Here is a 72,089-nt window from a genome sequence, read left to right as displayed (position 1 = left end):
CCACCCTTACAGAGACCATAAGGGTTTGGGCTTCCAAACTCTCAGCAAGCATTTGGATCAGCCAGCTTCCTGCCGAGGAGCCCCCTGCATCACTGCTGCCTATTCTGGTACCGGACCCGCAGATGCTTCAGAGCTCATTAGCATGGACTTCCTTCCTCCCCTCAGCAGCTGCTCCTGCACTCACCTTCATTCCTACTCAGATACCGGCCGCTTCCAGCACCAGCTGACCTGCAAGACACAGAAAGGAAAGGTGGGAGTCATGCAAACGCACAAGCCCAAGGCTGTGTCACCACCACACATGGCAGCCTCGGGAAGTCAGCTGAAACTACAGCCTTTGTCAGAATGGAAACAGGCACCGTCAATTAAGTGTGACCTCTGAACTCATTGCCACCATCAGAAATAGGCACTGAAATCGCTCACTTCACTGCAGCTGGTTAACTCCAAATTCTTTTGCTTTTGGGAAAATGCGGACACGGAATTGAAGGACACCAGAAAAACGACATCTACTTCATTGTAGGTGGTTAAGCTTGGAAGCAGGACTTGAGCAAGAAATGCTTCTCAGCTCCTTGAAAGGCACTAATCCTGACCTCTGCCACAGGTGGCTGAGTGACACAAAAGTTGAGCTGCCCATTCAGAAGCACATGGAGCAGGCCATGGAGCGGTTACATACCAACACATGAACAGGCACTTTCCCATTGGAAGGGAAATCCCTTCTCCCTGCCATGCCATGCCCACACTGCTCCTCAGGGCTGCACTGACAGCACAGACAGAATTGAAACATCTTTTGTCATCATTGTGGTTTTTCACAGACCCAGACAATGAGATACTGGGTTGCTGTGTGGGTTCCCAGGCGGCACTGCCATTTCCAAGCCATTGCTTCCTAGGGGCACAGAAAGGAAAACGCCTGAACAAAATTTCACCCAGAGATTGCTATTTTACCATTCTTCCATGCAAAACAGGAGGACAGTACAGCGGATTTGTGCAGCTGCATCAACACCCTGGGTGCTAAAGGAATGCAAAGACAGAAATATCAAACCTACAAGGAGGGAAGCTATGTTTAGTAATATCTTTTCTCATTTACAACAGGCAGTTGGCACTACTAAAGGAAAATCCCAGGCCTCAGGTTCTGACAGTGCGACAATCTGGCACGGACTCAGATGTGAGTGATCCAAATGGTTTATTCCAGGTTCTAATACCACTTCTGTGAATTCACACGTTTTCTCTCTTAACTTTCCCACAGCCTTCACATGTCCACAGAACATCCCACAAACTCTCCTTTACGGCCCACGTAGGCACTCATCCCACCAGAGCCATCAGTCATTCCTAGCCATGTGCTTCTCCTCCAGTCACGGACAGTATCACACGGCCATAATGCATCTTAAATGACTTAGTTTTTCTGTTCTTTCTGGAGGTGTCCTTGGTTCCTAGCCTTACCTTCTCATGCCGTTCATCTTCCTCTGCAGCTCCTGCTCTGAAGAGTCTTCTTATGTTCCCACATGACAGGAAGAAAATGAAGACACAACCCCTGCCACCAAGGTCAGCTCTGCAGCACACGTTACCTGAGGAGCACTTGGCTACTCATGCAAACTGCACAGTGCCAGGAAGATTGTTACATGTTGCACTTCTTCTTCTCCTGGCTCAGAAATTAAATTTTCTACCTAGAAAATGGAAAACAAACAAACAAGCAAACAAAAAACAACAACAACAAAAAACACCTCACCTGACATAAAGGAGACATGATTGTTACTATGGAATTCCGGAGGGCAAGGTATTTGCCCTCTCTATGAAGAAGCTGACTGCAAAGGACTAAGAACAGCCACGATCACGTTGAGAACTTGCGGGTAAAATTCGGGACTGAACCAATAATGGGCTTCTGGAGGTGAGGGTCTGCTCCAGGCCGCCTGGTCAAGGGAGCCTGTTGATGGGCCCTGCTTACTGCAGCTACCAGAAGCACCGCGCTCACTGACTCTCAACTTGATGGGGGATTCCAGTCAGGCTGGGAAATCAGCATGGCTGGCTGCAAGCTGTCTGAGAGACTGCTGGACTGCACTGGGAATAACTTTGTGGGCCAAGCATTAAGCACACCAAGCAGAAGGGAAGGTATTGGACAGACCGACCAGAGGTCAAGCGTTGCTGGACCTGCTGCTCACCAACGCTGAGGAGATCATCAAAGGCGTCAAGGTTGGAGGCTGCCTGGGCTCCAGCGATCATGCCCTGGTTGAGTTTGTGATCTCAAGCGATGTGGGCCTGGCAAAGAGCAGGACCAGGATGCTCAACTTTAGAAGAGCAGACTTCAAGCTACTCAATGGAATGCTGGCCAAGATCCCCTGGCGCGCTGCCCTCAAAGATAAGGACGTTGAGGAGAGCTGGCTACTGTTCAAGGATGCCCTCCTGGCAGCACAAGAGGTCTCCATTCCCCTGATTAAGAAAGTGGGCAGGAGAGGTAGAAAACCGGCATGGCTCAGCAAGGACCTGCTAAGAGAACTGAGGGTGAAGAAAGGGGTGTACAAGCTCTGGAAACAAGGCTGTGTCACCCGGGAAGAATACAGGGATGCCGTCCGAACTTGCAGATGTGGGATCAGGAAAGCCAAGGCTCAGGCAGAACTGAACTTGGCGAGGGATGTGAAAAACAACAAGAAAACCTTCTACAGGTACATTGGCCAGAAGAGACAGGCCAAAATGGGCGTGCCTACTCTGGTAAATTTAAAAGGAGAAATGGCTTCAACAGATGAAGAGAAAGCTGAGGTGCTGAATGAGTTCTTCACCTCGGTCTTCACTGGTGGCCAGGATTCTAGTCTTTTTCACGTCCCTAAGTCTTGCACCCCCATACCTCCATGTGGGGACCAAGGAGGTAAATCCCTCCCCACTGTAAGGGTAGAGCAAGTCCGAGAGTGCCTCCTTAGACTGAATGAGTATAAGTCTATGGGGCCAGATGACGTGCATCCCAGGGTCCTGAAGGAGCTGGCTGAGGTGGTTGCTGAGCCGCTCTCCATCATATTTGAGAAGTCGTGGCTGTCAGGTGAGGTCCCGGATGATTGGAGGAAGGGTCACGTCACTCCCATTTACAAGAAGGGGAGCAGGGACGACCCGGGTAACTACAGGCCGGTGAGTCTCACCTCTGTGCCTGGGAAGATTATGGAACAGATCCTCCTGGACAACATGCTTGATCGCATAAAGAACAAGCATGTGATCCGAGACAGCCAGCATGGCTTCACCAGGGGAAGGTCATGCTTAACTAATCTTGTGGCCTTCTATGATGGAGTGACGGCGTTGGTGGATGAAGGGAAGGCGACCGATGTCATTTACCTGGACCTGAGCAAGGCCTTTGGCATGGTCCCCCATCACATCCTCATCTCCAAATTGGAGGGAGGTGGATTTGATGGGTGGACAACTAGATGGATAAGCAATTGGTTGAAAGGCCGCAGACAGAGGTGGTGGTCAATGGCTCTATGTCCAGGTGGAGGTCGGTAACGAGCGGCGTCCCTCAAGGGTCTGTCTTGGGACCGGTGCTCTTTAACATCTTTATTAATGACATCGATGAGGGAATGGAGTGCACCCTCAGCAAGTTTGCTGATGACACCAAGCTGAGTGGTGCAGTCAATACGGTGGAGGGAACAGATGCCATTCAGAGGGACCTTGACAGGCTGGAAAGCTGGGCTCGGGTGAACCTAATGAGGTTCAACACGGCAAAGTGCAAGGTTTTGCACTTGGGCCGGAAGAACCCCAGGCACCTGTACAGGCTGGGAGGAGTTGTCCTTGAGAGCAGCTCGGCTGAAAAAGACCTAGGGGTCCTGATAGATGAGAAACTTAACATGAGCCAGCAGTGCGCTCTGGCAGCCCGGAAAGCAAATGGGATCCTGGGCTCCATCAGGAGAGGGGTGGTCAGCAGGGATAGGGAGGTGATCGTCCCACTCTACTCTGCTCTTGTGAGGCCCCATCTGGAGTACTGTGTCCAGGTGTGGAGCCCTCAGTACAAAAAAGATATGGAAATTTTGGAAAGGGTCCAGAGGAGGGCCACAAAGATGATCAGGGGGCTGGAGCACCTCCCCTATGAGGACAGGCTGAGGGAGTTGGGTTTGTTCAGCCTGGAGAAGAGAAGGTTGCGAGGTGACCTCATTGCAGCCTTTCAATACCTGAAGGGAACTTACTCCCAGGAGGGGAGTAAACTCTTCGAAAGGGCTGATAATAGCAGGACTAGGGGAAATGGTTTTAAGTTGAAGGAGGGAAGATTTAGGTTGGATGTTAGGGGAAAGTTCTTTACTAGAAGGGTGGTTAGGTCCTGGAACAGGCTGCCCAGTGAGGTTGTGGATGCCCCGTCCTTGGAGGTGTTCAAGACCAGGTTGGACAGGGCCCTGGGCAACCTGATCTAGTAAATGTGTATGTTTGGTGGCCCTGCTAGGCAGGGGGGTTGGAACTACATGATCCTTGAGGTCCCTTCCAACCCGGGTAATTCTGTGATTCTGTGATTCTGTGAAGGGAAGCATTACTGGACATGCTGCACAGCAGGGGTTAAGACTGGAGGTGGTCAGGGCTGTAGTGACCATGCCCTCCTAGAGTTCCTCATCTCAAGGAATGCGGGCCTGGCAAAAAGCAAAGTCAGGACCCTGAGCTTCAGGAGAGTCAGCTGCAGGCTGTTCAAAGAATTCTTGGACGAGAGACACTGGAAAACTGTTCTTAGGGGCAAAGGGTTCAAACATCCCTTTGTGTGCACCTGTGTGCAGCCCAACTCCTCAGCACAGCCCTGTGCAAGCACACATTTGTGCCACCGCATCCACGCACTATCTATGTGCTCACACACACTCACACAACCACATCCCTTAGTGCAGCCCTGTGCGCACACACACTCACACATGTGTAACCCCTTCCTTTCACTCCCAAAGTGCACGCACACACCGGTACCACAATGTCCTTGTGCAGCTCCAACACTCTGCACACCCCTGTGCACGTACATATATGTGCATGCTCGTCCTTGCACACATACCCACAGACCTACACACACCTGAGCAACACCACTGGTTTGTACACTCATGGACACAAATGTGTGTACAACACCATCCATGCACAAATACACACACACACATGGATCCCCACTGCTTTGCACAATGCTGTGCACACTCACGTGTGTCATGCACTGATTTCCCATCCAGTCCTCGAGGGGTCACTTACTTAGGACAGGAGTGCAGGGGAGCAGCCAGAAGCTGTTTGCATTCCCTGCTGTCTGCTGGGCAGCTTTGCTGGAGATGCTTGAGTTGCTTTGCTTTTCCTTGGGAGGTGGGAAGGAGCTTTGAATTTGAGGCACATCCCGTGCCAGAGCATCCCGATGGCACAAGGGGGATCAGGGCCCCTCTATTGGTTACCTCGGTGGCTTGCAGCAACTGGAACTTTTTGCCTATTGAGAAAGCTAAAAAGTGTGAGTTCCTCCTGACCCATATCAACAAAAATCTCAACCATAAAAAAGAGACGTCTTCGTATTCAAGCAAATGACAACAGTAAGACCATGCATGTTGTTTTGTTGTATTTCCTCTGTAATCATGGGGAGGATATGAAGAAGTGGTATAATTCATCCACTTCTGCACTTCAGGCACAAGTTCCTTAGAATTGGAAGAGACCCTTAAAGGCCATCTAGCCCAGCTCCCCTGCAATAAAAAGGGACATTCACAGCTAGATCAGGTTGCTCACAGCCTGGTCATTAGTCATCCCAGAGGCAAAACACACACTGAATGATCTCTCCTTCAGTCATAAATCCTTGGAGACAACAGCATTGACACTGCATGTTACTGAAGCAGTAAAAGAAATTGCTCCTGTAACTCTCCTTGTGTTAAGTAAAATGATGATAAAAAGCAATGGAATGCTTTGGCAGGACACCAAAACCATCCTCCTTCCTTGATATCTGCTGCAATGGAACCTTCCACTGGAAGAAAGCCTCTGATGACTTGTCACCCCAGAGAGGTCAGCTTTAGAAGCAGGACTGCTGCACAATAGAATGAACTGGAGCTCCTTAGCATCTCTTACATCCAGGAGGGGTGTGATCAGACCCACCTATCACCTTCAGGTGCGCTTTCTGACACCTTGTCTGACTTCACTGTGCCAGCATCCTCAGGCTTAACCTGCTTCATTGTCAGTGTGCAGCAATTGCCAACGTTCTTGATGTCATTGTAATTGTTGGTGTAAAGGAGGTTGCCATTCAGGAACCATTCCACGTCCTCGTCATTATGGGACAGCTCGCAGGAGAAGACAGCAGAGCTCTCTTCTTCAATTTCTACATCCTGCAGGTGCTTCGTTACTTCTACATTGCGGGCTGTGGGGAAACAAGGTGAACTGTTACCACTGTTACTATAAATCATACTGGGATGTGGTAGAATGGTTGGACTAGATGATCTTTGTGTAATCATCTATGTGAAGATAATACATGTATAAAGTTAGCAGGAGAGAACGGCAGAAGTCAACCTCAAGAAGAGAAATCTGAGGTGAAATAGGACATGGAAGAGGCCACCCTCCCTGCTCATACCTTCAGCTGTCAGCGTGGCCTCAGTCTCTGCAATTCCTGCCTTGCACTTGTACACACCAGCATCATCGGGCTTCAGCTTCAGAATTCTGAGCTCTACTGAATGCTTATCCCTCTTGATCTTGTACTTCTCAGAGGGCTCGATGGGTGTGCGGCCCTTGAACCATTTCACAACCTTTGGAGAAGGCCTGAAGTCACAGGACAGGATGACAGAATGACGTTCCAAAGCTGTCTTGTCCTCCAACTTCCTGGTGATTTCTATATGGTAATCTGCAAAGCAGGGGTGGAAGAGAAGAAAGGATGAGGACAATTGGAAGAAGAGGAAAGTCTCTTGCGTGTATTCCATTCCAATTAATGTCAAGTTCACAATGGTTCTTTGAACGACTCTAAAGATAAAACAAACGATTGTCTATAGGGAATGCCATTGACTACATTTCTATGAAGTAATACTGTACAGTATCTACCAAATGCAAGGTCCAGCTCTTGTTCTGTGCTTATTAAATTGCTCCCAATTGTTGAGGCTTTTATTCAAATAAGAGTGAGTTGAAAATATAACAAGTACTTTAGGATGTGAATGGATAATCTTACGCTGGGGACAACAGCAGATAAAAAGCCTGCAAGTTTCTTTCAGATGAAATCAATGACAAACCGCACCAAATTTAGGTGCTACCAAACTTAAACTTGTCTAGTTCAGAAATACAATTAATTTCACCTGATTTGACTTCTTTGCTATAGCCAAGGACAAAACCTCAGCTCTGTAAATCTGAATAGTAAGCACATCACAGCTATTCAAACACATCTTTTACTGAGATGCAGCTGTCTCATTTAATGTCCAACGACTTTGAACTGGAAATGGAGCAGACCAAAGCAGAATCTAAACATGGCTTCTACAAGGACTGATCAAATGCGGCCACCGTCAAATTCAAAGTATCTGATACAGAAGGATCACACTCACTGTCAGACAAAACCTCTTTGGAGAGGTGAACTGACTGCCCTGTTCACCCCCACTTTGGAAATAACTGCACTCATTTCCTACCTGCTCCCAGCAGTGTGGGATGGTGGGATAGCATCACACTTCCCACACTAAGCATCCCACCATGTCACTTGTTCCACCTAAACCTCAGTCCCAAAACAAAAGGGGAACTCGCTTCTGAACCCTCTTCACTTCATTTCAGATGTCTTATATGCTTGATCTCCAACCCACCCCCCACTCAGGAGAAAGACCCCCCGCTTACACCCTACCATCTTGTTGCATTCTGATGTTGTCATCAGCCTTCAGCTTGTTGTCCTCTTTGTACCACTGGGTCTGAACCTCATCGTGTGAAATCTCACAGACAAAAGATGCACTCCCATATTCATTCACTTCCACATCTTCCAGTGCTTTAACAATCTTGATATCTCCAGCTGTGAAACAGTAGAGATATATTTGTCAGGGTATTTCCAGAACTGAGTGCAGCATCTTTTCCTTACACATATTTGCATAGAAAATAAGTAGGATTATGTTTTATTCTAAACCATCATCCATTCCTGAGTCATTTCTCTCTTCAACACAGTCAATGCATTATTGCCCTTGAACTTACAGACAGACCTACTAGCTACAATGGAGCTCCCTGCAAACAGTTTTCATGGAAACCAGAATCTCATTTATTCTAAAACCTTTCAAGCAAAATTAAGGGTAGAAAAACAATAGAACTGACTGAATCTTTAAGGTCATTTAGTTCCAGTCCCCCTGCTATAGGCAGGGACACCTCCCTCCACACCAACTCTTCTCCTCAGGGTCAAGGCTTCTCTCAAATCATTCTCCTCTAAGCCTGTGCCTGTGCTTGGGATTGCCCTGACCCAGGTGCAGGGCCTTGTACTTGGCCACACTCAAGTTCATGAGGCTGCCAAGGGCCCACCTCTCCAGTCTGTCCAGGTCCCTCTGAGTAGCATCCCTTCCCTCTAGCACATCAACAGCACCGCTCAGCTTGGTGTCATCTGCAAACTTGCTGAGGCTGCATTTGATTCCACTCTCCATGTTGCCTACAAAAATGTTTAACACTGGTCCCAACACCACCCTCCACCTGGACACTGAGCTATTGACTGCAGCTCTCTGAGTGTGACCATCCAGACAGTTCCCTATCCTGCAACTGGTCCATCCATCAAAATCATTTTTCTCCAGTTTGGTGACCAGGATGTCATGCAGGACAGGATCAAATGCTCTGCACAAGTCCAAGTAGATGATGTCAGTTGCTCTCCCATTATCCACTGATGCTGTTACTCCATCATGAAAGGCCACCAAGTTTGTCAGACATGGCTTGACCTTGATGAAGCCATATTGGTTACCACCAATTACCTCATCTTTATTTTCCAAACTATGCCAAGGAGAACTAGACAGAACTCTACAGTGTTGTGTCACTACAAACCTGTCTGAACCATTGGCTTCTCTGCATGCTCATCACTAGTCTCTCCTTAGCTTGTGTGCCTACAAACAATGTATGGGGAATGTCAGCCACAAATCTTACCTAGGGGACATCTTTGCTTCAAAATCCTTTGAACATCACACAATCCCTTTTAACTCTCCAGGTCTGCATTTAGTTATGTCAGAATCAGGCCATATTTCTGTGCTGCTATATCCCTTTCCTTCTGAAGGGCCTGGATACAACTTGGATTAACCTCAGGAGAAGAGTTCCTGCATAGAATCATAGATTTACCCAGGTTGGAAAAGACATTGAAGATCATCAAGTCCAACCGCAGCCTAACCAGTACCCTAACTCTAAAAACCCTACACTAAATCATATCCCTGAGTACCACATCCAAAAGGCTCTTAAACACAACCAGGGATGGTGATTCAACCACCTTTCTGGGGAGCCTATTCCAGTACCTAAAATCTCTAGTATCTAAATCTCTCTAAAAGAGCACAGGTATTAATCTGACCAGAAAGGTTCCTGTTTGTTCATAAAATGAGCCTTTTCCGCTCCATCTTGCATAGGCCACTGGGCACAGGGTAGCTGGGAGACCACAGAAAAAGTGGTTCTGTGAGCAATAGGGAAACTACTGCCTAATCCAACTCCTCCAATCTCTGCGCTCTGCCAGCATGTCTAAATAGGGTGGCAGATACACACAGGAGATAAATATTTCCACTTCCCTCAGCCAACACTGCTCTGAATTTCTATGGGACACACAGTTAGATGAAAAGGCATTTGACAAAGAAGGAAATGAAAGAGTTTAATCTGCTGTGTCATTCTCTCGGTAGCCAGAATAACTAACCCTCGCCAGTGTTAGTTCAAAGAATAGGCAGATTTTATCTCCTGACATGAGCAGTAATTCAAAGAAGCTGGTATATGATCCAGTATCCTGCATATTCACTGCAGGCAGGAAAAGACATTATGAGATAAGGGAGATCTACACATCACTTGTTATGAACACCTCATAAAGATAAAACCACACACAAGAGGAGAGTTTATGAAGAGGACCACTCTTGGACTACTTTCCAAGAGGCATCAATTAGTAACTCTCTTCGCTCATTTTTCACACTACTCCACAGTGTCCTCCTGAGCCCCCTTACTCCTGTTGCCAACTGCTGATGCAGGGAATCCTGAGGAACCAAGGATTCATAGTTGTTCCATCAGTAGTCCTTGGTCAGCTCTCCCTCCCTGCCCCTTCTGTTTTGATCCCACTAACCAAATTTTAGTTAGTCTGAAAAGAGGATGGAAACCTCCGCAGCAATTAGTTTCTAAATATCTTGCAATGGGCAGCTTGTAGGAGCCCCATCTCAATGCCCACAGCACAGGAGGCAGGACTGCTTAGCCCATGCACTAGTGCATTTACCAGCACAGATGTAAGCCCAGATCTATGCACACCAAATACAGGCTCTCAGTTTGCACAAGGAGGCATCCATGGAGCTGAAGTATTAGGCAGATATTGTGGTGGGGCAGCAGTTATTGAGACGCCAGACAGAAAGGACACAGATAACGTGGCAACTCAGCTTTACCATTATGACTGATGATGGAACATCTAATTTCACTGCTCAAAAGAGAACTTCCATATAACTGGAAAGAATGAAATTCACAGGGGAAACCACACACAGACACACACAAAAGCAATACAAAGGAGATGAAGGATGGTTCACATACTAGTGATTCACTCTGAGACGCAAGCAAATGAAAGAGTATCCCCAACCATTTGCCTCCTGAAATGCTAAGTATATAAACTCATTGCTGTGATAACTCTGCCAGACGTGAGTCATACACTGTAAAACCTTATGGGGTCAATCAGTTTAACTTCATAAATTCATTACACCAACAAAAACAGACCATCGTGTCCAGGCTGGTTCATTTCAGCTCTTCAAAGCTGTTGGTAAAACTGCCTGAGAGCTGAAATGCTTACCAGCAAAAGCTAAAAACTGTAAATCAAATGTAATAGGCTGGCTTTGTCTACTGTATAGAAATGACGCCTGAAAAAAAGAAAATAAAAAAGAACGTAAACCAGAACAAACGGAATGGCTACATAAAACAGCCAGTACTGAAACAGCAACCCAACCTGGTTGCAGAATGAGAGAGAAAATGAGAGTTCACCAAAGTCATGGGACAGGACACATGTTCATGTTCATGCTAACACTGAACCCAAGTGGCCACATGAGGACAGCATCTAGTAGGAAATCAGAAAAAAGCATCCTTTCATACGTCCCTTGGGAAGGTGGCATCTACCAGGGCACAGCAGACCCATGTGTTCAGTAACAAGTCTGATGCTTCAGAGCCCAATGATGAGCTACAAACTGGGGTTTAACCAATGCAACACATGGAGGGAAAATCTGTCTTGAGCATAAAGAAGAAAGAGAAAGGTATCCAAAAGGACTAACCAAGAAATGCCCAAACTGCCCATGAAGCATTTCTTCCCGTGGTGCAAAATACCACAAGAGGATTTATTTGCTCTTTCAGTTAAACATAAAATGAACCTTTAGGGTAGCTGATGTCTTGTCTTAGGCTGCTCAGCATGTGGATGTTCCCTGATCTTCATATTCACACTTGTGAATAATGAGACTTCTCTTATTTCCCTGGGAAGTAATGCCCACTTTTTTACTTTGACAGAGCTCCTTCCCATCCTAGAAGGGAAAATATCAAGTCAGATCTCCATTAGTCCTTCCATCTCTGCACTGAGCAAAGGGAGCCTTCAGATCTATGCTTAATTCACCCACTCCCCTAGAATTAATGGAACTGTGCTTACTGGAACATATGCTGAAGCTTAAGCACAGTGCAGTGTTTTCAACATGAAGGAATGGCTATAGAACATGCATAAATTCTGGCTGACCTATGACAGCTTAAAGCACTGCGGAGGACTGTTAACAAGCCTGTTTGGACATCACCTTGAATAAATGACGTTATCCCCAAGTAAGGGAAGGAACAGCTGAGCACCAGGGAGGTACACAAAGTGCCAGAGCAAATTCTCACACTGTCAGGTGCAAAGAAAACTGAGATTTCACCCCAAAAACCCAGTTCACAACAAGGCTACAAAATCCCGGCTGAGAATTTCTGTGTTAGACTTGAAGCTCAAGACTGTACTGTAGTTCAACCAACAATATTTTGTGCAGCATGACCTAAAAAGTTCACAATAAAACCAAAACAAACTTCAATTTCAACTTGATAAATGAACTCAGGACATAATAACAAAGAGTGCTGATCTGGGCAAATAAAAGAGCATAAAGAAAAGAGAGCAGTGAAAAAGCTATCAAGGAAAAGCTCAGACTCGCATCCCTTGGAAGTGAAATTAAAGGCTCTCATTCATTTCCAGAGAAGTCAGAAAGGAAAATACCATTACATGCCATACCTTGAACCACTTGACGTCCATGTTGGGCCTGGACAGCTCACACTCAAATGTGACCTTGTCCTTCTCAATGACGCTACTGTCTGCCAATGGCTTGCTGATTTTCACAGGCAATTCTGAGAAGGAGAAAGAAGAATGTGGATTTAGTTGGGAACTTAGTTTTGTTCATAACCAGGTCCATGGGTGCTGTTAAATGGATCCTTCCAGATGGAAAAAACATTTCAGGTGGCCTCCTAGATTTTACCCCTTTTTGTGTTGCACGCAAGACTGAAAAAAAAAAATTACTTCTGCAAAGTTCTTCTTGTCATAAGGAAACAAATATTTGGGGAATGGCAGAACCAGATAAAATTTTCCTTCACGTCAAGAAAGTATAAATTTCACTCTCATGCTCTTGGTGTGGTTTCTGCTATGATTATTTGGACTAATTAAGCTTCTCCCTGATGAAAGCCTAGAAGTATATCACAAGAAGGACCAACTTACCCGTGACCTTTTATTTGTCTTACTCAAGCATCTCCTCCTGACCAAAACTGACAATAAAAGATTCAGCCAGACTACACGTTTGAGCAGCTGAGTTGTTTCTAGGATCTCCTGCAATCTCAAGCTTGGAACACACACTTGTCTTTTGACTAAGTGTCTCTTATAGTGCAGTAAAACAACAGGTTTTCACACAGCGATTCCTCATTTACCTTGATCTGAAATCATTCTCAAACCATGTGGGATCAGTCCAGGGAGAAGGGGAGGAGAGGGGAAGGGAAAGGGGAAGTCCACAGTCCTCTAAAATCAGGCTTCTTAGCCTAAAGCTCAACAGCAAATAGCAGTCCACTTCCCCACATTGCTAGACTCCGAGCATTTAAAGAACATCAGCTGACCTCATTATGAGCTCTAACATAGCCAAAGGAATTCATATATTCAAATATTCTCTTGAGTGATGAGAAATATGGAGCATAACTTCAGACTTCTGCTGTTAAACTCTCACTTCTATCATAAACCAGAGTAAGAGTTCAATGCTGTTTTAGATGGAGGACTCATATTTTAAATAACTCATCTCATTAAGGCTTGGATTCCCTACTACAATTAGTTAAATTCCAGTTTGGATCATGCTTCACCTTGGATCACTTAGGGCTTCAGCCACTTATTGGAACTAACTCAATTTGTCTACAGAGAAGCTGTTTTCTATAGCAACAATAAGCTGTGATTGCAACTGGATGTCGGGAGAGCACAAATCCCGCAGTTATCCTGTACCAACATCCTCTCCTTCCATCAGAACAGCAAGTTTTTAAACCAGACTCATGCAAGCTTGCATGACACACCTTGTGTAAAACTGTTGGCAGCCATCAGGACAGCCAGTTGCTTCCTGTATAGACACTGTTCCATCAGTTTTGGTTTTTTGTCTCGCTAGAACAACAGCCAGTGTCTGAAAACTCCCACAACTGAAGCAACCACGCTGATATACCGCAGTCACTGGAGGTGCTCAAGAGCCACGGGTATGTGGCACTGGGGACGTGGTTAGTAAGTCCAGTGAGGGTGGGCTGGGTTGGACTCAGCTATCTCAGTGGTCTTTTCCAGCCTTGGGTGCAACTTGTAAGAGGGAATGAAGCAGCAAACTGCCCAGCACTGAGCTGCATTCTTCTGACACATGGTATCAGTGAACTGCTGTATTTCCCTATCTTCTCTGGAGCTATTGATCTAACCTAACTGAAAAAGTAAGCCTGAACCTAGATATAAATCAGGATCATAGTCACCCATGGTTGCTTATATATTCAGAAAGACACTCCAGAGGGTAATTCAGCGCATCTAGAAATTAAAGTAGAAGTTCCTTAGTCAAAAATATTCCACAGCCAGATTTTCACCTCGCTACCACTACATTAAAAAGGAGAATCCAACTTGTGGTGTGGGTCATTGATGTTGTTCCGGGGGGAATTGTGGCTGTTCCATGCCCACAGGGTAGAAGACAGCCAGTCTTCCTCTAAGCCACATAAAAAGCTGCTTAGTGCTCCCAAAGCGAATGCTCACCAGTTGTTTCCAACTTGAAGGTCATCTTCTGGCCAGCAGCCTCGCAGATGTATTCTCCAGCATCTTTCTTCTCCAGCTGCTCCACAACCAGACGCTGTGTTTTGCCCACAGATTCCATTCTGAACTTTCTGGAGGAGGCAAGCAGTCTTCCATCCTTGTACCATTTTACTTCGGTTGGATCCTGTGCTACTTCACAGCTGAGGGAGGCACTTGCTGCCAGGGCAGCACTCACCTCTTTCTGCACCTGCTCCTGGTTTATAAACACAGGTTTTGGCTCTGAGGGAAGAAAAGAAAAAGTATTGACTGAGGGACCGAAATGAGACCAACTTGCAGGTTTGTATGTACAGGTTGGAACAGGTTTAGGTTACCACTTGTGCCCAAACTAATAGCCTTCACTAGAGAATATCAGCTCTTCTGTTGAAACAAAGTGTCAAATCTAGGCAAGAAAGAACCTAGGAACTGAAGGAACCAAGAGGGTCCTTGAACACCAGTCCCATGGTTGCAAGTCACTATGCAAACATATTGAACCCAAAAGAACATCTGTCCTGCAGGCAACCAAAACCTGAGTTCCTTTCACTTAAGACCCACTGTGAAACATCAAAACACATAAACATGTGATAGTCAAACCACTGGCTGCCTTTTCATGACCCAGAACAGTACTCCTGGCTTCCTGAACAGACTCCTCATGGCCTCTACCATTGCCACAACTGTGACTGTCAAAGGCACAAAGGAAATATGCTCACCAACGCAGTCCTTTGTTCTTTGTGTGTGATTTGCAGATATCTATCTTACTTTGAGCTCTGGCAATAGTCAGCTCTACCAGGTCTCTTACTGTGAGTAGCAGACTCACCTATCCAGATGCAGCCTCCAACATAAAGGCATAGTAAAAAGGCAGTGTACTACTAGGAGAAGTTCCTGCTTCTCCTGCCATGAAAGGCTGCACGTACAACATGCACTCCAGCCTCACTGCACATACTTATCTTAGTCAAATGTTTCGGTGAACAAGAATTACAGTTTGGGATCTCAGGCACAGGAGAGATTTGAATAATATCTTGAATATTGCTTCCACTGTACATATATTACTAATTATTGCTCTACAGACAGACTGAAACAGGTCTTTGTGTCATACTGAAACCAAATACTTTCTACAAACCCAGGCAATCAAGTCTAGGGAAAAAACCTCAGCACAGACTACAGTGATCCAGGTGCAGTATAATAGAAACTAGATTTTACTTTACTGTTCTCTGCTGTATTTCATACAACACCTGTCTTACCTGTGACATGAATCTTGAAGGTGAGTTTCTGGCCAGCAGCCTCGCAGCTGTACTCCCCTGCATCTTTCTTCTCCACCTGGCTCACCACCAGCCGACGCTGTTTGCCCTCTGACTCTACCTTGAACTTCTTGCTCGAGGTGATCAGTTTCCCCTCCTTTTATCACTTGACCTCTGTGATAAAATGTTTGCTCATTAAGACCGGGATGTGGTAGCATTGTGGTGGAGTGCTTGTTCATTAGGACCGGGATATAATGGTGGAATATGGAGGCCACAAAGGTTGCAGAACACTCTAATTTTATGGGTAGATTGTGTACTCTACGTAGTTACAGGCAAAGCGCGCCCCGATGGATACAAAGTTCCACGGAAGGACCAACCAAGGAACGACACACCAAGTCGCACGATCACAACCGACCAATTAAAGGACAATACGCTCGGGATGGACAATACAAAAGAAGTTGCAAGGGACGGGACGGCGCGGCAGTTGGAGGAACAATAATCCCCCTGTCGCCCAGCGCTGAATTGCCTTTTAGTTTTACCCGCTACAATTAATAAAAGTTTATAATTGGAACATTATTGGCTCATTGCTTATAAATTGATGACAACCTCCATCTTCTCCTGGGCCACCTCGCAGCTCAGCGTGACATTTTTCTGTTGTTGCAGCCTTCACCACCTTCTGTACCTTCTCCTTGTTTGTAAATACAAATTCTGGCTCTGAAAAGAGAGAGATACATTAGTTTGGCCTCTTGAAAGAAGAGCAGGTTTTGGGGAAGAAGTCAGAAAAATGAATCAGTTCTCCCAGTCTGATGCCCCAAGAGAATGATGTGGAGAGAAGTTGTGCAATTTATGGATGCCCCATCCCTGAAAACATTCAAGTCTAGGCTGGATGGGTGTTAGAGCAACCTAGTCTCAAAGAATGTGTTCCTTTCCAGGACAGAGATTGGAACTGGATGATCCTCCAGGTCCCTTCCAACAAAAGGCATTCTGTGATGCTTCTTGTATGACTCTCATGACTCTTTCGTCCCCTAGCTGCCATTTACTTATGTCTTCAAAACATCAACTTATACAAAACACTCCTGTAGTATTCTCTCCCATGCTAAATGAGCCCTTCCAAGACAAAAACATGTTACATAGAGCACACCCCCTAGTGCTTGACACAAAGCCCCTGTTCTGAAACTTCCTGAGACGCAGCTGCATTGCAGAGTTGTTCTAGTGGTACAGGCACGTGGGAATGGAGAAGTGCAATCAGAACTTTCTTGTCTATGGCCTCATTCCCACAGCAAAAGGAAATTCCTGAAGATTTTAAAAGATGGAGCTGCCTCACAACTGTATTTAGAATAATTTGTTCAATTTCCTCATCAGAAATTAACCACCCCAAAGTTCAGCTCCAAAAATTTTAAGCATAGCAGGGAAAACTTACAAACTAATGACCGTTTTCTAAAACATTCTAGAATGAAAGGCCAAAATGTGTTCTCTCTCACCTGTGACATGAATCTTGAAGGTGAGTTTCTGGCCAGCAGCCTCGCAGCTGTACTCCCCTGCATCTTTCTTCTCTACCTGGATCACCACCAGCCGACACTGTTTGCCCTCTGACTCCACCTTGAACTTCTTGCTCGAGGTGATCAGTTTCCCCTCCTTGTACCACTTCACCTCCATCTTCTCCTGGGCCACCTCGCAGCTCAGCGTGGCATTTTGAGTCAGTGCAGCCTTCACCTCCTTTTGTACCTTGTCCTTGTTTGTAAACACGTCTTCTTTCTCTGCAGGGACATCACAACAGTCACACCATTTTGCTGTAGTCTGCTGCAGAGCTTACTCCAGTTCCCCATTTTCATTATACTTGCCCTTCACAGGGACCATCATGATGCCTCATTAAGACAGGAAAATACTTTCCCCTCTATTTTGCCTTGGGAAATGAATAGGCATATCATTTCATATCATATCATAAATCTAAACATTTCGCAGTCTGATAGCAGATTTGGACATGAGATTTAGAACACCTGCATGCACTGCTGAACCTCCTCCCTTCTCTTTGTTTCTTCTGATGTCTCTCTACATTTCCAGTAAATCAGAAGGGAATGGCCCTCTAGAACAGGTTGCCCAAGGAGACTGTGGATGCTCCATCCCTGCAGGCATTCAAGGCCAGGCTGGATGTGGTTCTGGGCAGCCTGGGCTGCTGGTTGGCAACCCTGCACATAGGAAGAAGGGGGTTGGAACTGGATGAGCACTGTGGGCCTTTGCAACCCAGGCCATTTATGAGTCTGATTAGTGGCATTTTCCACCTCATTGTGTCATTCAAATTTTGTAACCAGATCTCATCAAACACCTCCCCTTTTCTCACTCCTTGCATGCCTGGTGTGCTCTTGCACTGTAACCCTGCAGACACCAGCTGACTACAAGAGCTGCACAAGTTACCCTCCTTGCCTATTGTTTGTTGCAGTAATTCATTCCTGGATGGAAAAGCACATGTAGAAAAGTGTTGCTATGACACTAGATGACAAAGAAAGTCCTATAGCCAAAATGTTTTGCACCAGAGAGGCTGTAAGTTGATCCTCCAAATGCAAGACACACAAAATGAAGTGTTCCTTTATCTCTGGGATTCCAAGCATTTTCTCACCTCTGACTTTCACTTGGAATGTTGCTTTGTCATCTTTTGTTTCACAGCTGTAGCTCCCTTGGTCTTTCAGGGTCACATTTTTGACCATGAGCTTGCGGTGCGTCCCCTGGGAGATGATGGTTGTCCTCTGGTCCTGCTTCACCTCTGTTTGATCTTTCTTCCATGCGACAGCTCCGCTTGCAGCTGACACCTCACACACCAGCTCCAGGTCTTCAGAAGGACTGACTGATATTTCTGGAGTCGTTTTGGACTTGCTGACAAAATTAATGGCTTCATCTGAAGAAAAAAAGAGAAAGTGGTTTACATCCTGACTCAGGCTTATTCAGCACAGCATTAAGATACAGTTAGAACTGATTGTAATGTCTCTGCTCATTACATCTGGGGGATCAAGTTTCACCTCTGGAGGTACTCACATACAAACGTGTGCTTGATTCTCCTGTGTAAGGAAAGAGTAAGTTCTATGCAGACAGTTCTTATTTCTTTTAATCAATTCTGTATTCTGCACATGTTCTTCTGAAGCTAAAATGAAGGCAGCTAAGTAACCTGTTTGCAATACATGAACAAACCAATTCAACACCTTGTCTCTAAGCTAACAAGCAGCGTTTGATGAGCACATCAGTATTTCATGCCCTTCATTCCATCCAGACTGTATTGGCAATAACTATGCTGGTATTAACAAGGATAGCAATTACAAGCAAAATGGTAGAAATACAGAAGATATAAGGAAAAGGGAACTCACCAGAGCTGAGGCGATCCTCCCTGGTGAGCAATCTCCAAGAGATGCTGCCTCAGTGAGGGTCAGCCCTTAAATGAGGTCTCAGAGGAGGTGGAGTCGAACTCCACCCCTCCAGGGAGCACAGCTACATAACTTTCACCTGTGCTCCCACAGCTGACCCCACACTTGCCTCAGCTGATCAATCAGTGGTTCACATTGTGATCTCCCATACACTCCACCCCTTCACAACGTGAACCAATGATTAGGTGAGTTCCCCTTATTACAGAGACCCAATCACGACGCTGATACAATCTCCCGTCGCATTAGATGTTGATGTTATTCAAATGATGATGATTGGATGGGTGTTTATGATCTTCCATGGGCCAGTGCTTGATAGATGTTACCGGAGACAAATCATCTTGAAGTGCAGGTCCGTCTGCGTTTCATCAGTCCAGAGTAATGGTCCTAGAGGCTTAGAATCAATCTTAAGGGGAGTAATATAGATGTTTCAAGGGTACTAGGAGGGGAAGATCCGCCCTCCAGGGCAAGATACAGGCCGTATTCTTATCTTGGGTCAATACTTCTGCTTGTACTGGATTATGTCCCGGCCTCCGATACCATACCCTCTGGCCAGATATCTGTGGCTGTATAACTATATCTGGCACCAGAGGAGGAGTCTTGATCTGCCATAGGGACATAATAGGTGTTCCTTTAGCAATAAAGGCCGGAGTATTGACCACGATGTCAGTAGGCCATGTACCTATCACCGAGGGGGTGACTGAACCTCCCACCTCCAATAATCTCCCCCAAGGTGCAAGTAGGCCACACCATTTGGGTCCTACCTGCACCTTCCAAGGCCAATTTATCTTATGGATTCCCGGTTCTAAATTCTCAGGGGCAGGGAGCAGAAGATTATTTTCAGTACCAACCTGCGGTTTTACCTTATTATCGGTGCCTGTAATTTGGATCCTAAGAGGGGAGGCCCATATAGTTTGTAACATTTTCAGGGCACTGGGTCTGCCATCCCGAGGTCTTTCATTCAGGTCCCGCACGGTTTCATATAATCTTTTTGTCCACCCCTGCAGGGACTGAGAGTCTGTTTTCAGGGCAGCCTTAAGGATACCATTATAACGTTCAATAAGGCCTGCCCCTGTTGGGTTATATGGCAGGTGGAATCGCCATTCAATGTTGTTTTCTTCTGCCCAGCGCTGTATCATCGCTCCAGTGAAGTGAGTCCCTTGGTCACTCTCGATAACTTGAGGTGTCCCGTATGCAGACATCAGTTTAGTAAGTGCCTTAATTGTGTATGCTTGATTTGCCTTTGGTACAGGATAGGCTTGCAGCAGTCCACTTACAGTGTCAACGCAGGTCAGGGCATATCTCGCCCCCTCAGACCGAGGGAGGGGCCCAATGTAGTCGACCTGCCATCTCTGAAGAGGACTATATCCTCTAGCAATGTGGGATGTTGTTTCAGGCAACGGTCTCGGTCTCATCTTTGAGCAAGCATCGCAATCCTGACATGCTTGAACGATATCAGATAGTTGTACAGGCAGCCCCCATGCTTTAGCAGCTGCCCACATTATCTTCTGTCCAGCATGCCGTAGCTTCTGATGTAACCAACGGGCAATATTTTCAGATTGTGAATTCTCAATCCATCGGATTCGGGCCAGTGTGTCAGCTTCATCATTTCCTGGTGACTGCAAGGGTTGATGACCAGAGACATGGTAGACACATACTGTCCTGTGTTTGACCGTATTCCAAATGTCTACCCACATGTCTTTACCCCAAATCGGTCGGGCGTGGATAGTCCATTCCTGGGTAGCCCATTGCGTAATCCACAGAGTGAGCCCCCGGTACACAGCCCAACTATCTGTACAGATGTTCAGGACGCCGTCACCAGGTTCTTTAGTTATAACCATCCACACGGCTCGCAATTCTGCCCATTGGCTGCTTTGACCATCCCCCTCATCAAACCAGATGGTCTCAGTAGAGGGATGGTATGCTATTGCTCGCCACTTGCTCGGGTTGCCTCTGCTGGACCCATCCGTATACCAGGCATCTTCAGGAATAGGATATCTTCCTTCCTGAAAGGGACTCTTCTCTGGTGGAGCAACCATCAGTTCTTTTGATGTATCACTGTGATACGTCACTGGGCCTAGGATCTTCTGTAGTTCTTCTTTAAGTGGAGATGAAGACAGACTGCTTCTCTGGCTTAGATAGGCGACCCATCGTGCCACCGTTTGTGCTTGGGCCACCCCCGTCTTAGGAAGGTGAGTCAAATCTCTCACCCACCCCTGGATTGGTAATGAAGTCTTAACTATGACCTCTGCTGTTTGCGTTATCGGCTCTACTGCTTGTAATGCCGAATAGGCAGCCAATAACTGTTTCTCAATCATGCTATATCGTTCTTCTGCTCCGTGCCAAACCTGAGACCAGAATCCAATGGGGGTTCGAACAGAACTCTGGCGTTGCCACAGGCCCCAGCCAAAACCATCTTGAGTAACATGAACATCTAGTTCAGCTGGGAGGGTCGGATCAAATATACCCAACGCCTGAGCTTGTTTAACTGCCAGTTTTGCCTGTTGGAAAGCATCCTGTTCTATCTTTCCCCAATTCCATGATTGACCCTTCTTTGTAAGCTTGTATAATGGCCTTAATAGCTGAGCTAAATGAGGTATAAAGGAGCGCCAATACCCCAATATACCCAAACATTCTTGCAATTGTTTTGATGTTGTAGGGACTGGAAACGCTTGGACTTTATCTACTACCGCACTGGGTAGTACTTTGGTTTTCCCGGACCAAATTACTCCCAGGAATTTTACAGATAGCCCCGGACCTTGCACCTTCTGTGGGTTTATAGCCCACCCTCTTTTCTGCAGGTAAGCTATCAACAAATCTGCTGCTTGTCTCACCGCCTCTAACAAATCGGATGTTAACAGGAGGTCATCAATATAATGATATAAATTGACATTATTTGGCTTTTCCCACTTAGCCAGATCACGTGCCACTAAATTATGACAAAAAGTGGGCGAATGTACGTACCCTTGGGGTAGGACCTGGAAAGTCCATTGCCTCCCTTCCCATGTAAATGCAAACTGATCTTGCGATTCTTCACTGATTGGAATACTGAAGAATGCATTCGCCAAATCCAAGACACAGTGATATGTTTTGATTTCCCTGCTTAGTGTGTCCATTAGGGAGGCAATATTGGGTACAGCCGCATGAACAGGTGGCGTGACCTTATTTAATTCCCTATAGTCTACTGTCATCCTCCATGTTCCATCCAGTTTTCGCACTGGCCATATTGGGGAGTTATATGGGCTATGTGCAGGCCTTATAATACCCACTCTTTCTAATTCCTGCACCGTCTTTGTTATTTCATCCTGCCCACCCGGGAGTCTGTACTGTTTCACATTAGTAATCCGGCGTGGCTTCGGCAAACAAATAGGCTCATGTTTTGCATGGCCTCTCAATATTGTCTGGATTGCCCGGATACTAATGCATCTCTGCCGCAATCGGAACTCTCCCACTGTTGTATGGAGAGCCAGACCCCACAGGATATCAATTCCTAATATATACTCTGGAATTGGGGCAATGGATACCTTGTACTCCCGTGGTGGAAGACGCCCGACCCCCAGTTTTACCCAGGTTTGGGTGACCGGAATGGTTTGTCCCCCAAAACCTCCAATTATCACTCTATTACCTTTAAATTTAGTTGGGTCTCCATATATTATAGATGTCTCTGCCCCGGTATCAACTAGGGCCATAACCTTCTGTATATTCTTTCGGGACCAGTATATCGTCAGTTCCACATAGGGCCTCCGGTCCCGTCTAGAGGCCCTAGGAGGACTGACATCCCTCGTCAAGCCATGAACTGAGCCAGATTCAAGTCTTTTACCTCCGATACCTCCGGTGTCATAACCCGAGGCACCTGAGGTGGCTTCTTTTTCCTATTTGGAACTATAAAATCTTCTAAATTCCATGTTGTTGTTGGTCGCCGCTCTATAAATCTTATCCCTGGCCTTTTGGGTTTATTCTGAAATTTTTGTTCATCCTTCAGTTGCTTCCACAACTGAAGGAGAACCTGATTGGGCTGCCCATCAATTTTTGAAAACTGAACGCCTGCCCGGAGCAGATCATTAAACATTTGTTTCCGGGATACCCTAACAGGTCCTGCCCGAGAAGTTCGCGGGGCCGATCTTCTGGCTCGCACTATTGGAAAAGCCTCGGCATCCTCAATCACCCTGATATTGCGCTTAGCTCGTAAACGCTCAGTTTCTCCGAGGTCTGCTACCAATTGGGCAGCTTGTTGGACTACTGCCTCTGCGGATACTACTGGATTAAGTATGGAAACCAAGGTTCCATACATATGAGAGGGTGCTTACTGTAAAATTAGGTCCCTCATTCCCGCAGAAAATTTAACCATATCAGGGCTATCGAATGTGTCTTCGTAGATAGCCTCTCTCATACCTAATTCGCGTATATAATTTTGAAGGTCTTCCATAGAAGACCACATCCCTGTGTTTACTGGCATGTCAGTTTTATTTGTCCACACCATGCGGCAAGCAGCTATTATCCATTCTACAATTGAATGGTTTTCTTCAGGGAACTGAGTCCCAGCATACAGTCTCTGCCGAAGGGCAGGATGTACTGTTATTGTGGCCAACTTAGATACTTCGGGGCCACTAACCAGTACACTATCTGCCCCTGAATCCCATAACCGTAATAACCAAGCCGGAACACTTTCCCTTGGCCTTTGCCTAAATCGTTGCACTAGGTCCATGAGTTCAGTAGGCGTATATGGACGGGCTGTTACATGTAAAACAGATTCGGCAGGGGGCCATTGATCAGGAGGCACTCCTGCTGGTCGATCTTGAATTTTCTTTGTTTTTTGAGTTATTACTGGACGGACTTCTAGTGAGTCCGTCTCAGATGGTTTTTCTAGATCAGATTTAGTGATCTTATTTTGATTCATTTCTTCAGGATCTTGATCGTCATTAAATGAAATGTATCTAATTTGAGGGTTGGAGGAAGAAAATGACGGTTTTTTTCCTGTCAATAGATTGATCTCACCCTCCAATTTTTCAATACGGGCCTTTAACAATTCATTTTCATGTGCAATGTTGTTTGATTTTATCTCTGCCCGATTTAAAGCATTTAATAATGGCCAGGCTGCCATAGATGCAGCCATTCGCTTTTCTTTTGTAATTAAGATATCTTTTTGTAGTCCTAGAAAGTAATCAGTTAGACAATAGGCGTCCATGTTATTTGGTACTCTTAAAGGGCCCCATTGTTCAATAATTGTTGCTAATTGGTAATATGGGGACGCCTCAAAACCTGGAATTTGTCCAGGAAGGCATGTCCCTAAGGGGGTGGTCTTCTCCCCCTTGTACCAATTAAAGATTTTCCACACAAAGGACATTTTTTTTTTTTCCTTATATTTCTAGATGCCAAGTCAGTGGCTCCTGCCTGGCTTGCCAAATGTATTGGCAATAACTATGCTGGTATTAACAAGGATAGCAATTACAAGTAAAATGGTAGAAATACAGAAGATATAAGGAAAAGGGAACTCACCAGAGCTGAGGTGATCCTCCCTGGTGAGCAATCTCCAAGAGATGCTGCCTCAGTGAGGGTCAGCCCTTAAATGAGGTCTCAGAGGAGGTGGAGTCGAACTCCACCCCTCCAGGGAGCACAGCTACATAACTTTCACCTGTGCTCCCACAGCTGACCCCACACTTGCCTCAGCTGATCAATCAGTGGTTCACATTGTGATCTCCCATACACAGACAGAACCTGCCTGAGGAGCAAGCTGATGGCTGTCAGCTACAGGCAGACCTAGCTTTGTACTGCATTTCTTAGAGCAACAACTGTTGCTTTCAGTCACTGAATATACCAAGGCCAATTACTATGCCAGGAACATTTATGGCATCAGTGAACAAATAATGCCTTAAAAATTGTAATAGACAGGAGCCATTTATTCTTTTATAACTAGGTGACCAAAGAACAACAGTCCTTCTAGAGTCAAGCTGTTAAGAACTAATAGCATCAATCAATATCACATAGATAGATTACTTCCCTGCCCTAAGACCATCTTGCGACCATTTGGTGCTCCTAATTAAGCCCTCTTGATGGCATTTTGTCTGAGCCATGCGACATTTTGTGATAGGAGTTACTGCTAGTGTTCCCTTAACCCTACACCAAAGTAGGAGGTATCCATTCTCAGGGAATCATGCAGGCTTCCTCTGTATTTGATGCTCAGAGACAGCCCCAGAACTTTTTAAATCTTAGCTTAGCTCTCATCCAATAATGTTCATCAAACAGTGCAACTTGTCCTTTGGGGATGCCTTTGTTCTGCATCAACCAGTTCCAACGGAGTCTTCTTGGCTTGTTTTAGATCAGTTTTTCAACAGATAAAGCCAGGGTCTTTGAATTACAAAGTGAAATTGCAGAATGCATGATTCTCAACCAAACAGAACAGCAGGTGGGATGCAGGGTGAATACCTGAACCAACACCACCTGCAAGCAATCCTTCAATATCTTAGGAATCTCTAGCCACCCCAAATCCAGTGTTGTGCTTGATCTATCATCTCTGCTGAGTTTTTAGCTAAGCTGATGGTGAGCATCACGGTGGTGATGGGTGAGCAGTCAGACTAGAGGGTCTTAATCAACCGTAAGGATCCTGTGATCAGAGGAACGTGAATGTGCTGTTAAAGGTCACAAGCGCTGCACTGCAGCATGAGCATACACAGCGAAAGGCTTTCAGTAGAGCTTCAGTTCATAAATGAGGACTGGGTTATGGAAAATAGGCTCAAGATATAAAACAGAAAACAGATCTTAACGCCAGGTTCTGTGAATGCAACCAGCTGAATTTCACAGATATTGAATTTCAATGACAATTTCTTGTGTTATTTTACCCTCCAGCTCCACCCTGAACAGGAACATGTCAGTGACAAGCATTACTCCTCCAGGCTTGACCTAACAGTGCTTTACTTGCACTATGAGCTAATGGCTGTGCTTACAGCACCTCAGGGAGACACCTCAGAGATCACAATGTCCTTTGGGTACAGCAGGAGACACTCAACTCTCCAAATGTGGAGTTTAATTTGTCCAAAGAGGAGACAGGATTCCCATGCTAATAACTTAGGACCATTTCAGTCATAGGTTTAAAGATGATGTAAGTGCTGAGGCAATACATGAACTAGATGAATGAAGCCCAGATGTCAGGGCTCAAGTCGTGACTCCAGCCCCAGCTGGAGCTAAGGCTGTCTTGAATTCATCACAACACAGTTACATTATTTGCTCATACTGTGGATTTGCATAGGGACAACAGGAAGGTCAGAATTGCTTCAATAGAGCTATGCAATCTTTGTCCTAAATACTGGAAACCCACAGCGTTGGACAAATAAAATGAATTAAGTCTGAAGTGCTTTACATGGATTGTGATCCTATGTTTGCCTCACAAACTTACCTGAGACTTTCCAATCAAAAATCAGAGTGTCATCTCCAATTGTGTAGATGTATGTTCCCTCGTCTTCTTTCGTTACAGCTGAAGCCACAAGCTTATGCAGTTTCCCTTTATCTTCCATTGTGAATTTCTTACTGGTCTTGATTTCTTTGCCATTTTTGTACCACTTCACCATGACATTGGCTTCAGAGGTCTCAGAAACAAATTCAGCTTGTTTTCCAGCAACGGCCCTGATTACTCCTCCACTTGTCTCTTTGATTACGAAGTTTGCCAGTGCTGAAACAAAATATGAAGACACAAAATACATATGATGGTAAAGAACTGCAGGGACATTGGTGACCATGAGGCATTCATTTATCATAAGATCAAACGTGCACGTTTAATCCTAGTTCTAATTGCTAGATTCTAATTCAGAAGCTGGCAAATTGGCAGCTTTTATAAACCACGTACCAGATTACCTTATCTCCACAAGTTGAAGGACGTACACTGTACAGGGGACAGAGCCAAAGGAAGAAGCCCAAGGCTTCAAGAAAATGTCTAAAATAGGAAAACTGAGGAAAGAATTGGAACAAGCAAACTAGAAGGAAATCAATGGAAGGGGTATCTATTACTGCACTGTAACCCCCTGGCAAACAAATCAAGCCTAAAAGATAGAGATATCACTTAGGACTGAAAAGAAAAAAGAAAAAAAAGAATTCCTTTATGGAAATTAATTGGAGTGCAAAAGTTAGATGATAAAACTGGCCCTTATTAACACACAGTGGAATAATTGACTTCAAAGATTCAAAATCTCACCACTGTCTTAGCCAAAAGTTTAAGCCTAAGGCCACGGTCCTATTTTACTGAGGGTAATTGAGCTTGTTTTCCAACTTCTTGTTAACATATCATTTCAAAACAGCGCACACAACTGAGTTGGGTCTGTTGAGACAGCGCAGTCAGAGCTGCTAAAATCAAAGTCTGGATTATGCATGCATTTGTTCTGCAGTTCCAAGAACACGCATGTATAATACAAATTCAACAACGTTCTACAGAATGCCTGTATTTAGGAGCTCGAGAGCCAGCTGATGGACACTGGGATGACTGAGATCCTGTCAATACATTTAACTCCATCCTATCATACAGTCAAATTTCATTCATTTTTTCAGGAACTGTCTCTTATCATTGTAGTCCCGTCACCACTGCTGGATGTGAGCCCAACCACACAAAAGCAGCTGCTGGTTTTCACTGCAGATACTGCAGTAAGGAGAAACAGCCTCCAGACTGGACCAGCTGAGCGTGGCCCTACCAGGATTTGCTCCAAAGGTCTTATTACCAGTAGTGCTTCCCGATGAAATACATGGGGGTCCTCCTTTGATTCCAACCCCAACCCACCCCACCATGCCCCCTGATAACATCCATCAGGGCCACATCTCGACAGCTCCTGAACACCTCCAGGGATCCCACCACCTACCTGGGCAGCCTGTGCCAGTTAATTCTATGGGCAGACCTGCCAGTATGAAATATTATGCTAACATGACAAAGAGAGAGAAGAAAAGCAAAATTAAGACTAGCTGACAAGCCTTGGCAGGAAGTTCTGCTCTCCATCAATTTAGTCCCTGTGACTCTTCACAGGTGTTTTCTACATTTGGGATCACTGCTACAAAAAGAGATGTTGACATCATCTCTTGTGGCCACCCTGACAGAAGAGCAGGAAGGCTGGGATGCTCTTTTTCCTGTCTTTCCCTTGATTTCCTCTATATCTTAGGGACGAATCACAGGACAGAACACAGAAATCAAATGGCTCTACAAAGCAGATTGGCCAGTTCAAGTCAAAACAGCCACTGAAAACACCCCAGATGCTGTCTGACAACAGCTGGACTGTCGGGGAGTCAGGTGAATGCAGTCTGCTGGCCCTGGGCAGGAAGAGGACAGCCCAGACTGTCACATACCTTTCACTGAAAGCTGATAGAGCATTTTATCCCCCTCACAGATGCACTGATAACTTGCAGCATCATCCATTGAGTCGTTGTGAATTTTCAGGGTGTGTTTCTTCCCCACAATTTGCAGTTCATAATTTTCACTGGCCTTGAGCTCCTTCCCATCCTTCATCCACTCCACAGTAGCTGTCTGAAAGCTCAGCCTGCAGTTTGGCTTCCTCACGCAGCCAAGCGCAGAGCTTTTCTACATCTTTGCTCTTCTTGGTAAATCTCACTGCAGCACCTGTCAGGAGCAAAGGCCTCGTTATTTCAATTTATATCAGGCTAACGTGGTCAATGTTTGCTGCAACATCTCTGAAAAAGTATCACCTTCTGTTCCTGCACTCATCATTGTGTCAGTGCTGAGCAATTCACGATATTTCATTTGGTCTTCTTGCTGGATTTACTAAGTAAAAATCAACCAAACATCTCCTTCTACTGGTTAATAATGCTCTAAACATGCTTCTGCAGAGGTTTCCACCCAATGACAAACAGGTCCTCCCATCATGAATGTTTATTTGTTCTACTTTGTCATGCAAAGCTGATTGATAGAGATATTATTGGAATGATTGCTCCCCTACTTCTAAACTATTCCAGTGCAATCAGAAAGGCTGTCTGAACCTGCAGCTGAAAGTACTGCTCTATGGTCATGCAGTGGTAAACCTGGTGACTGAATGCACTGGCCAATAGCTGTGAACTGCAGACATTCATCAGCTGGCATGCTTGCACGTTGTTGTAAGGTCAATAGTAAACATGGCATCCCCTCCAGGTACAGCTTCACCAGTTGTTAGGGGGGATTTCACAGCCAGGACTGGGTCTGAGGAAGAACATGTATGTCTTAATGCTCTTTAGATGCAAGTCTGGTATCTCATTTAGAGATGGAAGATTAAATCATAGGTACATTTCTACTTCTCCCTTTGCATGAGTGCTAGAAGAAGCACTTCTGTGCTTAAGATCTGTTACAGAAAGTTCTGCCTCTTGCACATGTGAGATATCAAAAGATAAGGATATTCATGTCTCTGTCACAGAAACAACTCGTATCACTTTAGTGGTAGCTGGAGGTTGATAGGAGATAGGAGAACTAGGAATAAAGGAAAGCCTTTGGTGTGTTAATGCACTGCTAACCTTAAAATCAAAGGAAGCATCTTTAGGGAACCAACACAGCTGCTCAGCACACACTGACCCATTTCCATTGGGGTTTTTGTGCTTACCAAGGTGCACGCTCCCTGGGAATTCCAGAGACGGGCTCTGTCCATGCGCATTGACTGCAGACACTCGGAACTGATCATCAGCCTCTTCAGACAGATTGCTCACCGTGAACTCTGGGACGGGGACATGAGACTCGTGGCACCTCACCCAGGTGAAGCCAGTTAGTTTCTTGCATTCCACAATGTAGCCATCGACTGGAATGGGGCGGTGCATCTTCGGAGGGGACCATGCCAGCGTCACTGAGGTTTCTGTTTTATTTTTCACCACGGGGTCAGTTGGGGGCTGGGTGGGAGGTTTTCTGGGAGCTGAACAGAAATAAATTTCAGAAATATTAGCATAAGGTCATGTAGGCTGGAAAAGACCTTCAAAAGACCTTCAAAATCAGCAGACTCAACTTTCAGCATGACCTACTGAGTCCCACCATTAACTACTGTGGTACCTGAGGACATACATGACAAGCTTATTCCTGCAGGTATTTACATAGTGAATATATTCACCCTCTGGTTGCTTTGGAACATTTTAGAGGTTAAAATCCCATCAGACTTTTTCACTGTGTGCAGCCACTGATACAGGCAGGAGGCTGGGAATTACCTGATGGGCTCTAGTTACAGACTACTGACACAGTAAAGGATTGATTTCATTTAATTTTGGCCATCAGAAAGTTTGGTGTCTGGTTTCAGTCACCCATCTGGACTCCAATTATAATCATATGGAGAACAGCACATTCAGGAGAACTCATCTCAATAAACCTGAATGAAATCACAGAATCATAGGATCATGGGAGGGCTTGGGTTGGAAGAAACCTTCAAGATCATTAAGTGCTAGATGCCAAAGGTCCCACTAACACAGTATTAAGCCAAAAGCTAGATGCTGGAATCAGATCTCCTGACCTTACCATCAGAAACTGAGATGTCATATTTTGCTCAGAGGTGCCTGCTTGTAGGAGGGACAGCTTCCGAGCTTTTTCTGCTCCAGGAACCAGCTCGAGCTTCAGAATTTAAACAGCAGTCAGAAATTAAACTGAGCTTTGTCACCTCCATCAAATAGAAGGAGTGGTTGGGTGGTACAGCTTTCCAAATCGCTTAGAAACTGTCACAACAATCAGATGCCTACCTTTTCTTTTTTAACTTGTTAATACATAGAGCTTAATAGCATCAGAATGCCCCAAGCACTTCAGACAACAGGACAGCTGTAAACCCTTCTTTAAGGATTCCTTTGTTTAACCACTGAGTAACTGTAATTCAGTGGTGCTGGTAGGAGAAGGGAAGTCCTAATCTTCCCAGATGGTGAACAGAGTTGATGTTCACATGCAGACTGGTGCTGCAGCAGAGCCAGAAACCACTCATTTGGGAAACACAGCACCAAGAAAATAATGGGAATAGCTTCATAAAATCAGGAGCTTCACTCAAATTTCATGTCAGATCTATAATTCTTCCTATTTTCAGGAAGAAATGATTTCCCTTTTTCTTGTAGTTTTATTTTCTTTTCCTTTCCAGCAAGCAGCTTTGTAGCTTACAAATTGTTTTCTAATCACCTCCTGGTGTGGACAAATCACACAGGTCTGACTCCATGTTTTACATAGTTAGCATATTATATTTGTTCCACTATGGAACTGTACAGTCATAGAATGGCCTGGGTTGAAAAGGATCCCAAAAATCATCCAGTTCCAACCCCCTGCTATGTGCAGGGACGCCATCCACCAGACCAGGCTGCCCAGAGCCACATCCAGCCTGGCCTTGAATGCCTGCAGGGATGGGGCATCCACAGCCTCCTTGGGCAACCTGTTCCAGTGCGTCACCACCCTCTGAGTGAAAAACATCTTCCTAAGATCCAACCTGATCCACAACCCCTACACACCCTCAGAGCCCCCTAGAGCCCCTAGTCCTCCTATTGCCCACCACAGCCCCATATGCCCACTAGAGTCCCCCTCAACTCTCTTTACAGGCCCTGCACAGCTCTATATAACAGTCTTATAGAACTACCTCTAGTAGAAGCAATCTCCACACAGAGATCCTTTCCCAGCACACTGCGCCACGGGGGGAGCAAAACGGGGGGGGGGCACATACACACACAGCGCCGGGGGGGCCCGTAACCGACCCCCACCCATCCTTTAAAGGGGTGGGGGGTCCGTTTTAATGGGGGGGGGGGCGAGATCACCTTCACCCCCCACCCCCCCATCCCCACCCCATCCTTTAAAAGGGGGGTGTCCATTTTGGTGTTGGGGGGCAGTGACAATCCGCCCCCCCACCCCATCTCGGACCCACCCAGGAGGGGGGGTCCGAGACCACCCCCCCCACCCCATCTTTTAAGGGGGGGGGTCAGGGGCTCATGGGGGGCAGCACATCGTGCACAACATTGTGGGGGGGGGGGTTTAAGAGGGGGGGGTCACAAAAAGCATAGCTCTCAACTATAGATGGGATTGGGGGGGGCTCAATCGATGGGGGGGGCCCTTCATGCAGGGGGGGCACAGCGTAAGTCAGCGGCTTTGAGGGGGGGTGTTGGGGCTGTTTGGCCTTTGGGGGGGTTATTGTGTGCCCCACCCCCACCACCCCCACACACAATGGGGTGTTAATGTGGGGGGGGGGGGCTTAGATTAGTTGCGTTCCCTATAGCACTGCCCCCCCCCCGTCATTAACCCCCCCGCTTTATCCTTACGGCTGAGCCCCCCCCCGACAACGCCCCATTCATCTTGATGGGGGGGGGGGTTTGTCACACGACCCCGGCGCAGCTTACGGCACATCGTCGACCCCACCCCACCCCCCATAACCCCACCCGGGGGGGGAGGGGGCGATGTGGTGAGTGGGGGGGGGGTTCCGGAGGTGGGGGTGAGCAAAGCGCAATATGGGGGGGGGGGGTCCTATAACTGGAGGGCAGCGGCTGCACAAAGAGCCCGCGGGGGTCGGAGAGCAGCACTTTGGCTGGGGGGAGTCCACGGGGTCCGGGGGTAATGCTGCCCCACCCCCTCCCCCACCCCCCACTGCCGACCCCCCCCCCGCGTTGCCCCCCCGCCCCAACGTCAGCTCCTGCGGCAGCTCCTCGTCGCTCTCCTCCTCCTCTTCCTCGTCTGGGGGGTCAATATGTGGGGGGGGGGGGGTCCCATCGGGCAGCGGCAGCTCCGCCGGCTGCGATTGGCTGAGCCGCAGTGCGCGGGAGCGGCTGTTGTGTGCCGGTCGGTGGAGGGGAGGCTCTTCATGGAGCTGCCCCGCAGCCAACAACAGCCTGAATGAGATCCTGGAGTCCCAGACACTGGAGGATGAGCTGGGAAAGAGCAGAGGCTCCCCACAGAAGGGCAAATCACGTCTGATAACGTGAGTGTGGAGCACAGCCAGCCCCTTCCTCACATGTGTGGGGCTTCCATGTTCCTCTGTGCCCATTGCAATGTGCCACCCCAATCCTGCTGCCCAGCCAGGAGTGGATGGGATGAGCAGGTTGGGATGCACAGAGCAGTGCTCAGACATTGCTGGGACATTTGTGCACTGCTGTTGAGCTTCCCTTTGTGCAGCAGGGGAGAGGATGGAGGTTTACAGGTGGATGGTTGTTATTTCTATGGCATTGCACAGGTGGTAGAACCATGTCCATTCCCAAACTTATTCCAGGGCATGCGGGAATTTGTGCAGTTGTAGTTCCTGAATTGTGCTATTTAAAACCCTCCTGTAAATGGGGATGTTTTGTAATGCCTGCTGGGGCTGCAGGCAGCATTGCCTTCCTCCTTAGGGGGCAGGTTTAATCACAAGCCTCCCTATTTCCTATCACAAACGTCCTACAAACCATGTCTGGGCATTGCTGTCTCGGCCTGGATCTCAGCTCCTGAGACTGTCAGATGTGAAGCAGCAGCAGCTGGGACAGGGCTGGCTCTGTGTGCCCTCTCTGGGTCTGTGGGCACAGAGTGGGGCAGAGGGATGACTGTGAGAGGGAGGAATTGCCCAGCCACAAGAAAGAGGAAATCAGCTGAAAAGGGGAGATTTGAGAAGCACTGAGGCTGTGGCTGCTTTGACAGTAAGAAGAAACCAAGCTGTCACTGTGCAGATGGGAACTCCAGTAGGAGAGCTGTGGTGGCTTTACAGATGGCAGACAGCAGCTGGAGTGTAGAGCCAAGGGTAGGGGGGGGATCTTCCTCTTAGCAATGCCATGCAAAGAATGATGCAGACTCCTGCAGGGTCGGCTTTGCTGTGTGACCCTGGGTGGAAGCAGCTGGAAGGTCTCAGCCCTTCTGCATTATCCCAGGAACTGGGGCAGTGCTCGGTCTCATCCCACCTCTGCTAATAGCAAATGCAGAATCCCTTATCTGAGTGCCCTTTTCTCTCATGTAGAGTCACCAACCCTGGGAAGTTCACAAAAAGTTTGGGTGTTGTGTTGAGGGATGTGATTTAACTGGGAAGTATTGGTGATGGTTGGACTGGATGATCATAAGATCATCCAGATCATAAGATCTGAGATCATAAGATCATAAGATCATCCAGGTCTTTTCCAACCTTGAAAATTCTATGGAGTTGTAGCAGATTGTGGGGGTGTAGGTGTGGTATATATATGTACACAGATGGGAATATCCGTATGGAAAAGATAGATCCATGTGTGTTCTGGGCTGCACTGAAAAAGGGGTGGCCAGCAGGAGAGGGAGGTGATTGTCCACTCCTGCTCAGCTCTTGTGAGGCCATATTTGCAGCACTGTGTCCAGGCCTGGGAAGGATGTGGAGCTGTTGGGGGGGGTCCAGAGGAGGGCCACTGTGATGATCAGAGGGCTGGAGCAGCTCTCCTATGAGGAAAGGTGGAGGGATCTGGGCTTGTTTAGCCTGGAGAATGGAAGGCTGTGGGGAGACCTCATTGTGGCCTTTGAGTACTTGAAGGGAGCGTATAAACAGGAGGGGGAATGGCTGTTTATGAGGGTGGATAATGATAGGACAAGGGGGAATGGTTTAAAACTGAGACTGGGGAGGTATAGGTTGGATCTTAGGTAGATGTTTTTTGCTCAGAGGGTGGTGACACACTGGAACAGGTTGCCCAAGGAGGCTGTGGATGCCCCATTCAAGGCCTGCAGGCATTCAAGGCCAGGTTGGATGGGCTCTGTCCATGAGCATTGACTGCAGACACTTGGAACTGATCATCACCCTCTGCAGACAGATTTACAGCCCCTGCACAGCTCTATATAACAGTCTTATAGAACTACCTCTAGTAGAAGCAATCTCCACACAGAGATCTTTTCCCAGCGCCCCTTTGTGACATCATAATGCCCCTTTGTGACATCATAACACCCTTTGTGACATCATAATGCACCTTTCTGATGCCATAATGCCCCTTTCTGACGTCATAATGACCCATTGTGATGTCTTAATGCCCCTTTGTGACGTCATAATGCCCTTTGTGATGTCATAATGCCATTTGAGACGTCATAAGGCTCCTTTGTTTTCATAATGCCTCTTTGTGACGTGATAATGCCTCTTTGTGACGTCATAATGCCCTTTGTGACGTCTTAATTCCCCTTTGTGATGTCTTAATGCTCTTTTGTGATGTCACAATACCCCTTTGTGATGTCATAACACCCCTTTGTGACATCATAATGCCCCTTTCAGACGTCATAATGACCCTTTTTGACGTCATAATTCCCCTTTGTGATGTCATAATGCTTCTTTGTGGTGTCATAACGCCCTTTGTGACGTCATAATGCCCTTTGAGACGTCATAATGCTCCTTTGTGATGTCATAATGCTCCTTTGTGATTCATAATGCCCTTTGTGATGTCATAATGCCCTTTCTGACGTCATAATGCCCCTTTGTGGTGTCATAATGCTTCTTTGTGAGGTATCTGTGGTGCCATTGATAATGAAGTGTGATGAACTGGAAGGCTTTCAGTAGAATTGCAGCCCTAACATAAACAATGACTTGAACTCTGGAATTCTGTGTAAAATCATTAGCTAGCTTGTGGTCCGGGTCTTCAAACCAAAGGCTGTGAGGTGCTGCTCTTGTTGACGCAGGCTGTGAAAGATGACTTGAGCTCTAAGAGTAATTTCCCTTCTGCTCTTTATATGAACGTCAAATCCACAATTAGAATATTAAGAAGATAATATAAAATTTTGTGCTGCTGGACTGAGGACTTCCATTAGCTGTTAGCCATAGTTTGGAACTTGCAAAGCAATCATATTGGAGCCTTGCTGGGCAACCTGCTCCAGTGTCTCACCACACCCACAGTAAAGCATTTCTTCCTAATATCCAATCCTAATCTACCTTCTTCCCATGTAAAGCCATTTCCCCTCATTCTGTTGCTACCTGCCCTTATGAAAAGTCCCTCCCCAGCCTTCCCTGTAGGCCCTCTTCAGATACTGGAAGGCCACTCTAAGGTCTCCTTGGAGTCTTCTCCAGGCTGAAGAGCCCCATCTCTCTCAGCCTGTGCACATAGTAGAGGTGCTTTCAGCCCTCTCTGATCACCTTCATGGCCCTCCTCTGGACCTGCCTGAACATCTCCAAGTCCTTCTTGTGTTGAGGGCTCCAGAACTGCGTGCAGTGCTCCAGATGGGGTTTCAATGAGAGGAGTGTGGAGGGGCAGCACCACCTCCCTCGACCTGCTGGTCATGCTTCTGTGCTTTAAGCTTATGCTTTAAGGTCCTATATGCTTTAAGGTTTAGATAGTGCAGTCGCCTCACCTCTTCAGGTTTATCTGTGAAGGTCCCTTCCAAGTGAACCGTGCTGATCCAGACAGTTCGGATTGCTCATTAAAGTGTTTTAGTAAGTTGGGCTGGTCCTACGAAGCAGTATGACTGCAGTAAGCAGTGTACATGGTGCGCTGTGAGTACTGCACACATTCCTCTTGGCAGCTTGTGGAACAGAAACTGTGCATTGTTTGGATTGTGTAAGTATTCCTGTTGGTCTCTTGTGATGCTTACCTTCTTAGAGCACCTTTCCTCGTTTGGCTCTACATATTTTGGTACCTTACTTGTTCTGTTTGGCTTAGCAGGGAAGGTCTTCTTCTGAAGCATCCTCAGTCTTGGTCTGGGCAGCATACTTAGAAATGACATGGACGTTACATGAGTGGGTGGTCAAAGGGGGGAAGAACTCACCTTTCTGATCTGTTTCCTTTTAGAACACAGTCCTGGAGAGGATTTGCTTTCCTTGTTTCCTGGAGACTTGGATTCTTAGATGGTTTTGACTGCAGCTATTTCTGATGTTAATTCCTTTTTCTGTACTTTAGTAGCCAAGTGCAAGTGGAGTGCTTTGGGAATTGTCTGAAGTTGCCAGGTTGCGTGTGATCACATATGTAACGTGGAGTTATGTGTGGTGCCAGTGATAATTAAGTGTGATGAACTTGAAGGCTTTCAGTACAATTTCAGCCCTAATGTAAACAGTGACTTGAACTCTGGAATTCTGTGTAAAATCATTAGCTAGCTTGTGGTCCAGGTCTTGAAACCAAAGGCTATGAGGTGCTGCTCTTGTTGACGCAGGCTGTGAAAGATGACTTGAGCTCTAAGAGTAATTTCCCTTCTGCTCTTTATATGAACGTCATATCAACAATTAGAATATTAAGAACATAATATAAAAGTTGTTGCTGCTGGCCTGTGGACTTCCATTAGCTGTTAGCCATAGTTTGGAACTTGCAAACCAATCTTATTTAGACTTTAGTGGTGAAATCTTCTGATGAAATCTTCCTTCTAATTCTGCAAAAGAATCTCGGTGGAACATTTCTGTCTGAAAAGGCTCTGGCATATGAAGATGTGCCAGACTGCAGCCATGTGCCAGATGCGTTTGGATCCATGGAATTTTCTGATGTAGCTTCAGTGTTTGAAGAATCTCCACTCGATCTAAATACTCAGAAAACAAAGCAGGTGTGTGAAGATGTACAGCTAGTTTCTTACAGAAAAAATACAGCTCTTAATCTAGAAATCTGCTTCTCATTGTATCTAGTGCTTACTCCATATTTAAGTATCTAGTGGACCTTGACCAAAGGAAGATAAAGATAGAGCAAAGAAGTATGTTAAGCATAAATTTTGTTGCCTTCTACCTGTAGGCCATGGTTGGTTTGACGTGATCCCTAACTCCAGTGTTTGGTTTGCACAGAAACAGCAAGCAAGGGAACAAGTAAAGGAGTCAGTGAGGATTTTAAAACACAATGGGAAGCGATAAGGCACAGTTAATAAGATTCTGGAGTTAGGCTGGAGGTAGGCAGAGGTTGAAAGGTACCGAAAGAAATTCAATCTTACTGTGTTGGACAACAAAATCCACTGTGATATTATTCAAATTTTTAACTAAACCAAGTGATAATTCATATTTATGTTTAGATAAGCTGGTGAGGGTTAATCCTCAATGGAGAATTGAGATGAACAAATAAAAAAATGGTGTTTGACAGTCTATAAGAAACGAACTTATTCTAGGAGAGAATCAGAGTTTTCAACTGTTTTGTTCAATAGCCAAATAATGTATGATATTTTTATAAGCATTGTGTCTGACCTTCTCAGCTGTTAGAATTTCTTTGACAGTAACTTCTCCGGCTGTGATCAGAAAACCTTTTGTTCCGTCTCTGGCACCATTCGAGGCATGATACTCAACTGGGTGATATGGAATTCACACTGTCAACTCCAGTGACAAGAAAAGTGGCATCTAAGAAGCGTGCAAACACAGAGAATGTTGATGCAGAGTCAGTGTTAAGAAATGAGCTGCCCTTTGCATTTCCTGCTCCAAAGGCCTTCTTTTCGAAGAGCCAGACAGAGAAGCAAGTAGAAGGCATATCTTTTTAGGCGCCTACTTCCAAAGGTATGTTGTATCTAACAAATGGAAACCTAGAACATGTGTAGCTTAGGAATTTTTTACTTTTAATATGAATGCAGTACTTGTAGGTCCTAAAATTCTGAAAGGTTTCAGTGTGGGGTTTATTTGGTCACAGCACATACAGCTGCCATCCTGTACATCTGACAGTGCACTGCAAGCGGTTTAACCATATATCAGGGCATGGTACACGTCTGTTAATGATAGAAGTTCTCACAGTTTCACAAGGAGCATGCCTTGAGATGCATTCAGATAATGAGATAAGTGCTGTGTTCCTAAAACTAGCATGTGTCTCCACTCTCCATCGAGATTTAGTAGATAATTTCTTTAACAATTATGATGAGAGTTTTGTTTTGTTTTTATTTTTTTCTGGGCTATTATTTTGAGTGAAAGAAAAGGGTATGCTTTTATTTAAGCGAGCTTTTGATTGCATCATGCTTCTAAATTAAATGTAACCTACTGAATTCCTCATGATAGCATACGAGTACTTGCGTGTATCTGTTCTCCCTAATAGAGGGAGAAGAGACTCAGTGAACCTGGACAGTGTTACCCAGGGTTGTGGGAACAGCTAAATGATTGTTGAGAACTGGTCAACTCGTGAGCCTGAGACCTGGGATCCTCCATCCTAGGGTGGAACTTTACTGGAGCACGTGGGTGCCACAGCAAAAAAAGGACTGTGTACAATAGACTGAGAGTTTGCTGAGTTTCTTGGTTTACAGAAAGCACAAATAACTCAGCAGCAAGTGACGTATTTGGGATAGGAGATGACAGCTGGACTTTGAACCTTAAGGACTGCCAAGAAAGAAGCCATCTGCTCAACCCCTGAGCTGCAAACTGCCAAGGAACTCCATACGTTGCCAGGAATGACAGGAGGGTGCCAACCATGGATACACAGCTACGGACTGATGGTAAACTTGAAACAGCTTGAAGTGAGTAAGGGATATCCAGGGTGCACTGGTGCTCAATATTCAAGAAGCCCATCAATCTACACTGGGCCAAAGGATACCAGTTTTAATATCTCATGCAGTGTTTACTGTATTGGAGGCAAAAGGGGGACATTGGCTTTCACCCCACAGAATCACAGAATCACAGAATTACCCGGGTTGGAAGGGACCTCAAGGATCATGTAGTTCCAACCCCCCTGCCTAGCAGGGCCACCAAACATACACATTTACTAGATCAGGTTGCCCAGGGCCCCGTCCAACCTGGTCTTGAACACCTCCAAGGACGGGGCATCCACAACCTCACTGGGCAGCCTGTTCCAGGACCTAACCACCCTTCTAGTAAAGAACTTTCCCCTAACATCCAACCTAAATCTTCCCTCCTTCAACTTAAAACCATTTCCCCTAGTCCTGCTATTATCAGCCCTTTCGAAGAGTTTACTCCCCTCCTGGGAGTAAGTTCCCTTCAGGTACTGAAAGGCTGCAATGAGGTCACCCCGCAACCTTCTCTTCTCCAGGCTGAACAAACCCAACTCCCTCAGCCTGTCCTCATAGGGGAGGTGCTCCAGCCCCCTGATCATCTTTGTGGCCCTCCTCTGGACCCTTTCCAAAATCTCCATATCTTTTTTGTACTGAGGGCTCCGCACCTGGACACAGTACTCCAGATGGGGCCTCACAAGAGCAGAGTAGAGAGGGACGATCACCTCCCTATCCCTGCTGACCACCCCTCTCCTGATGGAGCCCAGGATCCCATTTGCTTTCCGGGCTGCCAGAGCGCACTGCTGGCTCATGTTAAGTTTCTCATCTATCAGGACCCCTAGGTCTTTTTCAGCCGAGCTGCTCTCAAGGACAACTCCTCCCAGCCTGTACAGGTGCCTGGGGTTCTTCCGGCCCAAGTGCAAAACCTTGCACTTTGCTGTGTTGAACCTCATTAGGTTCACCCGAGCCCAGCTTTCCAGCCTGTCAAGGTCCCTCTGAATGGCATCTGTTCACCCCAAAGATTCCCGAAATACCAGGCCATCCTGGTAGAGCAGGGTGATATAGAAATAATTGTAACTACTATTGCCAACCCAGTATCTTTCCTTAGCGGAACTCCCCTGGTGGAGAACCAGGATGACATCACTGCTTTGAAACAACTGATGCTGCACATTACATCCAGTTGGTCGGAGCTGAAGGACGAACCCTTAGAAGATGCAGAAGACGCCTGGTTTACCAGCAGCTGCAGTTTTGTGAGACAAGGAGGCTGTAAGGCAGGACATGCAGTAACTGCTACTGAGCAGGGAATGGAAGCACAACCATCAGCCGTGGGGACTACCCCTCAGAAGGCTGAAATAACTGCCTTGACGAGAGCCTTAATGATATGGACAGATGCTAACTATGTGTTTGGGGTGTCACACGCTCATAGTACCATCTGAAAAGAGCAAGGATTGCTCACACACAAGGAAAAGAGCATGATGTAAATGTACCTATGTTGTAGGGCACAGTTCTCTATCCAGGCCCAAGTCTGTGTGCGTGTCTCCTCTATCCACAAAGCTGCTCACACTGCAGGAGGCACAGGCTGAGAGGAGAGGCCAGAGCAGCTCTCCCACTGTGACACGGAGCAGCAGGATACAAGTAAAGGAAGGCCCCACAGCTGTACTGGGAAGGTTCCACACAGTCATCAATTTTTCATCTGAAAGGTAAAGAGGAATTCCCTTTTCTGCCCCTATCATCATTGGTCGGGTGAGTAGCAATGATGCCCGGTGTGCTTCCATCAATGGAGCAGAATAGGCGGAAGGCTGGGGTGCAGGCTTTCCTCTGCTGAGGTGAGTGGGGGCTCAGGGTGTTGCTCAGTGGTAGATTTGTTCACACTGAGTTCTAACAGGAAACTTGCTCAACATCGAAGGCCTTGCAAAAGTCTGGCTGAGTGATGTCAGTTGCTTTTCCTTTCCCTACTGATGCTGTCACTCCACTGTAGAAGGCCACCAAAGCGACCAGGCTGCATGTCTCCATTTCCGCTGTTTCTCCATTTCCTTCTTGTTGCTCCCTGTAACCAGCAGGTTCAGCCATGCTGCTTTCCTGCCTCCTCTGCTGTGTTTCGTGTGGTCGGGATGGAGCTCAGAGCTCCAGCTCTGAGAAAGGTTTTCTGAGAAAGTTACCATCTCTTTTCCATTCCTTTACCCCTAAAAACAGTTTTCCAGTGTCTCTCATGCAAGAATTCTTTGAACAGCCTGCAGCTGACTCTCCTGAAGCTCAGGGTCCTGACTTTGCTTTTTGCCAGGCACACATTCCTTGAGATGAGGAACTCTAGGAGGGCATGGTCACTACAGCCCTGACCACCTCCAGTCTTAACCCCTGCTGTTCAGCATGTCCAGTAATGCTTCCCTTCTGCTTGGTGTGCTTAATTCTTGACCCACAAAGTTATTGTCAGTGCACTCCAGCAGGCTCTCAGACAGTTTGCAGCAACTGGGATTGGTGCTGGGTGGTTGCTGGGAGGTGTCTCAGCAGAAAAGCTGGGCTGGGGTGGGCGTGCTGTGTCAGTCCTCATCGCAGCTGGCAGAGAGAGTTAGAGGAGGGTGATGGGTGCTGCCTGCTCTCAATGCTGCTGCACTGAATTTGGGGCACAGCAGCACACTGGTGAGTGAGCTGGGAGGGAGACGGACTGCTGCTGTGCATGGCTAGGCCAGAGCTGGAGGATTGTCAAACACGTGAGTCATGCTGGTGCAGCCATTGCAGCTGCAGCAGGAGTAGAAGACAAAGAGGTTTTGTAGAGGACAGAGGGTGGTGACTCATGGTTTGATGTCCAGGTGGAGGCCGATAACAAGTGGTGTCATCCAGGAGTCTGTCTTGGGACCAGTGCTTTTTTACATGGTTATCAGAGACACCAATGATGCAATGGAGTGCACCCTCTGCTGTTTGCTGAGTGGTGCGGCTGACGCAGTGGAAGGAAGGGATGCCATTCAGAGGGAGCTCAACCGAGAGGTTGGCCTAGGTGAATTTAATGAGGTTGAACACAGCAAAGTGCAAGGTTTTGCACTTGGGCTGGAGGAATCCCAGGCATTTCTACAGACTGGGAGGAGCAGTCCTTAAGAGAACCCCCGCAGAGAAGGACCTGGGGGTCCTGGTGGATGAAAAACAGAACGTGAGCCATCAGCGTGCTCTTGCAGCTCAGAGAGCAAATGGTCCCCTGGGCTCCATCAGAAGAGGGGATGGCCAGCAGGGACAGGGAGGTGATTAATCTTCATGATCCTTGAGGTCCCTTCCAACCCGGGCCATTCTATGATTCTGTGATTACACTCGCTGTCAGAAATAACGGCAGCTGTACAGATGTTGGATATATTTTGGGACAGTTCTTGTAACCAGCTGATTTTAAGACCTTGCCCGAGTCAAGAGTCTAAATTGAGTGTCAGAAGAAAGCTGGTAAAGTGGCTATTGCTCATTCTTTTTCATTTGCTGATTCTTTCATTCGGGTTCCTTTTCCAAAGGAGATTCTGGTGATGGAAGCAATTGAAGAAAGAACCAAAGCAGCTCTTGCCAAGAGTGCTTGAAGTCCCTGTGGAGAGAAGCAAAGAACTTGGGCTTCCTCTGGGATGCTCCCCACCATGTCTCAGGAAGGAGACAACTGCTGTTGCACTTTCTGCTTTGTGTGTGGAAAGGTACGTCTGGGTTTTCTTCTACTTGTTTTTCTTTCTTTTTCTGGCTTTGAAGGAGAAGGGGTGGAGCAAGGGGAGACCCACTGGTCATTTGTTAACTCAAGAGCAGGATGGATTCTGCATTGACTGTGAAAAACCTGGGCTAGTAGCATGGGCATATTTCAGGCTGGACTCTTCTTTTGCTGCTTGGTTTCCTTTTGGCTACAGGGAGACAGCTGTCTAAAGGTGTGTTTTCAAACCCACTCTCCAAAACCATGTTTCATTGTTGCAGGTGGTTCAGTGTGCTCTTGCAGGGTAGATGTGTTTGCTGTAGAATCTGAATGGTTTCTGTTCCTAGGGGAGGACTGGGAGGAGGTAGTGAGAAGAGAATTCAATGCCTGAGGTGTATCTTAGTGAGAAATGTTGGCATGAGGTGCTGAAAGTCTTGAGTTGTCAAAGGCCAGTGAGGCTCAGACTCCTTAACCTGCTGGAGCAGGGTGGAAGCAAGGAGTGGGCACTGCCGTCACACAAGCTGCACTTGGTTCTGGTCTGCCAGGTCTGTGCTGGCCTGGATTTCTTCTGAGAAGTTTGTTGGAGCTGCTTGGAGTAGTGAAGGGTGGGGAAGAAGTGCTGCTCCAGAGCTATGAGACGTGCAGCTCCTTCTGAAGTGCTCCTGAGAAGGACGGAGCGCATTTGCTGCAGCTTTCTCTGCAGATGTGCTCCTCACCTTGAAATCCTCGTGGTTTGTCCTCAGCTCCTGACCATGGCCTGTTCTCTGTTTTGCAGGCTGATAACATGCAGAAGCCGCAGCTGGTGCGTGCTATGTCATCTTTAAACGTACCAGCATTTGCGGCAGCCCATGTTATTAAGAGCCACGTCGCCCAGGGGCCAGATGAGCTCTCTCTGGAGGTAAGCAGTTCCAGGCGTTCCGTGTTGTCGTGCATAGAAGAGGGCAGTCCTTTCTGCTTTGTTTTCCTACCAGATTTGCTGAATCTGGGATTGATGTTTCAATCTCTTTCAGGTCGGAGATCTGGTGAGCATTGTTGATATGAGGACATATCAACAGGCTGAGCCCCTGGTGGAGAGGCAAGCGTGGCTTTGAGGTAGGCACACGTTTTTGACTAGAGAGCACAACTTCAGTAGAGTTGGGAATCTCAGCTTGGAGCTGCTCTGCCTGCACAGGATGGCTGCTGGATGCAAACAGTTGCCCTGTGTCACTGTCAGTGGACCTTCCCTTTGGCTCTGGGCTCGGGCTAATGCTCACCTGTCTTTTTGTTCTAATTACAGGTTGGGCTTTTCCCTGGTGAGTGCATGGAACTCATCAGCGGAAAAGTTCCCGATTCCCTCCTCAATTCATTGCCAAAGCCAGGTGCGTAATTTACATTTGACAATGCGAGTTAGTCAAATAGGGTCAGAACGTTACTTTCAGGGAGTTTGTTTATGCCCAAGTTCAGCAAGCTTAGAAAGAGAACTACAGTAATCTCCTTGGGCACCTCCAGGGATGGGGAAAATCCATTCTTGCGTGTCCTTGTTGGGAATGTTCTTCCCGTTGTTACATGCTCTGTCGAATGCATTGCGCTCAGCTTCGTCCAACCGAGCCAGGCCTGAAATGAACTGGTTTCTTTGTTTTGTTGCGCAGAGCCAAAGAAATGGGGCAAGCTCATCAACGGCCTTTGTTCCCTGGTGAAGGTCAGCCCTGGGAGAGCAAAGCAGCCTGAGCCTCCGACATTCTCCGGATCCATGTCCTTGCTTGACATCGTTGAGAGGTATTTAGCCTTCAGGACTTGAGGGCTGAGCTGTAGGAATGGAAGCATCCTCTGCTGTTTGAAACAGAGGGCGTTTCTAAGCTGTGTTTCAGCAGAAAGCAGGCAGTGCCCAGAACAGGCAACTTTTGGCCAGGGCTCGGTGCAGCTCTTCCATCACCCTGCACCACGTCTGACAGCATGCTCTGTTTTCTCTGCAGAATGAGTTCTCCCAGGAAGAGGGCAGAGTCAGCAGCTGGCAGTTGGTGTTCCTGCTTCTGCCTGGGCAAACCATCCCCTGTGGCCAAACACCAACTGCAGAGCAGTGCCAGGGAGCCCTCTGAAGCAGAAGTCTTGGTCCTGGCAGGTAAGGGTGCAAGTCCAGCTTACAAAACACTGCTTGTCAGCAACACAGGTAGAATTCATGCTTTCAGTGGGCTTGTACCTCTTTCTGGCGTTCAAGCCCGTGCCTGACATCTTCAGTTGATCCCTGTCTTTCCCAAATGAGTCTCTTGTCAACACAAGAGCTGGACCTGCACGTGGATCACTTTCAAGACAGTGACACTGTTGCTAGAAGCCTATTTGCTTCTGCCCACCACCACTACATAGCCAAATGTCAAGAATCTCCATGGTTCATCTTGCGAACGTTCGACACTAACTGCTGTACATCTGCTCCTTCCTAGGTGACCCGAGCCCTTGTATATCCCCAAGACGCAGGGCATGTTACGATGACGCATCTTCCATCAATGAAGAGTTGTTACTAAGCACAGAATGCTGCAGTTCAGATGAAAGCCTTCCGTATAACATCAGCTATCAAGAGAAGAAGGTCATCATCGTTGAAGCCTTCATTCATCCCATCCCTACTGAAGCTGCTGACCTGAGCCCACCAGACACCTCAGGCACCAGCCTGGACTCAATGTCTCTGCAGTGCAGCCCAGCCCAAGCACAGCCTGAGTGCCCCGACAGCAGCACCACCATGCAGGCTCAGGTCAGCATCACCGAGGAGAAGCTGAGCATCTCGCAGGGGGGCACAGAATCAGGACACGAGTCCCAGGCTCCGGGCAACAGCACGGTCTCTGAGCAGCTCTCATGATTACAAGAGAGGATGAGTCCCATCTTTCCTCCAGACCTCACACCCCCTCCTTTCTCCTATTGAATAAAGGCACGCTCGTGCTCAATCAATGCCTTGACTGAATTCCGAGTTTTCATTCGCAGAGATTGGGATGAGTGCAAGAAACTGCAAGGCAGCTCAGCTTACAACACTCTGGCTGTGGGGTTTGTGCGGCCGAGCTCTGGGTGTGTTCCCATTTTGCCTGACTTTGGGATGCCTGCAGCGAGAGCTCTGCTGCCGTTGTGTATGGCAGCAAATAGTCTCTAGCATCCTGGATGCTGCTCATGAAAACCCCAAGCTTCCTGGCTGTGGCTGTGATGCTTTTCAGGGCCTTTTGATGCTCTTTGATGCCGTGGCTGCTCCCTAACACCTCTGTCCTCCCGCCGTGTCCATTCCTGGCTCCCACCTGTGAGCTGTCCCTGCAGATCATCTCTAGCCCTGCCATCATCGCGCTGCAGCAGGAGGAGCTCGCCCTGACCAACATCAGGCAGTGCTGCCTGCCTCTCTCACTCTCTAGACCAAGTGTAACTACGCTGTCATGGAGACAAATGCTTTCTGTCACATCCTCCATCCCTGCAGACATTTACCGGTAGGTGGCTCTTGCAGAAGAAGATTCAAGCAGCAGAACCTTTTGCTCAGCTACAGCACACAAATGCTACAAAAGCAGGAATAACCCGCAAGCTCTGGGTCTGTTTGTCTTGCACAGGCATGCACTAACTGCGTTTGATGGTACCCCCCATCCTTGATTTCCTTCCCTGCTTCTTGTCTGATGACGCTGCTGAGCCAGGAACAAGCTGCCCAGTGTGGCAGAGCATGGTGCAGGGCTGTGCTGGGACCTCCTCCCCTTCATCTGCTGCAGATCAGTGCCACACACGTGCCATCGAGATGCTCTGGCACGGGATGTGCCTCCAACCCAAAGCTCCTTCCCACCTCCCAAGGAAAAGAAAAGCAACCCAAGCATCTCCAGCAAAGCTGCCCAGCAGACAGCAGGGAATGCAAACAGCTTCTGGCTGCTCCCCTGCACTCCTGTCCTAAGTAATAGACCCCATGAGGACTGGCTGGGAAATCAGTGCATGACACATGTGAGTGTGCACAGGATTGTGCAAAGCAGTGGGGTTCCATGAGTTTGTGTGTGTGTGTATCTCGGCTGTTATGAAAGCATGGGAAGACTGCCTTACTGAGTCCCAGATAATTACTTATCCTCAAATGATTTTTCCTGGCCAAATTTAAAGCCTCTTACAGGTAATCGAGACCAACAGGCTGTTGTTGCACAATCAACAGGCACAAACTAGATGAATAGCTGAGGAAAATAAAGCATCATGCCAAGGGTACTAGATAAGTGAGCAGCTTGAGATCTGCACATTTATGTGATACTCATGGTCTTAGACAATATTTGCTTAGTGAGGTCACATAGAATGAAAGTAAAATAGAAGAAGTGCAATTGGTCTCAGTTCACACAGCTGGCTGGTTTGTCTCAGGCTAATCCTGAACTGCCTCAAGCGACTGCTTTGGTGCTCTACAGAACAGCAACTTCAGAGATCTCTTTCTATTACTAAGTTTTTGAAAGAGCAATTTGCTCTGTTAATTATCCATCATTTTTGTGCAGTCTGTTTTGTCAGACTTGTCTTTAGCTTCCAAGTTGTATGTGAAGAATTGTTTCCGTTGTAATGCACAATGTACTAAAAATTGAGAGATGAAAATGTGAAGAGTTTTTCCAGCTTTGATTTCATGTCTGGAATTTTGGAACCCACTACTTGCAGTTGTTAATCTGTCCAAACTGGTCTGGTTTGGGATGCCCTCATCCTTCTTGAATCGCTGTTAAAGGCGGAGCAATTCCTACAAGTGCCATGGCCCCACTGTTGTTCTAATTCTTGTTTCTTTGTTTTCCACACACTGCTTTTCAAGCCTCCTTTTTCTTTACAGTCAAAGTGAGAACTGCACTGTGAGGTGTCTGAACCTTGTTGTGCCTGTACATAAATAGAACAGCAGCAAAGCCAGACAGGTGACTGTGCTGACAGCTCTCGTAGCCAGTAACACGTAACTGTGCTAAATCCCTTGTGACGGCTTTGATTTCATTTTTGCCAGTGAAATCCTTGTAAAAGGAAGTGCAGCAGTGTGATGAGCTAAGGTGAAGATGCTGGTTTTAGTAGTGCTCTAAGCTGAGTGAAAGGGCAATTGAATGAGGGTTATATGCTTTCTCTGGGACGATAAGGCTCTTTTTCCTGAGGGAAAGAGCCAGCTTTTCATGGGCTATATGTGGGCTTTGGCAAGGGCAGACAATCCAGTCTGTCAGGAAGCCATTTGAGGTGCTTCAGGTTTGTAAGCTTGTCTTTTTGTTTTTCAGGCGGATATTTGGAGCATGGGTGTAGTGCTGTATGCTCTGCTGTGTGGGTTTTCCCTTTGGATGATGACAATATGATGGCACTCTACAGGAGGATACCAGTGGGTATCAGTGGTGCTAGAATACACTGAGAAGGGAAATAGCTGAGCTTGACAAGAGGCCTTGCTTTTCGGATGGCAGAACATGCTGAGCTGTGAGTAGAAAGGCCTGTCTGCTGAATATTGTCCCTGTTTTTGCTGCTTTGTCTACCAGTATTTAGTGGAATTGGTTCTACGCTTGGTTGGCCTATGTGGCACTGTAGCCTAATTCTGTACCATGATAGCATACAGAATTTAAGGAGAAGTATTTTCCTGCCAATGGTCTGGATTTTTTGTATCTGGTTCTTCAACTGGCTGCTCCCTATACTATCTGTAGTAAAAATACAGACACATCATTTGATTTCCCTGAAATGAATGTTCCTAAATGCCAGCTCTTCTCATGTCTACAAAGATCAAAGTTCTGCATTTGCTATTAGAATTTCCTCTTCCAGAATCAGGAGGTAATGTAGGACCCCACAGATTGCCTTCAGAATCCAGCAGTTAGTTCTGTTTCCTTTCGGAGTGCATAACAACCTGAGCAAATGAATTGAATGACGTGGCTTATTAGTCTGGTACAAACTCTGCTGTACACTGAAACTTGGTCCATTTGTAAGCAGGACTTTTTCCATCTCTGCAGGACAGCAGAAAACCCTTTGTGCTAATCATGATGCCAAGAAGCAGAATGCGGCAGATGATCCAACTGCTTCAGGTGTTCATTTCCTTAAAACTGAATAGTTTTGGACTGAGAATTTGTAAGCAGAACGGAGCTCTTAAAGCTGTCAGAGACTATTTCTGCACTGTTCAATTCTATCTGCACAACATACACAGGATCTCAGAACTGCATTGCTTGAACTGGTGGAACTTGTTGAAGTGAACTCGGACGAGCAAGTTTTAGAACTTAGTCAGAATGCAGTAAAAAATGGATAATCTCATGAGTATTAAGGTACAGGCTTGCTATTTCTGCACTGAATTTGTTTTTATTTTACATGGCTGTGATCTGAAAGTTGCTTGAAACGCAGGCACCTAGGCACTGTTGTGTAACTGAATTTCACACGATAGGTCCTGAAATATCCTGGAATCAAAAACTCTGACTTGTTTTAAGTCTGCTGCTTGAGTCTAATCAGGGTCATAGTGTCTGTGTGCAGTGTTTCTTTCCCTGTAATGCTCCACATCATTTCATTTTGGGAATATTGAAGGAAATGGACTATGTGCCATAACTGTTGTTAGAACAAAGTATGTCTGGTGTGATCTTATGCATAGGTTCTGTAACTGCTCTTCACAGCTCAGGTGTTTGACCTTCCTTTTGGTGAAGTGATGAAATACTGCTGGTTTCTATTTGTGCTTCTAGGCACCTTGAAGCTCTTAGGAATAGAACAATTGTCTCCAGTTCTTTTCAATGATATCAGTAACAGCTCGAGTGTTGCTGCCCACTAGGTAGACCCAAAGAAGCAGATTACAGTGAAACAACACACGAGCTGGACCTGAATGAGGATCACTTTCAAGACAGTGGCTATGCTGCTTCAAGCCTACTTGCTTCTTCCTGCCGCCACTCTATTACCAAGTATCAACAACCTTTCATGATTCAACTTGCAAATGTTTGAAACTAACCCTTGTGTTTCTATGCCTTCCTAGGTGATTCGAGCCCTTGTCAACCCCAAAGATCCAAACCAAGCAGTGTCTTTCCATCAATGGAGAGTTCTTATTAAGCATGAATCGCTGCAATTCGGATGACAGCCTTCCACATGGTAACAGTGATGGACACAAGGGGCTCATCCACGTTCATGCTCTCATATCTCCTGGCTCTGCTGAAGCTCGTGACCTGAGCCTGCCAGACACAGCAGTCACCTGCCTGGATTGTGACCCAGCGCCTTTGCAGTGCTGCCCATCCCAAGCACAGCCCGAGTGTCCCAGCAGCAGCACCACCATGCAGGAGCAGGGCAGCATCAGTGAGGTGAAGCTGAGCATCTTAGATGGGGACTTAGAGTCAGGCTGCCAGTCCCAGGCACCAGGCAGCAGCACCAGCTCTGAGCCACTCTCATCTTGACAAGAGGAGTCCCATCTTCACCCTTGACCTCTCAAGCCCTCCTGTCTTTTATTGAATAAAGTCACTCTCATGCTCAGTCATCGCCTCGACTGCATTCTGAGTCTTCAATCACAGGGATTGGGATGAATGCAACAAACAGCAAGGCAGCTCAGCTTGCAATGCTATGGCTGTGGGGTTCGTGCAGGCAGAGCTCTGGGTTCCCATTTTGCCTGGCTTTGGGATGTCTGCAGCAAGATCTCTACCATTTTGTATGGGAGCAAATAATCTCTAGCATCCAGGTTGCTGCTCATGATACATCCCAGTCTTCCTGGCTGTCACTTTGTGATACTTTTCAAAGCCTTCTGATACTCTTTGATGCCTTGGCTGCTCCCTAACACCTCTGTCCTCCTGCCATGTTGACTCACGTCACCCACTTTTAAGCTGGCTTTGCAGATCATCTCCAGCCCTGTCATCATCACGCTGCAGCAGGAGGTGCTCACCTGGCCCAATGTCTGGCAGTACTGCTTGTTCTGCAGATGAGCAGCTGCCTCCTCATCTCTTCAGCTACAGTAGTTTTTCTCAGGGCAGTTAGATGCAGTCATGCTCCTCTGGATTTGGTGTGTTAAATCCATGCTGCATGGCAGCAGTCAGTGCAATACAAAGGTGTTCTGTGTGCCATAGCATTTCTCCAGGGGCTGCCAAAGGTAGAAGCACAACACAGCACCATCCTTCTGACAGTAATGTCTGTGAGTGTTAGACATGTGAGCACTGCATCATCCCCAGCGTGTCAGTGCTTTTCCACACCAACCTGACTCTCACACTCTGCACTGAATGTAACTCTGCTCTTGTGGAGACAAATGCTTTCTGTCACATCCTCCATCCCTGCAACCATTTGCCGGTAGGCAGCTCTTGCAGAAGAATCAAGCAGCAGAACCTTGTGCTCACCCTACAGCATGCAAATGCTATGAAAGCAGAAATAACCTGGCATGCTCTGGGTCTGCAAGGCTGCACAGATGGGAGAGGTAGATTGTGTTTTTGCAGTGGAAGTTTCCAGTATTTTCAGTACATAGTGTAGGCCCTAACTGAATGTATAACCCTCTTGTAAAACAGCTGTATAAGTAGTTTTTCCACCAAGAAAGTTGCTGAACAGAATTAAGTTCAGACTGGGGGCATTCTGACATGGGGAGAATTGAGACAAGCACAAGATAAATACAGGGTGGGTAGAGCCCAGCACAGGACAGAATGAATGTACTGACTTTTGGAAACATTGCCCTTCTCTGTCCGCAGAAAAGTACAAGGCAGACCTAAAAACAAGAGGTTGGTAATTGACCTTCTATGGAAATGAATCCTAGCCACAGTCTCGAGGAGTCTGTGAGCCTGAGATGCTCAACCAATGAGAGCCATGAGAGCATCACCTGCAGTGGGTTTAGGGCACAGAACAGAATTGATTTCACTGACTGGTGTGCAGTTTCTCCCTTGCCAATAGGGGATGTGCGCGCAGTATTGCAATAATGAATAAGCACTGCTGCTATCGCTGCCATCTTTGCCTAACTAGAAATCTTTGACTTTGAGAGTTTCTCACACAAGGGGAGAGGGTAAGAAAGTAAAGAGGCACAGAAAACTAAGGGAAACTGCTCTTCTTTATCTTATCTATAAAAATTGATACGATGCTGTTGTGCATTTTTTTTAATTTTATTTTTAATTTTTTGCTAATGTCAGTTAGATTGTTTTAAAATATCCACACACCAAAATCTGACTACCAAGCAAATGTAATGAAAATGAAATGAAGGTGAGTTAGTGGAAAGCACAAGGCCATATTATATTAGGCTCCAGCAAATTTACAGGCAGTCACTGCACGAAGAGGTAGATCTGAGTTGCACATTATATGATTCCCACAAAGATTAAGGAAATCTGAAGCTTTCAATATATTTTTTTAATTCTTTTTTCATTTCATTTTTAAACACCTGACCCAGACCCCAACCCTCACAGGAGCTGTAAAGATAACAGCATTAACCAGCAATGTAACTCTAATCCTAACCCTTACCCTGATTCTAAAATCGTCCCTAACTCCAAATGCAACAACAAAAATGATGCTAGAAGTTTGTAGCAAAAGGAACCTTAACCCTGATCATAATCCAAAAAAAAAAATCATTATGGTAACAATAATCTTTACCTTAAGAGTAATATTAATCAGAGCCCAGATGATGCCTGCATCCAATCAGAAGCATGCTTTGCATTATTTAAGAGTTGTATTTTTTCCAATGAACTCTCTCTATTATCACGTTTATAAAGTAACAGAGTCTGTTCTTTTTCTCCTGACACTGTGCCTTACTCCTGACATCCCCTGGAAATGACCCAGATAGGGCACCATCAAAGTAATGCTAATAGTAATGTCAATCCTAAGGGTATCTCTAGCCTCAGTGTTAATGGGACGCTAACAACAATCCCAACAGCCTTAAACATTCTGGTGGTGTGAAAGAGGTGCTGCCTTGCACATGCTGGGCAGTCCCATTGCCTGTTAAATGCAGGCGGCAGCGTAGAAACATGATGCCCGTGGTCAGAATGCCCTGTGGCAGATCCTGGCACCGGAGAACTGACCGGAGAACCATGAGAGAACTGACAACAAATCACGCAACATCAGAACCGACCCAGTGGTTATTTACAAGCCTTGGGAGACCCAGACAGGATCTCAGAGTGGTGAATGTAGGTACAGAAGTTGTTACTACTCTGTTTTCTTCTAAAAGAAGTGTTTTTTTTTCATCTCAGAAGTTGGGGGGGGGGGGGGGGGGGGGCGGGAAAGGGATATCAATTTAATTACTCATTAATTTATTGACAGACATTCACGTTTGCTACGTTTGGAGAAGTTTTTATTTGTTTGCTGTGGTTTGATTTTTTTTTTTTCTTTTTTTTTTCCCCCTTCCCTCCTCTTCCATCTTTGTGTTCTTCCCCTATAATCAAAAGAACGGATCCCCAGGGTCTGTCCCGCAGACGTTCTTTCCGTGGTCTCTGCTGCCACCTGCTGGCCAATAAGCGGAACTGCCACTGTTGGGCGTTTGGTGCCGCAGGAAGCACAACGCAGATCTGAGTTCTGACCGGTCTACGCAGCAAATCCGCCAATCTTTATTGCGATAAGCCCTCCAGACAAGAGCATAAAGTCTTTGCCTGAGGGCAGGGTTAGTAGTAATGGATGTCAGTTTTGAAATTTCCAGTCCATTCACCATAGCACTTTCTGCCTCCATGTCCCATAACCAGAGCAGCTATGCTGGCATGCTCTCTTGGTTTCTGTCTAAACCACTGTACTATATCCATCAGTTCAGCTGCTGTATTATGGGCAGCAGGGTTTGGGGGGTGGACACTGGTCAGGGCACTCCCACCAGCCTATCCTGCATTTTTTTTTTTTTTTTTTTCATTTTTGGGTTACAATCAGTCAGATCTCAAATAGATCTAGTCCAAATGGAACCTCAAAATCTGACCTTTTAGTGCCTTCATTTACAGAGTCCATTTTATACAGATTCCCTTGTACAGGGCCCCCATGGTCCTCCAGACAGTTGTTACTGATCTTCCATAGGAGAATGATTGAATTAGGTTTTTTCCCATCAAAACTGCCACCTGTCTTTCCAATTTTTCAACACTATCATTCAATAGCTGATTTGCATCAGCCTGAGCCTCTTCAGTTATGTTCAGACAGTTCAAGGCCATTAAAAGTGGCCATGCCACCATGAACACAGCTAACTGTCATTCTCAAGTTGTAAGTATGTCTTTGCTAAGACCATGGAAATACTCAGTCAGGTGGGCCAGGGACTCATGGACCCTCCCTCCGTCCCACACAGGGCCCCATTTTTCAGTGACAGAAGCAGTGCTGCATTTTGAGGATCCTAGGAATCCCAGGACATGCCCTGACAAAAGGTCATTCAAAGGGGTAGTCTTTCCCCATCCAAACAACTCCATGATATTCACAGAATCACAGAATTGTAGGGGTTGGAAGGGACCTCCAGAGACCACTGAGTCCAGTCCCCCTGCCAAAGCAGGTTCCCTACACCACGTTGCACAGCTCAGCATCCAGGCAGGTCTTGAATATCTCCAGAGAAGGAGATTCCACAACCACCCTAGGCAGCCTGTTCCAGTGCTCTGTCACTCTCACCATAAAGAAGTTATTGCACACATTAGTGCAGAATTTCCTATGGTGCAGTTTCTGTCTGTTTCCCATTGTCCCTCCTCCACACACTGCTGAAAAGAGTCTGGCCTCACCTCTTTGCCCCCCACACCTCAAATATTTATAGACCTGGATCAGGTCCCCTCTCAGCCTTCTTTTCTCAAGGCTAAACAGACCCAGTTCCCTAAGTCTCTCCTCATAGGGGAGATGCTCCAGGCCCTTCACCATCTTTGTGGTCCTCCACTGGACTCTTTCCAAGAGATCCCTGTCTTGTTTGTACTGGGGAGCCCAGAACTGGACAGAATATTCCAGATGAGGCCTCACCAGGGCAGAGTAGAGGGGGAGGATCACCTCCTTCGACCTGCTGGACACGCTCTTTTTAATGCACCCCAGGATGCCATTGGCTTTTTTGGCTACAAGGGCACACTGCTGGCTCATGGTTAATCTGTCGTCCACCAGGACGCCCAGGTCCCTCTCAGCAGAGCTCCTCCCCAGCAGCTCTTCCCCCAGCCTGTACCGGTGCATGCAATTATTTCTCCCTAGGTGCAAGACTCTACACTTGCTTTTGTTAAACCTCATCCGGTTTCTTACTGCCCGGCTCTCCAGCCTGTCCAGGTCTCGCTGAATGGCAGCACAGCCTTCAGGCGTGTCAGCCAATCCTCCCAACTTCGTGTCATCAGCAAACTTGCTGAGGGTGGTCATTGATGAAGATGTTGAACAAGACCGGACTGAGCACAGACCCCTGGGGGATGCCGCTCGTTACAGGCCCTCAGCCAGACACTGCACCGCCAACGACAACACTCTGCACTCTGCCAGTCAGCCAATTCTCGACCCACTTCACTGTCCAATCACCTATCCCATACTTCCTCAGCTTTGTTATAAGGATGTCATGGGAGACTGTATCAGTTATAGAGGTTATAGAGTTCAATTCCTGTAGTCAATTTGGCGGCCCAGGTGGGACCAGCTCTGTTCGCTGCAGGACCAGCTGAGAGGGAGACACTTTTGGCGCACCCTGAGATTTCTCTGAAGGACTCCCTTCCTCACCTGATCACTGCAGGGACAGACAAGGACCACCCATAGGTGGACCAGGTATGTGTATGGTAAGTGGAGCCCATATGTCTTGAGGAGACATCCTACACAGTTTACAGCCATACGTGCTGCTCCCAGGGAGGTGAGCTCATGGCTTTGGTTGCCAGCTGGGTAGGAAGACTCCTTGGGTGAGTTCCTATGAAAGGGAACTGTATGTCATATGAATGGAAACAAGAACAAATACTCTCTCCCAGGTAGTTGACAATAGGAGGGACCTAGGTTGGTCTCTCCTACGGGTATGGGATATAGTGGATAGCCTGTCAAATGGTAGCCTGGGTTCTCCAAGTTGTAATCACGGGGGTTATAGGTTGTATGTTCAATATTATCATCTGCTTTAAGTGTTTGGTACCGTGTGTCAAGCCAACTCTGGGAAAAACATTAACGTTTGCAACTGGTCGACCAGAGTATGAGTGTTATTAAGATTCCAGCTAGAAAACATTGTCAGCATTGTGTAGTATGAATAAACCATGGTTTTTGATCTAAATGTCAGAGTGAGTGTGGTGTGAGTGAGACACAGAACAGCTGCAGGGTGAGTGCCGAGTCCCGATCCATGTTTCCTTCCTCCTGTGAGGGAAATGGCCAGACACGGACAAAGTGAAAGACTGTGTTGTCTGTCCACTCATATGTACTTTCTGCTTGTATGTAAGAAGACGGGAGTTTGTACTCTGTAGATTAGTAAGATTGTCCTGAGGAGAGGTGTACATTCCACCCGACCAATGAATGTCAACCCATTTATGTAATACTATGTTCTGCTTGCGAGGAAGTGTGTGAGGGAGGTGGTTCAATCAGTGCTGGTTCTGTGGCACAGTGTTTATAACTGAAGAATACAGACTGTATTAAGGGAGTTTATGTGAACTGAAGAACTGTACTGTTTGACAAACAGTTTTGATGGTATAAGAAAGTGTAATTGTTAATGATATATGGAAGTGTACTTGAGGGAATGTGGAAGTGTATCTGAGCATACAAACAGAGGAAGCATTTACAGAAGAAAAAAGGTTAAAGTGAGTTTACCTGCACTGACATGAGAGCAACACCCTGAACCTCTGCCCTGTGAGCTGAGCAGAGCAGAGCAGAGACACAGTCCTCATGTATCAGGTAGTGTTATTCTGCTTACCAAATGAATGAGTTCACTACAGAAGAGGCAAATCTTCCCCTCTGCTCCATTTGTGGCATACTCTGGAGTTCAAGACATTGCAAAGCTATGGCACATCTACTTTCTTTCAATGATGACGCCTTAGTATGCTCTGGGCTGTCATTTCAATTGCATCTAAAGAAGTCTAGGGTCATGCCAGCTGACAGGAAGCTGGCAAATGTTGTCTCATTGTAAGGAAGAGCAAGAAAGATGACATGGGCAATTATTGACCTGTCAGTCCAGAGCCTGGTAAAATTATGGAGAAAATGATGGTGGGAGTTATGGAAAAACAGCTGAAGGACAATTCTGTCATTGGTTGCAGCCAACACAAGTTTGTGAGGCGAAGGTCCTGTTTAATTTAAGCTCATTCTGTGACACAGTTATCCGTTTAGTTGACCAAGGGAAGCCCGTTGATGTAATCCTTGAGGATTTCAGTGGAGATTTTGATACTGTTTCTCACAACAACCTTCTGGACAGAATGTTCTGCATATGGCTAGACAGAAACACAATGTGGTGGGTGAGCAGTTGGCCAGTAGGTCAGTCCCAAAGGATTATAGTCAGTTTTTTCCATCAGGCTGGTAGATGGTCACTGTCGGGGTCCCCAGGGTTCCATTTTGGGGCCACTTTCCTTTCATGTTTATGCAGATGACTTGAATGCAGGACTAGAAGACGTTCTGAGCAAGTTTGCTGATGAGACCAGATGAGGAGGTGCTGTTGCCTCCACTGAGGGTGGAGAGGACTTGCAGAGAGATGTGGACAAGTCAGAGAAGTGGGTACCAGTTGGTACTAAGCACCAAGTGCATAACGTATAACAAGAACAAGTGCCTGATTGTGCACCGCAGAACATAAAGGACTTCAAACTCTGGGAGAATGTGCAAACGAGGGCACTGGAACTGAGAGATCTGAAGTTCAGAGTTTCACAGGGATTGACTGCTTGTTCAGACTGGGCCCTTCTCACATCCCTTCTCACATCCTGCAATGAAACATAGGTCTCATATGGGACATGAACCTCACAGCGTCCTTGCACCACATGTAGAGCCTGGGATCTTCTGTCCCCATGTCTTTCATTTAACATCATACGGACCTCCAACCCATTGCCCCAGGAAATGCCAGGAGCCAACATGAGAGACAGGATCTCTCTACCACTGGTCTTGCAATCAGGGCTTGACCTGTCTGCTTCGTAAGGCAAAGGAGAGGTTTCTTAGCATGCCAGTGCCTTTGCCTGCCTGTAGTCATGGCTTCCAGTTATCTTCTCTAACAAGTCCCTTGGGAAGCTTACTTGGTAATGGCCCTCAGTGGGCCCATTAATACTCCAAGAAACTTCACTGTTACTTCCGACTTTGTCTTGTTGAGCACTTTGTGCAAACTTCTCTCTGCACTAGAGGCTGATGAACTCAGCATCAAATGCACCCTGGGACCATTATAACCTAAAGAATCTCCTGTGCCTTATGCCATCTTGTTATCTTCTTCAGGTTATCAGAACTTGTTCAGCAAAAAGGAGGGATATCTGGAGAGAGCTTAAAGAATCCAGTATAAATTTATTGTCTATTTATTTATAGTTGGGTTTAAAGAAGACATTGAAGCAGCACTGTGCAACTGATACCAATCCAGGATGTCCCAATGAGTTCTGTACTGTTACTGTGTTGACAAAGGTCCTTCTCAACCTCCCCACCCAATTTCTGCTCACAATGGACCTATGGGACTTGCATCACTTTTCTTCACATCACTCTTCTCCTCTGCATTCATCCGCTCAGTGTTAAAACTGCTTTGCACCAACTCCCACTGGCTTTCCTCAGAGAACCAGCTACACATGGAAAAGGAAAGATTTCTCTTTTTTATCTGGCCAGCAAATGGAAAGAAAGGTGATGCAATTGAATGAACAGTAAAACACAGTGATCAACTGCATGCCATGTTCAAGCGGCATCTATTGAAGTTTGTCTTTCATATGGAATATTTTTAAAAGAAATGATTTATTCTGAGGTAGGATAGGATAGATTGAATCACAGTGAAGTAGTTGACAACAGAGGCCATCAGACTCTGAGAGATGGAGCAAATTCCAGTAATCTCCCTGGGATAGATCAGCCAGGTAGTTGAGAGGTATCAACTTAAAACTGATCAGGACTTGTGAGTATTTCACACATTGAGATGGGTTAACACATTCTCATTGATTTATATCTTTGTCTCCAACTCTGTTTTTCACTTTTACTGACATTAATGAACATCTTTCAGACTTCGTGCCTTAATAAAAAAGAGACAGTGATTGAGAAAAAGAAAATGTATAAGAAGAAAAAGAAAAAGAATAGATAGGAAGGGATAGATCAAATCACAGTGAAGGAGTTGACAACACATTCCATCAGACTTTGGGGAGATGGAACAAATTCCAGTAATCCCCCTGAAAGTCAGAAATCAGACAGATAATTGGGAGGTATCTGACTGAACAAAGAGCAAGGGATGGAGAAATCTGGAGGGCAGTGGGAGTAGTGTGTGCCCAAATGGCCTGCTGAAAACATGCCCTTAACCATGGCCATTTCTTTAGGAGAGCTGAAAAAACTTGGAGGATGAGGCACATCAAATAGGCAGCAGGGAAGAGTAGTGCTGGGCACCAGGCTACAGTCACAGGGCATTGGCACTGGCACCGCTGTCTGTGTCTCTGAACCTGAAGGCATTTGTGTCCAGCGAACACAGTTCTGGAAAACATTGTAGTTTCAGTAAAAGAAAAAAAAAGACATCAAATCACCTCAAAGATTCATATTTACAACTTAAAATGGAACAAGACTCATGAGAATTTTTCATGTTGAGAAGGGTTAACACATTTTCATTGATTTCCATCTTTGTCTTCAATTATTTGTTTCAGTTTTATTGACATTTATGATCAACTATTAAGCTTACAGCCTCAAAATAAATAAATAAATTAAAAGAGATACATTTGCATCTTGCACATGGCCTGATGCCCCTTTCACCTTCACAGTTCCCACAAGTCCTTCCATGCCGGAGAGTATGAGATCCAGCAGAGCACCTCTCCTCTTTGGTTCCTCCACTGCTTGGTCAAGAAGCTGCCATCTGTGCTCTCCATGGATCTGCTGGATGCCACATGCCCTGCTGTGCTGTCCCTGCCGCAGATAATGGAGTGACAAAGGCCACCAAATGGGACAAGGGACAGACAACATCAGATTCCCATCTGTCTGCAGAGGGCACCTTCCATTTACTCTCCCTGATCAGGAAGACAGGAAAAGACACTGATGGTCTCCTCTGTTTGCCATTTCCATTAGCTCTGACCTGTCTGCTCTTCCATCCCCAGGCAGAGCTCAGTGCACTCTCACAGAGGGCAGTCGCCCTTCTTTGTCTCCTCGCCCATCCATCCTAAAGACTCGGTATCCCCCTTGTGCTACAGTGCAGTTGTGGAAACCATTAAACTGTGTCCCCATGGTCCAAACAGGAGCTCAGGCCTGCAGCTCTACCAAGATTTCTAGCTTCTTGTGTGTTGGTGTTTGCATTAGTGCAAAAGCACAGAAGTAAATATCCTAATTGAAAAGCATCACTGGACATTGCCTGACTGGATAGCTCATCTATAGAATCAGTGTGCAGAAGGTGGCACACAAACATTAGACCGATCGTGGGTCTTGGAGGTGACGTAGCAGCACGGACACACCATGGGCATGGCTTTCCTGAAGGCCCTGTGCTGCTCTTGTAGCTGTGAGTGAATTCACCGGACAGCCGGTGCTATCCCCTCTCTGGCCCTCAGCTGATGCCCAGGAAGGAGGTGTCTATCTCAGGGATTTCCCACACGGTTTACAAGCACTTGCAAACATCAGGAGCAGCCCAGGCACCTTGGGCATCACCCAGTGTCTGTGTGTGAGCTGCTGCCTCCCAGCTGAAGGACCGAGGACTCAGAGCAGGAGCTCACATGCAGGCAACTCCTTGTGCACTTCTGAACTGAACCAGAGAAATCCCAGCTCCTGTGGTTCTGTGGGGAGCCGAATCCCATTTCAGCTCCAGGATTTCTGTCAAGGGATGAGACTCCTGCGCTGCCTCAGCTGGATCACTGCCCTGCACAGGGAAAGTCCAAACCTCGCCTTCCTTGTCTGGTTGCCCTTATTGTTTCATCAAACGATCTCTGGGAGCACTCCCCATATGTCTCCAATCAGTCACTGACCACTGGACATGTGGTGGTTAATTGAGTGGATTTCAAAGCACAGTCATGATGCTGTTGTCTTTCAGGAGCTGTTGGCCATGAGGACCCAGGGACATGTCAGGGGAAATGAGTGGGAAGGATAAAAATGACATAATCTGCTGCTTGCTTGTCCAGGTTCCTGGGACACAGGGAGCTCATAAAAGTGGGCAGAGCTGCAGAGAGACAGCTGTGCCCAGGAGCAGATCTCGTGCACAGCACAGCCTGCAGGTGACAGAAGGAGAGGAGAGAAATTGGAGAGAGCTTGCAGGATGTGTGTGGTGTGAGCGGGCTGTGAACTCACTGCAGGAGCATTGCTCACAGACCATGACAAGGTAAGTCTCACAGCTGACCATGAGCTGCTTTTAATTAAGGGGTAACTATAACTGGGACATCCCATAGGAGATCTGACTGCAGGCACTGCATGTTTCTTTACTGTGGAAAAAGCTTTCTGCTCCAGCTGAGACGGGTGCCCAGGGCTGTCCTGCAGAGCAGGGTCCCTGCTGTGCCCCAGGGGCTGTGTGCTGGGTATGGGACTCTGCCGCCTGCAAGGCTCAGCACTCAGCCTGCCCGGGGAGCTGCCCAGGGCGCTGCGGGGAGACGTGTGGGGTAAGGAGCCCCCGGCAGGGTTTGTGCTGCCACAGCTGCTGCCTGGGGCAGGGGATCACAGCTCCACTGCACAACTGAATGTTTCTGAGGGCACTTTGCAAGAGGAGAGCCAAGGCAGGGGGTTTCCATTTCCTGTTCTGAGGCAAAGAGGTTTGGAGTCAGAAATCTAAAAGGGGCAATAAGAGTTCTGAGAATTTTTCATCAATCAATTGCTTGTTTTGTGAACACTCACACATGATGTGCTTTCAGTCTCCCCTTTCTCGAAGGATGGAATTATCATCATTTTCTGTAGGCATGAATAATTCACTTATCCTACAAACAGGCAGCATTTTCTAACTGAAACTGAATGCCACAGAAGCTCGGGTAGGGGGCTCTAAGAGCACTTGGGGTAAAGATATGAGACATGAAACAGATGAAAATATCCAGGGAGAAGGGATAAGAAAATAAGAGGAAGGTTAGAGCTCCATATGCTGCTTCTGCTTAAGGAATGCTGATCTACATGAAATTAAATGCAAGTAATGGTGCTAAATGTACACTGTTGTAGGAGAATTAAAACATTTCATAGTATAGCAGGAGTAGTGCCTCTGAGAATGGTCTGGACTTGTCATTATCTTCTGCACTCTGAGCAGGACTCCAAGCCCAACAACAGCAGATGCCCAACAGCAGCTCCATCAGTGAGTTCCTCCTGCTGCCGTTGGCAGACACGCGGCAGCTGCAGCTCCTGCACTTCTGGCACTTCCTGGGCATCTACCTGGCTGCCCTCCTGGGCAACGGCCTCATCAGCACAGCCGTAGCCTGCGACCGCCGCCTGCACACCCCCATGTACTTCTTCCTCCTCAACCTGGCCCTCCTCGACCTGGGCAGCATCTCCACCACTCTCCCTAAAGCCATGGCCAACGCCCTCTGGGACAACAGGGCCATCTCCTACACAGGATGTGCTGCACAGCTCTTTTTCTTTACCTTCTTCATGTCAGCAGAGTATTCCCTTCTCACCATCATGTCCTATGACCGCTATGTTGCCATCTGCAAGCCCCTGCACTACGGGACCTTGATGGACAGCAGAGCTTGTGCCACCATGGCAGCAGCTGCCTGGGGCACTGGGGTTCTCAATTCCCTGCTGCACACTGCCAGTACGTTTTCACTGCCTCTCTGCCAAGGCAATGTTGTCAACCAGTTTTTCTGTGAAATTCCCCAGATCCTCAAGCTCTCCTGCTCAGAATCAAATCTCAGGGAAGTTGTGTTTCTCATTTTTACTATCAGTTTAGACATAGGCTGCTATGTTTTCATAGTTGTGTCCTATGTGCAGATCTTCGTGGCTGTGCTGAGGATGCCCTCTGAGCAGGGACGGCGCAAAGCCTTCTCCACGTGCCTCCCTCACCTGGCCGTGGTCTCCCTGTTTCTCAGCACTGGTGCTTTTGCCTACCTGAAGCCCCCCTCCATTCCCTCCCCACTCCTGGATCTGACAGTGGCACTTCTGTACTCAGTGGTTCCTCCAACACTGAACCCTATTATCTACAGCATGAGGAACAGGGAGATCAAGCACGCTCTCAGGAAGGTGTTGCAATACTCACTATTCCCGCTTCAATAAAGTGCACATCTTCATCGCATGATTCCCAGTGATGGTTCTTCATCTTTTATGCATCTTTGATTGATTGATTATGTGAGATATAGCAACGTGCAAAAAAATGTTATTGAACTTATAAATAAAAATTTGTTTCACTTCTTTCACACCTACTATCCATTTTCTCACTCCAAGAGCTCATGTAAACATGGAACCAGATTCCCCGAATAGGTTAAGAGATAAATAAATAGCATTCAAAATACGCTTTTCCTTAGCTCTTCTCTTATCCAACTTTGTCTGGATTTGGGGAAGGTACAGCCACAGATAGAAGCACAACTAGTTCTTTTCATTCCTCCTCTCTTTACACTGATACAGTGCACAGAGGATTCGAGTCCTCTCATTTCTACAGGCCTGAAGGTCTTGTGTGTCTCACAGCAGTCCCGTCGTCTCTACAGCAGCACTCAGTGGTTTGCTTAATTTTCTTATCTCAATACTTGGAACAGCTACAGGACCTGTAGCATAAGTGACCGCAGAGCTCCTTATGAGGGGTGGAGTGACAGTGGGATCTGTCCAGAGCTTGGAGCAACTGCAGGATGTGTAGCAAAAACTTGGAGCTATTGCAGGGACTGTGCCAGGAGTTGCAGAGGCTGCAGCAATGTCAGCAGATCCAGCTCTCTTCCCCTTGAAGATGCTGAATAGTGTTGAACACAGCTCAGTAGGTGTGGGCCAGGCCCTGGCACACTGCAGTCATTTGGGCCTGTTTAGGATTACCAGTGCCACAGCAGACCTGTCTCCAATATTCTACCAGTTTCTCAGGATCCTGCAGTTGCTCGGAGATGAAGTTCCAAAGCCCTGGGGGTGCCCACCACTCCAGGCAGCTGCCCAGACTGTCCCACACCCCCTGCCATGCAGAGCCTTCTCACCTTGGGGCAGATCTCTCACTGATATTCCTGAATAATTGTTTAACCTCAATCCTAGAATCATAGAATCACCAAGGCTGGAAAAGGCCTGAAAGATCATCCAATCCAACCGTTCACCTATTACCAATAGCTCCCACTTAACCATGTCCCTCAACACAATATCCAGTCTCTCCTTGAATACCCCTGGTCTCCCAGAGACGACAGTGTAAAATGTGTAATTCCTAATCATACCAACAATATTACTTCCAAAACCCAAAGATGTCCAAAGAGCTGAATGTGCACAAAACTTCACTTTGCCAATTTTATCGTGGTACAAACCAAGGTCAAACAGCATAGCAAAATAAATACCCTAATCCAGCATCCAGAGTTGACAAATGATGCAGCAGGGAAAACAAGCAGCAAGCAAGGAGCTGTGAAATGCAGCTTCATGAGAAGACTCAGCAAGCTTCACAAATAGGGAAACTATCAGCACCATGGCCTGCACATCTCCAACTCCCACAAAGCCCTGTCCACTCTGGACAGATGTGCTGTTACCACAACCCTTGGAGCCTCACATCAGGCACCAAAATGACTGTGGTTGTTGAACCCAACATGTGGCTCAGCAGCTCACAGTGCTTTGTGCACTGCCCCATTCCCAGTGGGATGGGGATGAGAACTGGGAAAAAGAGTACAACTTCTGGGTTGTAACAAAACAGTTTACTAAGAGAGATAAAAGGAGAGGAGTAATAGTAATCACTATATATCCGTTGATATAGAATCGTATGTAACAACTGATGCACAAGCACTTGCTCAGCACCACCAGACTGATGCTCAGCTGGGCCCTGAGCAGTGAAGAGACTGAGATGAACTCCCACCCCTTTCAATACAATTTCTGCTTGCTGTCAGCTGATAGAGAACGTCCCTTTGGCCACTATCAGTCAGCTGTCCTCACTCTGTTCCCTCCCAGCTCCATGTGCCCTCCACTGACCATGGCCTTGGCTCTGTACAACACTGCTTAGCAGCAGCTGTAAACATCAGAGTGTTATCAATGGTTTTCTCCTAGAACCAAAACACTGCACCACAGCAGACAGTCTGAAGAAAACAATTCCATCCCAGCTGTAACTCAGATTCCTGCCTGTCCCCTCTTCTTGTTCTTCCTGATCAGGAAGCAAGGAACAGAATCTGCCGCTCTCCTCTCTGAGCCCTTTCCATCAGTTCTCAGCTGGCTCCTCTGCCATCCCCAGGCAGAGCTCAGTGCCCTCTCATGGATGGCAGCAGCCTTTTCTCTTCTTCCTTGCCCATCCGTCATGCAGAATCTGTACCCCATTTGCTACAGTACAGAGCTGAGAATCAACCCACCGTGTCTCTGTGAACCAAACAAGACCCTAGGCCTGCAAAGGCACAGAGATTTGGAGTTCGCTGAGTGAATGTTTGTGGTCCTCTCATTAGTGTAAGGATTCTTCAGAAAGCATCCCCTTCCAGAAGCATGCTTTGATTTAGCCTGTCTGGGTCTTGCATCTACACTGTGGTACTGATGTTCAGGGCCTTGCTCAGAATCAGCAGCCTGCATGAAAGGAAAAGCTCTGTGGTTTTCTCTTGATTTGTCCCGTTTATTTCCCATGCTACCCGCACTGGTCTACAGGCACTTTAGGGCAGCAGTAGGTTGGGGTTACCCCCAGAGGGTACACAGTAAGATTTAGGACGGGGTATTGGCAACAAGACTTTCTCTGAGGAATCCTCACACAATCCTATAGAACAACTCAGAGGCTTTCCATTCAATCTCCAACAGCAACAATATCCCTCAGCCCTTCTCTGTCACATCCAATTCCCCACCCTTCCCCATTTGGACCTGGTTTAAAGCCCTATAATCAATCAGTGCAGGAGCATTTCAGATGGGGTCATGGAGGAGGCAGACTGCCATTCTTGGGGTGGCCATTTTCCCAGGAGGGCATGGTGGGAGGGCTTTGTCCCATCTGGTTCCACCAACACTTGCATCCACCCAGCAGAAGGCTGTGCCCTCTGTGTCCCACTTGAACTCTGCATGGAGCTTACAGTTGGCAGTGACATGGCTGAGAAGCTCTGGGCATGGATTAAGGGACAGGGAATTAATGTGCCTTCCTAACTTCCTCCCTGCATGCCTTAGCAACTTCCTTGTAATCTCCCCAAGTACCCAGCCCCTTCTTCCAGAGGACGGAGATTCTCTTTTTCTTCCTGAGTCTCAATAGTTTTTCCCAGTTCATCTGCACTGGTCTTCTTCCCCTATGGCTCACCTTATGGCATTCAGGGACAGCCTGATCTCGTGCCTTTAAGATTTCCATCTTGAGGAGTGTCCAGGCTTCCTGGACCCCTTTACCCATAAGGAGCGACTCCCAAGGGACCTGTGCTACAAGTGTCCTGAACAGGTCAAAGTCCGCCCTCTAGAAGTTCAGGATAGTAGTTTTGCTAGTCACCCTTCTGACATCTCCAAGAATAGAGAATTCTACCATTTCATGGCCACTCTGCCCAAGACAGTCCCCAACCTTCTCAACTCCTACCAGTCCTTCACTGTTAGTGAAGAGCAGGTCTAGCAAGGAACCACCCCTGGTAGGACTTCATACCAGCTGTGTAAGGAAGCTGTCTTGCATGCAATCTATAAACCTCTTGGACTGATTCCTCTGCTATTTATTATATTCCCAGCATATATCAGAGAAGTTGTAGTCTCCCAAGAAAATGAGTGCTGGCAATCTTGCGACTTCAGTAAGCTGCTCATAGAATGCCTCACCCATCAATTAGGCGGTCTATAAGAAACCTTTAGCAAGATGTCACACTTACAGGCCTTTCCCCCGATCCTTACAAACATGCACTTCATTCTGAAGCCCAAGCTCTTCAACATCAAAACTCTCTTTAATATAAAGGGCCACACCACCACCCTTCCTTCCTCCTCTATCCCTTCTGAAGAGCTTGTAACCATCCATCACAGCACTCCAGTCATGGCAGTGGTCCCACCATGGGTCGGTAATAGCAACTAGGTCATGGTTTGTCAGATGCACAGTTGCTTCCAGCTCCTCTTGCTTGTTGACCAAGCTGCGTGCGTTGGTGTAGACGCACTTCAGCTGAGGCATCTGCCTCTCTCCCAGCTCAAACAGCATTTCCCTAGGCTTATCTCTGGTAAGCCCTGTTTTGTCCACTCCCCCATCGTAGCTAGTTTAAAGCTCTTTCGATAAGCCCCGCTACCGTCTATGCTAGGATTCACTTCCCCCTTTGAGACAGTTGGGTTCCATTCATGGATAACAGACCATGGGCCAAGTAAACTGTCCTGTGATCAAAGAACTCAAAGTTTCTGGCTCAGTACCAACCTCTGAGACAATTGTTCATTGCTTTGCTTTCCAAGCCTGCTCTGTGTCCCTCACTGCCACTGAAGGTATAGAACAAAAAATCACTTGATCTCCCACTTTGTGAACTAAATGGCCTAAATTCCTGAAATCTCTTTTTATAGTTTGTAGTCTTATCTAAGAAATTTCATCACTGCCCACCTAAACTATGAGTAGTGGAAAATAATCAGTGGACCTAACCAGCATTGGGAGTTTCCTCATTATGTCCCTGACCTGAAACCAAGAAGGCAGCAGACTTACTGACAACTGGGGTCCAGTCTGCAAATGGGGCCCTCTATTCCTCTGAGAAGGGAGTCACCCACCACGGCCACCCTTCATTCTTTCATGGCAGAGGAAGTCACAAGGCTTGTTAGTGACTGCCTTGCATTAGGTTTCCTCCTAGGCAGATCCTCCATTGCCTCCCCATTCTTATCTCCTTCAGATTTCAGAGTGTCAAACCTGTTGCTTAGATGGATCAGGGGTCGAGGGCTAGGCAGGCATGGGGGGGGCTCCTGTGATGTTGAGTTGGGACTCTCTTCCAACCCTTCTCATCAGTCAGGTCTGTCTGACTGTGACAGGGCAGGGAGTCAACCACTTTTCTGGGGGTATCTGCCTGGCAGCCTTCCCTCGGGGATGCCAGCAAGTCACTCCACCAGCCCATCTCCCGATCACACTCCCTGATGGTAAACTGTGAGTAAAACCTTGAGTAAAGTGAGAGTTCACCTAGACAAAAGTATGAGTAGAAACATGGACTGACGTGAGGGTAAACCCAGAGTAAACCCAGGATCCCATCCATTGGGCATGCACAGCCTCTGAGGGCAACTTTTTCCAGTGTTGCTGTGTAAAAATATAGGTTCCTCACATCTAACCTATGTCTCCCCTTTTTAATTTAAATCCGTTTCCATTTGTCCTGTTATCAACAGACCATCCCATCCTTATTCTAGCGTTAGGCATCTCATCCTCAGATGGAAACCCTGGGGCTGAATTGGGATCAGTTTTTCAAAGAACCACAGGAGCTACAAGTTCACCTAGCTGAGTTCAGATGTGCACAGTGAGGTGTCTGTGTGTGAGTCCCTCATCTGAATCCTTGGTTTTTATTCCACAGGGACTGCACTACTCATACACAGTCTCTCAGTGATGCCCAAGATGCCTTGGGTGATCCTAGTTTTGTGCTAGTGCTTGTAAACTGTGACGGAAAATCTATGAGATAGACACCTCCTTCTGGAGCATCAGCTGAGGGCCAGAAGGGAGGTATTCTTGGCCATCCTAAATACCACCTCAGCCACGTGCTTAGGGCACCCATTGTGTCTTTTGCACCTGACCCCATGGAGTATGTAGTGATATTCAGCTTATCAAAAGGATGAGCTCAGAACAGAAGAGGCAGATCTTCCTCTCTGCTCCATCTGTGGCATAGTCTGGATTTCAAGGCATTGCAAAGCTATGGCACATCTACATTCTTGCACTGATGACACTTTAGCATGCTCTGGGCTCACATTTCAATGGCATCTAATAAATCTAGGGTCATACCTGTTGACAGGAAGCTGGCAAATGTTGTCTCATTGTAAGGAAGAGCAAGAAAGATGACACGGGCAACTATGGACCTGTCAGTCTCACTACAGTGCTTGGTAAAATTATGGAGAAAATGATGGTGGGAGTTATGGAAAAACAACTGAAGGACAGGTCACAGACAACACAAGATACAGAGGGGAAGGTCCTATTTAATTTCAGGTCTTTTTATGACACCTTTATCCATTGAGCTGAACAAGGGAAGGCAGTTGATGTAATCCTTGAGGATTTCAGTAGAGCTTTTGATACAATTTCTCCAGCACCCTTCTGGACAGAAATTCCTGCATACAGCTAGACAGAAACAGAACGTGGTGTGTTGTAATACAAGAAGAATTTTACAGAGCAGCAGCCATGGATTGAGATAAGGAGTTCACAGAGCAGCAGCTGCGGAGCAGGATAAACAGCATGAGAACAAAGGACATCTCTAGGAAAAGAATGAATGGCTCGTGGCTTTGAAGGGGGGTTATAGGGTTGTTATTGCAGTAGCTTTCCTCCAATTAGCGTGTGTGATTTTTGGACACCCTTGTCTGTCTCCTATAAAAGTCTGGCTTTCGGGCAATAAATTGATGCAGCTATATGTAACTATATTGGTGTTTCTCTGTTTGACCCAGCACGCTGACATTTTGCCTTTCAGGTTCACCAGCAGTGGTGGGTGAGAAGTTGGCCAGTAGTTCTGTCCCAAAGGATTATAGTCAGTGGGTTCCATTGGGCTGGTAGATGGTCACTGTCAGAGCTCCCCAGGGTTCCATTTTAGGGCCACTTTCCTTTCATGTTTATGCAGATGACTTGCATGCAGGACTAGAAGATGTTCTGAGCAAGTTTGCTGATGAGACCAGATGAGGAGGTGTTGTTGCCTCCACTTAGGGTGGAGAGGACTTGCAGAGAGATGTGGACAAGTCAGAGAAGTGGGTATCAGTTGGTACTAAGCACCAAGTGCATAACGCATAACAAGAACAAGTGCCTGATTGTGCACCTGGGTATGGGCAACCCTGGACATAAACACTGTCTGTATATTGGACACATGAGAGACGTCTGACTGAAAAGGATTGGGGGTCCTGCTCAACATAAAATTTTAAGTGAGTCAGCAGTGTGCCCAGCCAGCCAAGAAGGCCAACAGTCCCCTAAAGTGCATCAAGCAATTTATTGCCAGCTGGGTGGGAGAAAGGTTTGTCCCTCTTTGCTCTGCATTGCTACTGCCTCACCTGGAGCACTGGGTGCACTTCTGGGCAATGCAGAACATAAAGAACATCAAACTATGGGAGAGTGTGCACAGGAGGGCACTGGAACTGAGAGATCTGAAGTTCAGAGTTTCACTGGGATTGACTGCTTGTTCAGACTGGGCCCTTCTCACACCCCACATCCTGTGATGAGACACAGGGCACATGTGGGATATGAACTTTAACAGCATCCTTGCACCACATGCAAATGCTTTTCCCAGTGCTTCAGTGTTCCACCACCCATTGCTTTCAACATAGTTTTCAACACCCCATTGTATCTTTTAATTTTACCAGAAGCTGGTGCATGGTAGGGGATATGATAAATCCACTCAATGCCATGAACTTTGGCCCAAGTATTTATTAAGGGAATTTTTGAAATGTGTCCCATTATGAGACTCAGTTCTTTCTGAGGTGTCATGTCTCTATAGGACTTGTTTCTAACAACCCAATATTGTGTTTCTGGCAGTAGCATGGGGTACTGCGTATGTTTCAAGCCACCCAGTGGTTGCTTCCACCATGGTAAGCACAAAACGCTTATCATTATGAGATCCTGGCAAGGTGACATCATTCACCTGTCACTCCTCCCCATATTTATACTTTTGCCTTGGCCTTCCCCCCAGAGAGGCTTCATATTCTTGGCTTGTTTAATTATGGCACATGATTCACAGTCATGAATAACCAGTGCAATAGCATCCATAGTTAAGTCCACCCCTCAGTCTCTAGCCCAATTATATGTTATGTCCATTCCTTGATGGCCTGAGGTCTCATGGAACCATCAAGCTTGAAATAATTCACTCTTGTTCTGCCAGTCCAAGTCTATTTGAGCCACCTCAATTCTGGCAGCTCGACCTACCTGATGGTTGTTTTGTTGTTCTGCAATAGCCCGATTCTTGGGCAAGTGTGCATCCACGTGACACACCTTTACAATCATATCTTTTTTTTGAGCAGTTATGTTTTTCTACAGTTCAGCAGCCCAAATAGGTTTACACCTCCGTTGCCAGTTATTTTGTTCCCACTGCTGTAACAACCCCCATAAGGCATTTGCCACCATCCATGAGTCAGTATAAAGATAAAGCATTGGCCACCTCTCCCGTTCAGCCACATCTAAGGTCAGCTGGACAGCTTTTACCTCTGCAAACTGACTTGATTCTCCTTTACCTTCAGTGGCCTCTGCGACCTGTCGTGTGGGGCTCCAAACAGCAGCTTTCCATCTCCGATGCTTCCCTACAATATGAAATGATCCATCAGTGAAAAGAGCATATTTCTTTTCATTTTCTGGTAGTTCGATGTATGGTGGGGCCGCTTTAGCACATGACACCTCTTCTCCTGGTGATGTTCCAAACTTTTTATCTTCAGTCCAGTTCATGATCACTTCTAAAATTCCTGGACGATTGAGGTTCCCCATCCGCGCTTGTTGTCTAATCAGTGCAATCCACTTGCTCCAGGTGGCATCGGTAGCATGATGGGTGGAGAGAACCTCCCCTTTCAACATCCGGTTCATCATTGACAGTCGAGGTGCCAGAAAGAGCTGCATTTCAGTACCAGCTACTTCGGAAGCAGCCCGAGCCCCCTCATACGCGGCTAAGATCTCCTTCTCAGTTGGAGTGTAGCACTCTTCAGACCCCTTGTACGCTCAGCTCCAGAATCCCAGGGGTCGGCCTTGGGTCCCTCCTGAGGCTCTTTGCCACAAACTCCAAGTGGGACCTTTCTCTCCAGCAGCAGTATAGAGGATGTTCTTTACATCCTGTCCAGTCCGTACTGGCCCCAGGTCCATGGCACAGGCTATCTCCTGTTTAATCTGTTCAAAAGCCTGCTGCTGCTCTGGGCCCTATGCAAAATCATTCTTCTTCTGCATCACCTGATAAAGGGGGCTTACAATGAGGCTGTAGTTTGGAATGTGCATCCTCCAAAAGCCCACTGCACCCAGGAAAGATTGTGTCTCTTTCTTGCTAGTTGGTGGAGACATGGCAGTGATTTTGTCAATCACTGTTGGGATGTGATGACATCCATCCTGCCACTTTATACCTAAGAACTGAATTTCCTGGGCAGGCCCTTTTACTTTGCTTCACTTAATAGCAAAACTGGCTCATAGAAGAATTTGAATTATTTGCTCTCCAGCACAGCAGCACTCAGTGGGGGTGTGACCTCATTCAGGCCACGGTAGTCTACTGTCAGCCTCCATTCTCCACTGGCTTTACGCACT

This window comes from Coturnix japonica, chromosome 33 (genome assembly GCF_054131305.1).
Source record: "Coturnix japonica strain WE chromosome 33, WE-NBRP24, whole genome shotgun sequence".
In the NCBI taxonomy this organism is placed as follows: Eukaryota; Metazoa; Chordata; class Aves; order Galliformes; family Phasianidae; genus Coturnix; species Coturnix japonica.
This window is presented reverse-complemented; position numbering follows the sequence as displayed.